A 72,089-nucleotide genomic window follows, 5' to 3' on the forward strand; every position below is an offset into this window, starting at 1 on the left:
ATTGTAGGTAGTTCTGTATTTGCTTTTCTTTGGCTCTTATGCTCTGTGTGTGCTTGTGTTGTGGCCAAGCAAAGCACTACACACATCCATATTTCAAAATAAGTGGGCAAAGCACTACACACATAAAATCTATTATTTAAATAATACTACACTATGTGGCAAAGCAAGCTGAATATGGGGCATCTTCAAGGTGTAGGCATGGGGGCTGCCTGTTGCTCAGATTTCATGCATCTCTGTACAACCAGAGAAAAGTTATAGCTCTTTGCTTTGAGAGTTTGTGTTGAAAAAAGCACAGTCATGAAACAACTCTGCCAGCCAGCCAGTGTTTTTTCCCCAGGCAATGTGTATTCCATTCAGCCAAAGAGAGCCTGGGGTCATTGCGAATAGGAAAGTAGTACTAGGGGAAAGGGGTTATTTTGCACTTCAAAGAAACCTACAGCAGAGATTAGGGATAGTGACCTCCTCCTAATCACCGCTTAAACACACAGCTTCTCCGATTATCCCTTCTGACCTTTGGTTTGAGTTTCTGAGAACAGCACATTTCACCTGCACCTAGCACAAAAACTACTGGGCCAAAGCTGTCTGAAATTTGGCAGGTGGAATCCCGTCCATGGGAACTGACAGGTCCCCAAATTTCATGTACTTCTGTGCAACCAGTGAAAAGTTATAGCTCTTTGCTTTGAGAGTTTTTGTTGAAAAAAATCAAATTTTATCCGTGCCTAGCACAAATACTACTGGGACAAACTGTCTGAAATGTGGCAGGTAGGACCACCTCCATGGGGGCAGGCAGGTCTCCAAATTTCACGTTACTGTGAAATTTCACGAAAACTGAAGTTATGTCCATTTCTGTTTTCCAATGCAAGTCAATGGGAAAACATCATATCAGAATGATTTGGATATCTGAATCTTGCTTTGGATCCGAATCCAAAGTGAAACGTATGTGGCTGAAATCAGTCCGAAGCAAAGTGGGGCTTCTTTGGAAGGTTCAGATCGGCATCAAAGCGAAGCAGGGGTCCATGCACATAAGTTATAGAAGAGCAAAGCTGTACATGCTAGCAAGAGACAGGAAGCAACACAAATACTTTAAGAGATACCTGTGGCATTCCTTGCCATCACACCCCTCTCCTCCAAAGCTGCAGTGCAATCAATGTTGCTCTTTAGGATGTTTCCAGACCAAGAGTTTTCCAAGTGTCAAGGGCCCTGATTCATATGGCAGACTGGGATATTGTGTGACCAGTGGGAGTGGCACAGTCCAAAAGGATGACTTTTGTAGAAAGGAGCCATTATACCTCTCCTCATTTGGGTTTAGTGTTACCACTATTTATCAACCATGGAAGAAGCTGCCTTCTGGATGCAGACTTAGAAAACTTGATAGTCGAATTACAGTGGACCTGGGATCTGCTAAGTGCATGCTTTGACAATTTGGAATCAGGAGCTCCCTCCCTCCTGTCCTGTGTGGTGTTGGCTAAAATAATGAAGAGACATTTGCAGGTACCACTGCATATTTTAATACAACTCTCAAGTCTGTGCGGTGAGGAAGGAATATCTTCTGTAAACTGGTAATGCTGAAGAGGGATTTTCTGGCTTCCCCATAGCATCCTGGTGCAAGTCAGAACCCAACAACATCTGGAGGTCCAGTGGCTCCCCACTCCAGATGTTCTGAGACTCCAACTCCCATCAGTCCCAGCCAGGATGGCCAGTGGTCATGGGTGATGGGATTAGTAGTCCAACAACATTCGGCGGGGGGATGCAGGTGCCCTGCTCCTGGGGTAGATATTTTGCGCATGTGAAACTAAAGGAATGTATGGAATAAAAGACTGGCAAGCAATAATTTACTTTCAAAACATTAGGGATGATCTGTTCCCTCCAGTGACTCAGTGCAGCTCAGTGAATGAAGGAGGGTGTAGTCACAGCAGTCTATAGAGTCCTTCCCCCTCTTCCCTGCCAGGCACGTTGCAAGATGCGCCAAGCGATTACGCTGATTACGTTGAATGTGAGACCTATTTGCACCTCACATAGAGACATTCCTGCTTCTCTTCAGCACCCTAGTGTACAGACCCCTAGCATTCAGACACACAAAGCCCAGGCCCTTGAGTGGGGCAGGCCTGCTGGATACTAGTATGTGAGATGCCCAAGGGCCTCATAGTCCAGTTAATTGCTAGGCAAGTTGCAATGCACTTGGCATAAAATTCACCTGGCTGAAAGCCCCCAGGAGAAAACATATGCATGGGGGAAGAAGGAAGTGGCTCCCCAAAGAGTCCTTTGGCTATGCCCTGCTCCACAGTGTTCATGTAAATCAGCCTTTCCCAACCTGATGCCTTCCAGATGTGCTGGACTGCAACTCCTATCATTCCCCATTGGTCTCAGTGGCTGAGAATCATGGGAATTGTACTCCAACAGATCTGTAGGGCACCAGGTTGGGGAAAGGCTGCCATACGTTTTACATTACATACAATCCAGGTTTGCCACAGAAAGAGTCATTTTGAGACCATTCTTACAAGTTAATTGTCAGATGTGTTTATCACATTTTCTAATGGTTACAGCAGGGCAGACATACTTTTAATATCCAAATGGTCAACAGTGGCCTTATTTATTTAAATCAATTAATTATTTTGGAAGGATACACAATATTTTAGGATAGAAACTTCAGAATTACAGTTAAACTAGAATTTGACTTCCTAAACATCACTTTCTGGCTGGTGAAAGAAAGGACTTACATATGACCTTTTTATAAACAACACCAACAACACACAACTAGTAGTGAACAGGCAGAAGTCTTTATTAGAATAGATTAAATCAACAAAGTAACTTGCAGCAGATTCGGTCATATTGTGATATTTTGATGCCTTTGGGGCATTTTTAAAATTGATTTTCTATAAACTTACAGCACTTCACAAAGGTTTGTTATATCATCCAACTTATTAACAAAACCAGAAATCCAAAACTGTATGGAATATTAGACAGGATTCATTTTCCATAACTTGTGTTTGTGTTTTCAGAATTTCCATAAAGGTTTTTATGTTTTTCTTACAAAGTGAGACTGAGACTAGTGGCAGAAGTTCTTTAATTCCCATTATGTCATGTAGCAAGGGGCTAGCACTATGAATCAAGCTTCCTCATCATATGGGAAACAGTGGTGTGTAATGCTACATAATTTCAGTTATCAGTGTTTCCAATTACACCAAATAAATTGGTGTAAATTGTTCACTCACAATTTACAGTACAGTTATTCTCATAGTGTGCTTTTGAAATTTGAACCTCTTCGGTTCATTTCCCAATAATATTATCTCCAAACATGTGCATAGCCTTAAGCTATTTCTGAACAGCATCTCCCCAATAAAGTGTCATAGCTGGATGGAAACACTGGTCTATAGCTGGTAGAGGCAGAATTTTAACTTGCCAACTATGTGTACATAGGTGTGTGTAAAAGAGTGGAAGAGAGAGATGAAGGAAAACCTTCTCTTTCTTCTGGGAGTCAGTGTCTATTAAAATGTAATAATCTAGGAAAGTGCTTTCTAAAACAGTTTCTTGATCCTTCTCATTCTTAACTAATGCAGAACTCCAGGTTTGTGGAAATAAGGAGAAAGCTCCACAGCCATGCAACCGGTCACTTGGATCGATGTGTAGGAGCTACCATCCTCCTAAGTGACTTGTTGGGTTGTGAAGAGGAAAAGAAAAAGAACATTGATATGTGATTTTCCCCACACATTTACCCATCCCTGCTTCTCCACCCACACTGCACACAGTCAGATCATCAGTGTGGTTAGCTAGAGTATTCAACCCAGTATCTTGGAGAATTTTAAAAAAGTAATAAACTAGCTGAAGGCCAGGTAGTGTTACCCAGGTGATTTTCTGCCACGTACCAGAATTAATTATGATGGTGTACTAGTTTCAAGGGACCACTATGTTCTGGTTATAATGAACATAAACAGTTTCATAGATTAAAAGTGAAATGGTTGAGTAGTTAGGACACTTGACTGCATCCTTGAGCACTGTGCATGTGACTCTCATACTGCATGACAATGGTAGATCATCCATTCATCTGTAAATGGATACCTAATCCACTTAACTGGAGCAACTCTTCTCAGGTTTTGTTGAGAGTCAGTGGCCCTAAATTTAAAAAAGAAAGAAAGAAACAGCTTGAGAATCTTGACATAAGACATCAACAAAGGTAGGTGGGAGAGGAACAAAGCCTTCTAATGTATTCTTCACACAAAGATCCTCGTTGCCCCATGCCCAGTGGCCAAAACCTTTCTGCAGCTCTGGATCACACTGTAGTTGTGGCAATGGAAATTCCACTGCTGTGGAATGAGAGTGGAAACAACTGATTACAAAAAGAGCTTCTGTCTCCAGGAGCAACCACCAGTGCTCTTAGGGAGTGGACACACAAAGAATCCTGAAGCCATGGCACTCCAGACCAGCAATGCAGCAGTAAGATTTGTGATCTTATTCATGAACAAATGTTATGGTTATTGCACCTGTGAATTATGACCACCACACCCTCACATGAATGAACACATACACACGCACACACACTTCTGGTACATGGGTATAATAGAAAGCCACTCAGGAAATGAGTTAAGCAAGGTGTTGTTCATACAATGATTTACTTCACACTATGGCTGTGATTTAATCAGGGCTGGACCAAGACTATTTGCTGTCTTAGGTGATGGACAAGACGGAGCCCCCTCCCCATAGAAGCTGACTGGATTGGCAGTTGAATTTTACTATCCTGTACCAAACCTGATGTAGCAGTCTAGTTTAGGGGGCTCAGGACAGGATGTGTGGTATACAGAGCTCTGTCCTCCAAGTGAGTGGAACAGGTGGGGAATTTAGGAGGAACAGCTGGGAGGGTGCCACCACCGCCCCCAGACTCTTCCACCTGAAGCTATTGCCTTGCTCTGCCTAATGGTAGGGCTGGCCCTGGATTTAATTAAGCTTAAACTGTGTTACTACAAACATGTTTTAAACCGTTTTATACAAACATGTTTTAAAATTAATTTAAGTGCAAAGCTAATATTATACATGAATGGAGAATATTCAGCAAAATGGCCTCCCCACTTTTGTCAGCTGTGGATAGGATGGAGAATTTGGGGCATAACTGTGGGTCCAATTTTAATATTTTCACCACCTTGAGGCACTTCCACCTTTAAGGGCAGCCTAGAAATATTAGATAGATGATAGATGGATGTATGGATGGATGGATGGATGGATGGATAGATAGATAGACAGACAGACAGACAGACAGACAGACAGACAGAATATTTGGTTAATATTCTTGAAGTAAGCAATAGGCGTGGGCCTGCTCATTCCAGTTCCCTTTTATATAGTTTCATTGAGTATTATCTGAGCCAAAAACAAATAGAAAATAATTTTCTTTTTTTCCCCCCTGTCCAAAGTGTTGAAAAATTCCACCTTGCCCAAGAGAATATTTGGCAAAGCGTACCCCCCTACACACACACACACACACACACACACTCATTTCACAACCCGCAAATAGGGATGGGAGATCCAGTCCAGGGGATCTGCCATTGGGAAATCCAGATTGCTTGGGGCCCCACTGATTTCTCTGGAGCCCTGATGCATCTGCAACTTTCAAAAAGATGTGATAGGCTAATGGCAGCTGCCATTAGCCTATCACAGGAAAATTACAGCCATAAATGGTGTATTTTGCCCCATTTGCGGCTGTAAAGCACTTACTTTTCATAAATTGCATGCATGCCCCAGGACTATAGATTCCCAGAGTCCATGTCAGGGAAGGGAGAACATGCACTTTTAGGAAAAACATATCAATGCAGAATATTGGAACTGTTGCTTCAATTCTACCTTAGGATTTGGATCATTTCCTGAGTATGGGAGTAAAGAAACCTGGACCTTCTCATAAATTCCATAGATTTTTTTAAATTTATGTTATGGCTGACATAATTCAGTGTTTCATGCACAGTGTAATCTTTAATAACATAAAAAATTAAAATGTACTAAAATATAAGACTTAGATGCTGGCTTAAAAGATGAATTATTTTGTTAGAAACTAGTTCCTTTATCCTTCAAACTCTAAGGGTGAGGCAATGAAGAAACAGTGCAAGCGTGGAAGTCAACAAAACAACATACTACATCATTTTCCAATAATCGTTAACAGCTCTACTACTATAATGATTCTATTCTGATGGCTCATCTTAGTTGATGATTTTTCACAATGTATTTCATGGCTTCCATCCCTACATGAGACTTTATTACTATCACATAGGAATAAAAAGCCATAAAACACTAGAGTGAATTTATCTTGATCAGATGCAATACTGATTTTCTTCACATGATTTCACAACCATTTCCAAACTAACTGAGAATTTCATGCTACATTACTCAACATTTTAAAACTACATTTCAGTGATTTAAAAAACACACCACAATGGTTACATCACAAATTAGCAGCAATTTAGGCTTCAGAGAGGTTGCTAGCTAAACAGATTGGGGGACAGTCACAACACACAGCCATTGAATTCACCGAATAGACAGGACACCACAGAAAATAGCACTGCAACAGACATCTTTGGACACATACAAAAGACAAGAGAACTATGAACATGGCCTTGGAAACTTAAGAATCCTTGAACCCATTCCCTCTGTAGCTTTCTGATATGGCCACTGCAAACATGGAATTTGCTTTGGGGGCTGAGGATCAGACAAGTTAGACAACAGCACTGTAGGCACACTAAAGTATCTGAGACTAACAGGGAGATGTGGAAAGTACAGTACAGTGCTGTGAAAGTCAAGGCCCATGAACATCCTATATAGCAAACCTTTCTCTAGGTCTTAATATATCCCAATCCATGATAATTCCACTATCTATCCTACAATCATATGTCTATTGAACAATGAAGAAATGATCTTGTACTGTTATTTTCAAAATCAAACCAGGACTCCATAGGTCCTGAAATAAATACAGTCATTCATAGAGTAGATGACTATTCTTCTTCTTCCTGCAAATTGGCCAAGTTGAAACACAAGTCTCTAGGGTAATTGAAAAGTCAATAAAATGACTTAAATTCAGAACCTTTTGGAAATAATTTCGCTTCCACATTTGTACATATACTAAAGAATATCCAAAGTGCCTCAAAAGGCTAAAATCAACACTTTAAATAATATAGCTAACGTTAACCTTAGCAAAAGAACCCTGGATGTGTTTGAATTAATTTTAATTTGCAATTAACAATTACCACTGTAAATCTACTCCATTTTATTTATCTGTTACTATTCTCTGCCTGCCTTGTCAAATCCTGTTTCTTGTCTAGCACAGTATGGTTAGCATAAGTGAGAGGAGGAAACCCAGAAATGAAATGAACTGCATAAATAAATTAAATTATCATGCATAAAACATGCAAATGATTTAAATACTGCATATGAAACTGTAGTTTATATTTATTAATCTCATTTTGTAATGTTGAAGGACAAATAGCCTGTAATTGGGTCCAGATTAATGCACTCCCAAACTTTCCAATATGCTTTTAGCTGAGTTTAAATAATATGCATAAAAATGTACACAGCTGTTTATCTTCCTTTTTTATTTTGTCAGGGGCACTGATGACAAGTACAAAACAAAACTGGGATCAAAATATTTGTCTAATCTCAAATTAATTGGTATACTACTAAACTCTACACTTTACATATAGAATAATATATATTCCATTCTCTGTCTTTAGTTAGGATATTTTAGTTGCAATCCTAAACACACTTAACCTGGGATCAAGCCCCATTGAATTCAATGCATGTCTACTTCTAAGTAGACATGCATACGTTGGTATTGTTTATCTGTTCTTGAAATGAATAACATGGGTTGTATCCAATTATGTCCTTCCGCCAGGAGAATGGACACTGCGGGTGGTTCGAATTACCCCTGTTCCTGCAGCCCCTTGCACACTTCCCAAATCTGCTCTGGAGGGTTAAGGGATCCACTGGATCAGATTTTAGGGGGCATGTAGGGGTTGCGGGGGGGAGAGGGGAAGGGGAACTCCCACTGTGTGAGCAGAAGTCTGCTTTCTACATATTGGATCTAGCCCCATGCAAATAATCTCAGGAGAAAGGGGATAATCATATACTGCCACGTGCATGTTTATATATGTATACAACACAGCAGCCTTACATAATCTCTTCCTTTCCCATAGCTGACTCAATCTAGCAAAGATGTTCCGCATGCTGAAACAGATGTGCTCACTTTATAATATATCAGGGGTGGGCAACTTGTGGCCCTCCAGATGATCTGGCCTACAGCTCCTATCAACCCTCACCATTAGTTATGCTGGCTAGGGCTGATGGGAGTGGTAGGCCAAAACATCTGGAGAGCCACAAATTGCCCACCCCTGCTCTATGTGCATGGCAGTGCCCAACTGGAAGTACATCTTCATCTGTACCACAATATTCATCTACAACCGGCTAAACTAACTGGATGTGTCATTTTATATGATAGTGATATGTATCTGCATTGGGCCCACTAGTTATTGTGAGACTACAGCTAGATCAGAGCCACTGTGTTTAAAAATAAAAAATCTTGTCTTCTTTTTAAAAAAAGTGTTGTGAAATTAATAGAAAATGAGCACAATCCAGTCCAAGCTAAATACTTCTAATCCCATGGATTTCAATAGGAGAGATTTAAGTGCATACTTAACTTTTCCATGGAAATTACCTGGACATGAAAGTGCTGAAAGTTTGGCCCAATTATGTCTGGTGTTCCTAATTCAGTTTTGGATTGCAGAGTGTGGTGGATTAGGCTGTGGCCTTGATTCTTTTGAAATAGTCACTGTGGAGGAGATTAATGCTATGTTGGCATGGTGATATCACATGGCTGAGATATGTGGGAAACCCAGAGTCATGAAAGTTGTTTTTATTTTGGCAAGACAGGAAGGAGGGGAGTAGACTTTTCCTATTGTGCTTTTGCTCTGCCAAACAAAATCCACATAATAAAATTGGCCCTTTGCCAGTTTAATCCTTTCATTCTTGGGGGCTTCTTGAGAAATACAGCCATGGGTTGAAAGTTTCCTTCAGTGCCTTTGCATTGCATGGCAGTCTTTATTTGTGGAAGAAGGAAATTGTTTGCCTCAGCTGCACCCCCTTGTTGGCTGAGAGCCTGAAATGAAAGGAGGAAGCAAAGAGCTGCAGGACATTCAGCAGGGAGGAAGCAGAGGCTCCCATTTTTATTTGCATTTTTAAGAGGAAGTCTGCATCTCTGACAAAAAGAAAAAAGAATAACACTGAAAATAGGCTTGAGTTAAGATTTCAGAAGACTTGTTTTGATTGTGTGTTTGTTTATATGGTAAAATAAAGCAAAAGGGGAACGACCCAATGAGAAATCCTCAACTTAATTCACACTGAAAACTAATTAAATTGTTTGAGCGGCCAAAGTGGTAATGCTTAATATACTGCCACATATGTCATTTGTGTTTCTTTAGCATACATGTATTGAAAATTAAAGTTTAATCACAGAACCCAAGTTAAATACACTCATATATTTAACTTGTCTGAGGAAGAATTGAAACCCCAATGTATCTTTAAACTCATCTTTGAAAAATGTGAGCTATAAACAATAAAAATTACCACAAAAAAGCAAGGACACATACAAAGACAGTTACACACATTCACATAGATGCTTTCAGACACACACATTTATTAAGTCTCCCACCCTGAGAGCCTTTTGAGGGCTATTTGTGCATATTTGCATATATTAAATTAGTTTCCATAAATAACAGCAATCAGGATGATATTTGGTCTGTCGACACAGACAAATTTTCTGACAGCCATTTAACCTGGAAATATGCTTGTGTTTAAGAATGCTTAAATTCATGGCTCCTAAAAGAGAAAACAATTGGATGGTTACAAAATCCTAAGTAAGAGCTAAGGATATTCACCTTGTGAAGCCATTTCTCAACTAGCCCCTTGGCACTTGGTGGAATTATTCACAGTAGGAAGGCTACTTTTTCATTTTCTGCTGACTCCATTTGAGTAATTTCTCTCTCATTATTAAAAGGGAACCTGGCAATTCCTTCAAAGCTTCCCTTTAGGTGTGGCTGGGCCCAGAGTGGACCTTTTGTCTCAGGGTTGTATTGCTGAAAGCTCATTGTCACACAGAAGGGGAAAAACCTGAAAGTGATAAAGTGAACTTTATAGATATCTATATAAACATATTTTAGACAAGTATATACAGCTGACAGAGGAAATGGTCTGTTTACCTTGGAAAGAATAGTCTTTTCTTCTCCAAGTCATCATTCAGACCTGAATGTCATGGAAAAGCGATTCTGCCTTCTTCAACTTATCCAGCATCTGGGACTGGGAGATAACCCTCATGGCATTGGCCTCCTTTACTAACTCCTTCATTATTAGCCTCCTGGTGAGTGAGATAGAATACAATGAATGTAATAACCATACTTCACACAACAGGCCCTCTCTCGCTTTTAAATTGAAAATCCCCTTATTACAAAACAAGGGGTGTTCTTTTTCTTCTACCTTTAAGTAGGACTGCCACATTCATTGGTTTTTACAAAAACGCAGCTGCTTTTTAAGCTACAGATAAATAGAATCTGCTAGGCAGTAATTCTCCTCAGCCTGAATGGAATTATTTTCTAAGAAGCTGGTGAGGATCTCTCTCCCTCTCCCCCCCCCTCTCTGTGTTTGTGTATGTGTGTGTGTGTGTGTATATGTGTATATATATTTATATATATTGCAATGAATATGAACTTGAGCACACTCCGGGAGAGAGCGCAGGACAGGAAGGCCTGGCGTGCTATGGTCCATGGGGTCACGAAGAGTCGGACACGACTGAACGACTGAACAACAACAACAACAATATATATATATATATATATATATATATATATGTGTGTGTGTGTGTGTGTATATATATATGCATACATTACACACACACACACACACACACTGAAATGAACAAGGAAAGTCCTTTTCTCTTCAGAATATGATTCTGCTCTTTTTTGTACTATTAATTTACAATGCTACATGGATGTCCTAGTGCTTCCCCCTCACACACACACACACAGTTCAATAAAACAAGAATTCTTTTTCATTCTAGAAAGACACATGACTGATTATGAAGACTGTGTGGACTAATCTTCAGAAATAACACCAGAGATGTACTTACAAATAAATATCCTGAACAAGTATATGTTCTGGTTAACATGAGTAGTTGTTTCTGACGTCATTGGCAACCTTTTCAACTTTCCCTCCTAAAATATTGCTCTACTGTTATCCTCTAGGCTGGAAAAAAAAATATTTTTCAAGGATCTATTCGGGATAATTGCCCCCCATTTATTTCTAAATCCATATAAATAAGAACAAGAGGGATACAACAAAAAAAGATTACAGTTCAGGTTATTGGACTTTTTCTGGTTATTATAAGAAATTTCTAATCTTTGGGGCTGAAGGAGTTAATGTATTAAATTGCGAAAGTAAACTATTAATTTCTTAAACTACTATGGATTTCAATCTAATTTTAACGCCTTGGTGAAAGGATGCTGTTTGTGTCATTACATAATTGTGTCATTGTGTAACTGTTCTGTCTTCACTGCATGGTTTTGTCAAGCATTTAATATGATTTTCAAACAAAGCCAACTTGCATTGTTTAGTCAAAAGACTGGTTCCATTAAACCTTTTCAAGACTGTGAAAATGTGTTCTTTCAACATCTGAATTAAGTAACTGACTGACTGAAATTAAAACAAACTCTAATTCATAGCCATCAAAAACAAGTAAGTCAGCTACTGTCTAAAACTAATCTGTTTTGAAAAGATCCAGTGTTTCCTAATAATGCAAAAAACAGACTGCAATCCCAAATTCTACTCACAAGTGGTTTTTGAATACTTCACTTCACTATGTAAATCCACATATGAAGAAAGTCATGGTTACAATGGCGGAATTAAACATTTTGTATACAATACTGACACTTTACCTAATGCAATATATTAGTTTCACTGGATCATATATTTACCATCACCACATGCTTTATATTATGAGACTGTTGAACCTGACCAGGTGTCAGAAACAACAGGAATGAATGAATGAATGAATGATCCTTTCTATAATTCCAAGTTCACTTTCAGCACCTTTGGTGGTGAAAAGCTGGAGGGAGAGTTTAAAGCATTCAGCAATTCTTACCTGAAACATTCATTATTTAAATGTAATCACAAATACAGAAAATGTGGGACAAAATATCGTATTATACCATTATTCTGGAGTATTGTTTGCAGCAGTATGAGCAAGCTATCTATTATGACTGGCCTGTGTCTGCATTTTCACATCCTTATGAGAAGATGTATAAATGCAGCTAATGGTGCTAACATTAGTTTGAGATCCTAAAGCGTGCTGCTCTATACGGGTGGCCAATAGTGGGGCTCTTTTGTGTCATATCGGAAAGCCAATTGCATGAAGCAGTGTCTAGGGAAGACTCACTTGTTTCACACAAAGAACAGTAGAAGATATATATCTAGCAGCCCAATCAAATACTTGACCCAGATGTAGTTGCTGGCTATCCTGGTCCAGGCTGTTGCAATGATGTCTGAGATGTTTTATGGGTGTTTTGAAAATCTAAGACCTTATTTACTGGTGCAGGAAGTTTGTAGCCAGCAGGGACCAATGTGGAGGTATCATAAATGCTGATGCTAGGCTGATTTCCCCAGTAGTCCTCATGGGAGAAGGTAGGCTCGGGAAAAGTGGTAGATTGCACATAGTGAAAACCTGTCCACGTGAGAAGGTGGGCATTGTTTTCCTGAACATATGAAGCTACCTTATTCTGAGTCAGACTATTGGTCCATCTGGCCCAGTATACTCCAACCAGCAAGAAACAACAAAGAATCTCATGGCACCTTAAAGTTTAACCAATTTATTATAAACTGATATGGAGGTGATGCAATGAGCATGACACACCACTCCAAAACAAAACAAACGACCAAAAATAGCACATCCAGTTTATAAATTCATAGATCTTAAAATATAGAGAGTAGGATCCAACGATGTCCTACTGCTGACAGCCAGGAATGGGCTCCCGGTATAATGATAGAACTACACTAAAGCCTTTGATTGTGTGGATCACAACAAACTCTGGCAAATTCTTAAAGAGATGGGAGTACCAGACCACCTTACCTGTCTCCTGAGAAACCTGTACGAGGGTCAAGAAGCAACAGTAAGAACCGGACATGGAACAACCGATTGGTTCAAAATTGGGAAAGGAGTACGACAAGGCTGTATATTGTCGCCCTGCTTATTTAATGTATATGCAGAGTACATCATGAGAAATGCCGGGTTGGATGAATCACAGGTCGGAAAGAATTAAGATTGCCGGGAGAATTATCAACAACCTCAGATTCGCAGACGATACCATCCTAATGGCAGAAAGTGAAGAGGATCTAAAGAGTCTCTTGTTGAGGGTAAAAGTGGAGAGTGCAAAAGCTGGTTTGAAACGCAACATTAAAAAAATGAAGATCATGGCATCTGGCCCCATCACTTCCTGGCATATAGAAGGGGAAGAAATGGAAGCAGTGACAGATTTTATTTTCTTGGGCTCCAAGATCTCTGCAGACAGTGACTGTAGCCATGAAATTAAAAGACGCTTGCTCCTTCAGAGGAAAGCTATGGCACACCTAGACAGCATAGTAAGAAGCAGACAAATCACCTTGCCAACAAAGGTTCGTATAATCAAAGCTATGGTTTTCCCAGTAGTAATGTATGGCTGTGAGAGCTGGACTATAAGGAAGGCTAAGCGCCGAAGAATTGATGCTTTCGAACTGTGGTGCTGGAGAAGACTCTTACGAATCCCCTGGACTGCAAGGAGGTCAATTCATTCAGTCCATCCTACAGGAAATCAACCCTGAGTGCTCATTGGAAGGACAGATACTGAAGCTGAAGCTCCAATATTTTGGCCACCTAATGCAAAGAGAAAACTCCCTGGAAAAGACCCTGATGCTGGGAAAGATTGAAGGCAAAAGGAGAAGGGGACGGCAGAGGATGAGATGGCTAGATAGCATCACCGATGCAATGAATATGAACTTGAGCACACTCCGGGACAGAGCGGAGGACAGGAAGGCCTGGCGTGCTATGGTCCATGGGGTCAAGAAGAGTCGGACATGACTGAACGACTGAACAACAACAAATAATGATAGAAGCTTCAAATTTGTTGGATTAAAATAAGCACACCAATGCAGCAATCCCAGCTCTTGACTTAAGGGAGGAGACTGCTTTAATAGTTTGTTTACTTGTTACATTTATCTCCTGCCTTTCCTCCAAGGAACCCAAGGTGGTGTACATGCTTCATCTCCTCTCCATTTTATCCTCATAACAACAAGGTAAGTCAGGCTGGGAGTCAGTAACTGGCCCCAAATCACTTAGTGAGCTTCATGGCCAAGTGGGGTCTTGAACCCAGGTCTCATCAGTCCCAGTCAAACACCCTAACTCAAGAGTGCAAAATCTCTTTCAGTCCAAGAGCCAAATTCTATTTTAGGGGAGCAATCAGGGGCTGCATTCCAGTGGTGGGCAGGCCCAAAGGCAAAAGCAGTGGGCCAGAATCCCCAAAATATCATCATATTTTATTCCCATTCAATCTGACAGAAGAGAAATTGCTTTCAAAAAGAAATTCAAAGGAGAAGAAATTTCGGAGAAATTCTCGTGGGCTGGGCTTGGGGTTCTTGTGCTTACCTTACTCAGGAGGTGGCTGAGGAGTGTGCATGAGTGTCCTGTCTGTCATTGTACAGTCATCTCTGTGGCTGCCTGTAGCCTCCTTGGCTTCCCGCACTTCATTTAATGCCATCATGAGGAAAACATCGTGAGGCAATTGCTCCCATGGGGCTTTTTCAGTTCAGAAAGTGCAGGTGGCCTGGGAGGCTGCAGAGCAATGGAAAGATGTATAATAGAGAGAAAAAACACAGCACTCTTGGCCACCTCACAGTGATTAGGTAAGCTCAAAAGAACCACCAACAGAAATCCAAAATTCTGCCTCAAAAAGTGGAAGCCTCATCACAGTTGATGCTGTTGCCACCTACATACAGAAGCAGTGCAATAAGCCAAAAACCCTTGGGGAAAAAAGAAAGCTACAACCCCTGCCAATTGTGAGCCCTATCTGTGAGAAACTGTTGGAGAATTTCTCCTCCCCTAGGAGAAATTCGATGAAATTCCCCCCCCCCTCCATTTCTCTGCCCACAAATAGGCTGGAGAATTTTGAGAGGACATCTGTGCACAGCTCTAATTTCAACCTCTTAGAATGTGGGGCGGGGGTTGGGAAATCACTGAATGCTTGGTGGTTAGGGAAAGGGGGCATGGCTTTTTGGGAACTCCCAGAGGGCCAGATGTGGCCCCCAGTCCTCATGTTCTGCATCTCTGCCCAAATCACTACACCACACTGTCTCTAATCATTGCACATGCAATACTTTCCATCCTTCTATATCACTTAGTTTTTTTGCTTAGGATGGCCTTTAATTTCTAGAATGAGAAGTGCCGGGGCTGAGCCCTGCCTTGAAGTCACACCATTTGACCTCTAAGCTCTTTCCTCTGATCTCAGATGGAGGGCTGCGGTTCTAAAAGATGAGCAAAAGGCACTCTGCACAGGCTCATTTAATTTCTCAATATTCTGCATAGTCTAGGGCCGAATGGGTCTTGACTGGTAATGGGTCCTAAGCTGAGCTGGGAATGAGGGGGGTGGGGGTGGGAAGAAGCACCTGCTTCTGCTGCTGGGTGTGATGCATAGTCCAGATAGGTGTACTGAATTTTACCATGAACAGTGCAGCAAAACGTGTTTATTACAACCTCAAAAGAAGAAAGACCAATTCAATTCTTCAGCAAAGGAAGGACAAAACACAGAAATCTGCGGTCATGGTTCACTAAGGAATATAATTGGACTCTTCATTTCCTCTGTACTAATGCTCATTTTCTTTAACAGGGTAACTCACTTTGGACAATAGAGAAATGATCATGAAGGAAGACAGCATGAGAAAACATGGTCCATTTACTTTTTGAGCACTATTATTTGATGCTATTCTTTCTGTTTTATGAGAAATCAGGCTCATTAGGAAAGACAGTAATTTTAGAAATGAGCTCATATTCAGCTGAAAGTCTTTAAGCTTGATCTCTAACAACTGTGCGTTTTGTGTGTTGCATTTTGTGTGTTTTGCTCTTCTGGCAGGGCCCCTGGTCTCTCGACAGAGCCAGTGTCACTCCATTGCTTAGGCTCGGACACCTCCACTCTCAGCACCTATGTGCTGGCAAGAGGATTAAGTAATAGCATGTTGATGGTCTAATTTTTAAAAAGGGCAAATGAGCGCTATCATGTACACTCTGTATATGCCTAACTGAACAGTGTTTTCAATACACATTTGTACAAAAGTTAATGAATTAAACCTCTGAAGACACCTTTAAAATTATAATAAACTGCATCATAATAAAGCAACAGCTTTGGTCTGGATCCGGTCTCATGCAACTGTTTATGTGCAAAAACTATGGTACGGAATGAGGATGCATATCCCCACCTGCATCAAAAGTTCCATTATAATGCAGATATAAACTTGTATCCTGGTGCAAAACTACAAGCCCATAGCTCAGTGGAAGAGCACATATTCTGCATGTAAACAGTCCTGGGGGGTCTCTACAAGCGACTTACTCCGAGCTGGCTGCATTAGGATGTCATTAGGAAACTCGAAGCCACTCTGGAGTTTCGTGATGAAAAAATGGTTCTTCTGAGACTACTTTCAGTCCAATTGTTTTCCTCAATTTGGCTTGTCTGCACTTCTGTTGTGGTGTGCACCACCCTCTGCATTTACTCCTGCATGATAGCCCTGCCCAGGGATGTGTCCTTCACCTCACTGATGCCAGTCAAGGGGTGTTTCCCCAACATTTTCCCCGCCTGTGATTCTCCAGTGTTTCTGCCATTTCAGGGCTGGCCGTCAGAGTTCTACACTACCTCATGGCATTTACTTCACCTTGCCTGCCAACAAACTCTGGTAGCTATCCCTGCAAAGTATACATGTGCTCTGGGCAGCCTCTAACTTCTTTTTAAAAATTAAAGTATTAAACCGAAATAGCACTTCTGTTGGCAGTACCTACACCTCCCCCCTATCTCGCTATGTCAGTATGTCACTAGGTCACTATCATGCATTTCTCCAGCAATACCTATATCCCCTATCTCACTACCTCACTATACCACTATTTAGGGGCATGGCTATTTCTGGACAAATGCATGATAGTGACCTAGTGACATTGAAAACCCCCTTGTGCGATTTTTTTTAACTTCTTCCTTTCTGGATGGGTGATCTCTTTCATGTTTCTATGCCTCTATCATGCATTTTCTCTATCACGCAAGTGCTCTATCGCTCTATCACGCAAGTGCTCCATTGAGCACTTGTATGATAGAGCAAATGCATGATAGAGGCATAGAAACATGAAAGAGATCACCCATCCAGAAAGGAAGGTTTAAAAAATCATGCCTACAAAGGGGTTTTTAATGACACTAGGTCACTATCGCGCATTAGCGCTATTGCATGATAGTGACAAAGTGAGATAGTGGTTTTAGAGGGGGAGAAATAAAAAACAATTGGCAGAATCGGGCATAGCTTGGGGAAGGGATCTCCTCAGAAGGAACTCCCATTGTGATCAATGAGGCTAAGCTTCCATCCATTGCTTTACGGGAGTATCAGGGGAAGGAAAAAGGAAAACCTGGATGTGGGGGAGGCTTTTTTATTGGTTGAACAGCCCCTGCCAGTCTGATGACGTTTACTCCAATCCCCCCACCCAGAAGTATGTTCTGTGAAGTGACTTATACTGGAGCAGTGCACTCGCTCGTGGAGCCCTGAATGGACCAAAGTGCACCAAAGCAGATTCCTTGAAAAAATCCTTGACCCTGCTCTCCAGGACCTGACCATGATTTACTAGATGTCACCCTGTTGTTCACTGGACATGACCCTATTTTACCAGACTTGATCTCTCTTTACCTGACACTGAACCATCTATGAGTGCATGTGCCTTAGGCTCTTTCCCCTGGATATCAAGCCAAGTCATGACATTAGGAAGGTCTGGTCTTGATGGCTATGGATTTATTTTGTCTTGCACTCGCTCTCAGCTTTTGCCTTGCCTTGCCTTGCCTATCCTGCCACAACCCAAACTCAACAGTATACAACCAGCCATTTTCTGCCAGGACTTGAATAGTCACAAAATCATAGTAATCACATTGTCACAAAGAATATCCTGTTCTGGTTGCTCTGTGCTCACATTGTTAACATTTTAATTGACTGAAAGATACAATAGGGGATCCTGGATATTTTCTGAACTAACATCATTACCATCACCCCAAGAACACAGGATATGTAGGCAACAACATATACAACCATAAAGCTAGGTTCTCAATGGCATAATCCATGGAAACATAGCTGTCAGTTCAACCTTTTGACCTGGAAGCTAACCCTACACTAAAAATATCACATGGCCCTGAATCCTGCCAAAGTTAAGCACTTCAAAGTCTGATTGAGCTCAGTCAGTGAAACTGCAATCAATGGGACTAAGGAATGTTTAGCTTGCTAGACTGGCCCCTTCTAACAGCTGAGGTGTCAGTCCACCACATATTTCTTGCTGTATTCATCACAATAGGATCTGCTGCATAGGTTTCCATGGATAATGCTACTGTAGACCTAGCTCTGGTGTTCTTGCCATCCACTGGTGGTTCTTGACAAGAAATCAAGCACAGCTGTAAATAATGCTGGTGAGACATGACCTACTGCCTCACAGTAATAGACCCACTTCCCAAACTTTTAGCAAAAGATTAGTAATGATATATATATTCCCAACTGTAGGTACATACATTCTTCTGTAACAAAAGTGAGTTTTCAGATGCTTGAACTTGTAATGAAGAATCTGGCACTCCTTTCATATGGGACCCAATTACTCTCTCTCTGTCTGTCTTTCTTTCAAGACATAAAGAGGGAATCCAAGTGTTCAGATTCAGAGGTTGCTGTGGGCAACAAATCATGGGTAACAACTGGACACAGCTGCACATCCCTGTTTGCCCCATAAGATGAATCTAACAAGTACAATAGGGTTTGAGTGAGTATTGAGATGGGACATATCCAATGTAGCATCAGCAGTGCATGTGGAAGGAAGGATGCTTACATGGATCTCTCATGTATAGTCCTCTCGTGCTGGGTTAAAATGCAGGAGTATTTACTAGCTAAAATATAAAGAGAGCTCCTTCTGCCTTTAGATCTGCCAGGAACATCTGTACTGCTATTTGGTAAATGTGCCCTAACTTTGGTTTTCATTTCTATTCCTTGAAGCTCAAAAAAGAATAGGCCAGAACAGCTGTCAGTCTGTGTGTCTCACTCGGATGATTCATTGCTGCACCTATCACATTTGAACTTCCACAATAATAACTAAAGGGAAATCAATTTAACATGAATAACTTGAAAACCCTTCTCTCCCACCCCCACCCGCACCACTTCTTAATATTCTGCAGAGTGCAAGGCATAGCTACATTTTAAAAGTTTTATAGAATTAAAGCAACTGAAGCATAAATCACACAGGATGGTGAAAACTGAGATGCGGGATGGAGATGAAATCTAAAAACTAATTAAATTCAACAAGCATTTCTCAAAAGGCAACATACCATCTTGGTTCCCATGCTAATAGCACATTTTTGGAGAAAGCAATAAATGGAAGGCCTTTCATGGCTGCAGTTTTCACAGTTTGATACTCCAGCAAAACCTGAGAGGGGAGGAAGGAAAAAAAGCCCACATGAAGATTAGATGCATGGATTACAGTATTGAAAGAATTCCAAGGGCAAGATAAAAAGAACAGATAAGTGAAGGCTTCTGATGAGCTGAATTTGTGGCCAACGAGCAAAAAGGATTGAACCTTATTACCTCTAGTCATTGAGAAATTCCCCAGACAGTTGGATGTAATTTGAAAAGGTCAGGGAAAAAATCCTTCACAGTATTATGGCTTCATGGTTTAAGGGTATATATGTTGTGAGGTGCCAGCTCTAATAATTTTTATTGACTTGCTATTGAGAGATAGTCAGACAGAGGAGAGGCATGGCAGATAGATGAGATGCCATATATCCTAACTCAAGTCCCCTAGAATCTTTGGCAAATTTTTATTCTGAATATTAAAAGCGGTCTAGCTTGTTTTATGATAGAACCAGATCACACAGAAATACAATTTACATGTCTCGTGTTTCCTTGGTATATACTGTGAGAATACCCAGGTTGAATGTATGGTCTTCAAGAACATATCCAAGTTAGAAAGTGTAATGATATTTATCTGGACCATTTATACAATTTATTGGGGGGAGGTTAATGGAAGTGGAAGTTCTTAAAATGATGAACTTTAATTAAGTGTACTTTTTGCTATCAATGTGGTCAGTTTTTAATACAATGTAAAAAATGTTTATAATTCTGGTTCAGCATATCCAAATGATCTATAATCAATACAATCAGTCTTCCTCCACCTCATACAAATTTAAATCAACTATGATTTAGAACACATAGGTTGTATTATCCACCTAAACCTTGATTAGATTAATTAAGATAAGATTTTATTTCACTAAGAAGTCATTTGTCTTGCAGTCATAAGACAAAATAAGTATTCACTGTTCAATTGCTCCAAGACATTTTTAATGGACTTTAAAGTATGGTCTTGAGACGTCATCTGTATTATGTTTATAGAACCTGCCTGAAAGCTCATGAAACTGTTTCCACTTGAATGAGGAAGAGATATCCACATCTTTTCATATTTTCTCCAACATCTTCAGAGCAACAGCAACAAGAATTGCAATGGAAGACATTGCACATCCTCATACCTACAGTACATTGCAGTTTTGGAAGGCAGAAAGGGTTAGTAGGGCACTGTCGTTAAAAGGACTCAAAAGGCTGTGAATCGTACCACTAATGGAAACTGATACTTTCAAATAAACTGGGCCAAAGCCCCTCCCGGCAAATTGTAATAATGGCCACTAATGCCTGAGGCCCACTTAATATTAGACAGGTAGATAAGATACCTGAAAGAGTGCCTACTCCCATAACTCACACGCCCGCACATTGCGATTGCCTGTGCTGGTGCCCTTGTCCACGTGCCTCCTCCTTCAGAGGTGAGGTTAACTAGGGGTAGGGCTTCTTGGCTTTGCTGTCCCAGTTATGGAATGCCATGCATTCTCCATGGAGACTTACCTGGCACCAACATTATTATCTTTTCAGCACCAGGTGAAAACTTTTTTATTCACCCAGGCATTTTAAATATGTGAACTGCTGCTTTATATCTGTGTTTATCTGCTGCTTTATATCTGCGTTTTTATGGTTGCAACCTAAGAAGCTGCCTTAAGCCAAGTTGAACCACTGGTCTACCTTGTTCAGTATAGCCTACACCAATGGCCAATGGCTCTCTGGGATTTTGGTCAAGATACTTTCTTTCCCATTGCTCTCATTGAGCCACAGCCTTGGTTTTATGGGGGCTATGGTTTTAACTGTTGTATTGTTGTCAAACTGTCCTGGAATTAAATTTTGATACAGAACAGTATATAAATATTTTAAATGAGTAAAAAAAAGAAAAGAACTTGCAGCCTGATCAAGCTTTCATAAGATCGGGCATAAGGCTCACATCACAGAGTGGAATGTCCTTCTGCACTGCTACGCTGTCACATCTGTCCCAGCCTTTCCACAGCACTGCTGCCATGCAGCAGAAAATACTCTAGAAGCCCAGAATCACAGCCCAGAAAGAAGTGTCATTTCTTGCCTCTTTATATGGGACTCTTGAGCTCTGGGAAATATTGGGCACTTTCAGAAGAGAGTAGGAGTTACCTAGGAGGTGTGCTAGAGCCAGCTGATTCTACACCACTCTCTAGGCACAGGAACTCAAACTGATTTTGCCCAAGAGGTCCATAGAATAAAATCTCCAGCTGGTATCTGTGAGAAATCACTAGCAATGTTTGTAGAGTAGCCACCTGTATATAGCCAGCCCATGTAGTCTGGACGTCTCTTAATTTAAATGCTCTCTTCCATTATAGTGCATGGTTTTCCCATGAGTCCAACATTGTTCAGTGATTATTTATATAATTAATGTACTGAAAATATTTCTGAATCACCACTCTACTTGATGAATGCTCAAGGCAATTTACAAGAAAATAACAAACACAATAAAACAGAACAATTTCAGACAAAACTAAAACAAACCTGAAAAAATACGTAACCGTAAAACAGGGGGACCTTCTAAAATCAAAGAGCAATCTGAATCAATAAATGCTTGGCAGGACAATATAGTTTCTTTTACCAGCCATCTAAAGGCTAATGATGAGGGAGCCAACCCAACCTCCTTGGGAAGGGAGTTTCAGTCTGTGAATGATGAAAAAAGGAATATTTTGTACTAAAGCTGGTCCAATGCAGTTGGCCCAGTTTGGGGACACTGGGAAAAAACAGCCCCTGAAGATTGTAATAATCTTCAAGGCTTTGAGGAATTCTGATAGTTTTGGGCAAAGGGACTGGCTTACTGCTACTGATGTGGCACTGGCATCTGAGGTTTTTTCTTCCCTTATTTAATCTTTTGGAATGCCTTTTAAATATGTCTGCATGCGTAGGCTTCCATTCTCCAGGTTTCAGCTCTCTCCTCAGAGTTAAATCTCTGTGAGAACGTTGAGAGAGCTTGGAAGATGAGAGATCCACTAGGAGATTAAGCATTCTATTAAACCTGGTTAAAGTGGGGTTGTTGTTAAAAAGAAAACTATTATGGTCTGTTTACTAATACAATTTATTATATAAACCCATTCAGGACAGGCTATTACAGAGTAACTGAACGCAACAGGCATGGAAGACTCTTCAGCAACATGTAGTAGTGGGGGAGGGGCAGGCATTTGCATTTTGTGTGACAACAGGAGTGAATTTCAGGCACGCAGAGTTCTGGGAAATGCTGGAGGATATGCTAGCTTTTCCTTTCCTTAGGGCTTATGTAAAATTTTCAGTACAGCCAAATTGACAATCTGCCTTTCCCTCATAGTTGGACTGTGAACATTCTGTTCTGGCTGCTACATTCCTTGAGCAGTTAAACTGTTCCATGAGTGACATCACAGGAGCTCAGCCAGTTGCTGCCAGCAGCTTTTCCAAAATTCCCGTAGGACCTTATAGTACAGATAGAGGTTTTGTTGAAATGTTTGAGGAAAGCAGTTATTTTTGAGCAAAGAATTTTGATGCACAGGGCTAGCTGTGTTAGCTGCTGGGATTTTATTTGGTTCTATTACTTATGTCTTGGGCTGTTAATAGCCTATAAATAGGATACTAAATAGCTGAAATATTCATTAAAATTATGACCAAACATAATTTGTGAAGAAGGGACTTGCAGTGACAAGCATTATATTACTAATAATATATCTAGGCTGAATTATCTCAGTAAATGCTTCTTAAAATATTCACAAAACTGCATAGAAGCATAGCTTTTGATTTGAATCCTTAAAAAAAACTAGCTACTTAAGGGTGCTCTGTTCACTCTAATATTTATGCATTAGCACAAACTTACTCACTTAAAAATGAGACATATTTGAAGACAGATAATAAAATTAGAATAGTGTTGTGAATCTATTATATATACCACTTTTGTTCTAGCGGACCTTCACATAACATTGATTTAGCTACAGACAATAATATCATGAGAATAAACATTCAAAAACTATGTTTGGGGACAATGCAATTAAATTTTGTATGTGATACAGCAGAATCTGATTAATAATTAATTTCATTTAAAAGAGAAAAGAAATGTAAATAATTCTTTGCCTTTCACCAGTTATAGTAGCTGTTTTACCATTTCATTTGAATGATCAGTGCTTGTATATCTATGCCAGAATATTAACCTCCGGTAAAACAATCATAATTTTTGAAAAGGGGGGAAGCTACTATTTTCTCCCATCAAATACTTTTCAAGAGTACTCTTCTCTGTCTTCAAGTTTCAACTGAATACAGCCAAAAGAGCAAATGCTGGAAGACTGAAGAATTTGTCATTATAAAAAGAATTTAAGCAATTTTATTAGCAAATATAAGTTGAAAAAAATGTCGGGGACTTTAGTAGTAAATAAATAATGAAACAAACAAAACTCAAAAGTAGAACTTTAGAGACATGGCTGGTAAAGCTACACAATCTACCCCACCTTGAATGTTTTATAGAAAGTCCATCAATCAAATGTCAATCAATAACAGACACAGACATTAACATTTTTAGAGGTCTGATATGAGTTTAGCCCTACCTGTGGCATTTCAACCCTTCCCCAACCTGGTGCCCTCCAAAAGTTTTGGACTACACTTCCCAGCATTTCAGACTATTGGCCCTGCTGGCTTTGGTTGGATGAAGTTGAAGTCCAAAACATCTGGAGGGCACCAGGTTGGGGACAGCTGGCCAATTCGAATGTATGTGCCACAAGCCAATATTTCATTCTGAAATTACAAAAAAAGTGCTTCCAAATTTCCCCAGTGCTCACACTGCTTTTGTGGGTGAATGCATGTTGAATCAGTGTTCTGGACACTCCACTTTGCCAGTCCCCATGATGATAACTGCTGGTCCAAATATGCTAGCAGTGTCCACAATCATCATACAAAAACAGTCACTAGATTCTGCCCCCCCCCCAATAATATGGACCTCTTTTGTGAGGAATTTCCTATTTAACTTTCAGAATCAGATTTGCAACAGCTATTATTGTTGAGGAATCCCAACATCTGGAAGTTTGGGGGTGGAGTAGCTGCAAACTGGATGGCTACTTACAAACTGGCCAACACAAATCCTACTTGTATATCTACATAGCATGAAACGATCACAGCAGGTAAGGAAATGAGATCTGTAGGTTAGATCTCTACACATTACAATATTTAACATTCTCTAAACTTCTAGAAATCTTTTGATTATTTTTTTTATTTGATAAAACAATATAAAAAATTATGTGTTTGTGAAACTGCCCAGACTACCATGCATGGACACAACCTTAGCATCCCAAGTTTTGGAGCCACTGTGCTGACATAACACCACATAGGATTGGGTGGCTGGTGAGCTAAGATGCACAGATATTTTGCTGTTTTCTCAAACAGTTTCTGAAAGAACTGACCTAACTGTGCTGAACTGAAAATAAGAAAGCACTCTGACATTATATGCAGATAATGAAATGCACCTTAAATAAGGCTATAGTATTATTGCCATCCAGCTTTTAAAAAAAAACCCAGCAGAAGATGCCAAGTCATGTCCAGGTGATAAGAATGACATTCTTATCATCCAGCCATCTGTCGGGGATGCTTTGACTTAGATTCCTGCATTGAGCAGGGGGTTGGATTTGATGGTCTTATAGGCCCCTTCCAACCCTACTATTCTATCATTCTATGATTCTATGACATGCTACTGAGTCCTGTCATTTATCCATATTCCTACACCTAACTGTGCAAACAACTTGACAAACAGATTGTCTGCACTGCTGCTCAGGTTCATTGGAAATGCACAGTGTAATATCAGATACACTTAGTTTACTGTGAACCATTAAAACTCCAATCCTACCACTTCCTTTTAGCCTTGAAAAGAGGATTAACAAGAGCTGTCAACAGGAAATCTAACATATGATTAAAGCAAATCAATATGGTTGACCAACTGACTGTCTGGTAGGGGTTTCTAGCATGCGGTGGGTTGATCATCTATATTACTGCATAAGTAGTGTATTGGGAAGGATCCAACAGCACTACTGATCTTGTCTAGCAGAAACCAATGGTCATACAATATCAGTGGCACTTACTAGGCAATGGGTTTCCCAGGAAACCCATCACACTTAGCAACACTATTGACATTATACAATCATTGGTTTCTGGTAGCACAACATCAGTAGTGCTGCGGTAGCACACCATTGGATTCTTCCCATGTTTTCCTCTGCCATGCATTCTTATGTGTGGTAAAGGTTGGGATGGGATCTTTACCAAGTGGTAAGGCTTCCCCACATTTCCTGCATGGTAAGTTGACCCACAATCCAAGCATCTTTGGAGACGAGACGAGAGTCAGTAGCCAGTCAAACATGTATCTATCTTTTGTTAAAATCGTAGCCCACCTTTCCAAATGGTGGTCAAGGTGGCTAACAGTAGTAAAAATACAAAGTACAAAACAACAATTAAAAGTACAAAACAACAATTAAAAGACAATATCATATTAAGCCAGAGCATTTAAGATTTAATATAAGAATTCCAAAGTCACAGGTACAAAATACAAGAAGTGGGGAAGGGGGCGATATTGGGGTTGTCATTTGCTAAACTTGATTGGGGTAAAACCAACTACTGTATTTAGTATTTACATTACTAATAGCAATGGTTTATTAATTTACTGGGATAAGCGGGGCATTTACAGTTGATATCAGCTACTAATCCCATGGCTTACACTACAGCACCCACCTCTTGTGTTACATATAAACTTCTATATATTTTGTTTTTGTAGGGCTTTAGTCAAAATTCATGTAAGAAAAAGCTTTGAACAAATGCCCTGAAGAATAACTAGTCTAAATACCTTTCAACATATATCAGCTTGAAACAATTCTGTGACCAAGGAAGCCTGGCAAACTAGGGCTCCCCCTGATGTGATAAATACCACCTTCTACAAATTCAGTTGAAAGACTCACTATATGAAACAAATCTAGCAAAATAACTTCCTGGTGACTTTACCATATCAAAAAACATAATTGGGGAACGAGTCTTGTGCCTTCAGAGGACAATTAGGAATTGTTGATATTTCTAGGACACCATGGGAATTTCTGGATCTCTGCACTGGACATTTGCTTCCGCACCTTGGATAGCTCCTTTAGAGTTCTGACCAGTTCTGACTGAAACCCAGAGCGGATCTATCACCCCACTGACATTGGAGCCACCAGCCTCCATTGGGCCTAGAACCGGCTTAAGGAATTGCTGTGCTAGAGTCACAAAAAGCTGAGGCTCAGAAGGCCAATATCCTTTACACATTGGGGAGTTTACACTCAATACTTTTTGGTTCATAGTCTTTCCTGAAATGCGCAGCATTTTGACTTTCTCTGCTGATATAACCAAAAGAAGATCCAATATCTAATCATCAGCTTTGGCTGCTGAGAGCTGCTTCCCTCTGTCTCTGCAGTTTCTTTATTAGTAATGCATTATTTAATACCTCTATTACAGGCGCACCAAGAGACTGTGAGTGGGCTCAGAGGAGCTGTTGTACTTTGTATTGTACAGACAGGCATCATTCTTGCCCTAAGGGCCTTATATACAACTGCAAGATCATTACTACTTGACCTTGATATTTTCAAGTTATCCCATTTATTTCCTCGCTTGATGGTGCTATTTTTTAGGCTGGATATTTTAGTTAAGACCAATATGTGGCACTTAGGCTGCAATCCTAAGCACACTTCCTAGGCAGTCCTATTGAACTCCATGGGATTTACTTTTGAGTAAACATTCTCAGGGTTGCAGTGTCATCCTCATTCTCCTAGTGCTCATGTGTATAAGGGTTTCTTATTGTTTTTGTTCCAAGAACCCATACCCATTTCACTTGCTTTAAGTACTATGCAAAAGGGCAAATCCTACATTCAAGAACTTGTTCTTTGAATAATGCCTGCTCTTGAGAAATAGGTTATAAGATCTTTTATAGCTGTACCAGTACTTCAGACTGCACAGGTAAGGGAATCACCAAATGGAATGCTCCCCTATACATTTTTAAAATCTGCCCTGCACATAGAAAACTATAAAGTGTTCTAGCTATTCTTCTCCCTTACATTCTACTTTTCTATGCCCAAGAAGTGCCCCTGCATGGAAGACTGTTCAAAAAAACAATCCCTCACTCACAGTCTAAAGTGGTACAGTCCATGAACACTTTCAACACATAATAAACCGTTTGTGTAGACTGGGTTTAGGCTTAAGCAAGGCAGACAAAGGGTGAGAAACAAACAAGAAATTGCAAAAAATGGCTTGTTCATTCAGCAAAGCATAATGGACTATTATTGGTTATGTCTTTACCCTGTCTTTCCTCCAAGGAACTCAGGTTAGTGTTCCTGGTTCTCCCCTGTTATCTTCACAATGACCCTGTGAGGTCAGTTAGGCTGAGGGACAGGTTTGTTGCTGAGCAAGGATTTGAGCCTCCTCATCAAAATCCAGTGTTCTGCCCCTGCAATATAGTATTTCATGGATATTATCATTTTACCATTCCAGAATAGATGGTGGGGAATCCAGCAGGGCCACTGTAGTGAGGGAGAGTGAGGCAATCTGATTTTAGAAGAAACTGTTAATTATTTAATTTCTTATTACTGTATTTTTATGACCAGGAAGAAATGCTGTTTTAAGTGCCAAAATAACTTGGCCTTGACTTATGTGTGTCTGTGCATAATTTTCTCTTCCACCCCAGGCAGCAAAATATCTTCGGACAGCCCTATCACCCCATAAAAAAATCCTGTAAATGGAAAGCTAGTTCATCAGTACAATGGCTATTTGTATATTTATTAAAATATGTATATACACATTTTCTGTCCCAACAAGGGGACCTCCTGAGCTGCTAACATCAAATTAATTAAAAATAATATAATGAAAACAAAGCACAATCCAATGACCTAAAAGCAGCACAACAAATAGTACTGTCAGGGAAAATGGGAGTCAACACAACATTCACGGCCCAGCTACAGCAATTAAAAAAATGTTTTGAAGAGGAATCAAAATTCCATCAATGAGGGGGGCGCAGCCAGGCTTCCCAGGACAGAGTGTTCCAAAGCCTGGGCACTACCATGGAAAAGGTCCTGTTTCCTGGATCCACCAATTGAGTCTCCCCTGGTGGTGAGATACAGAGTAGGGCCTCTGCTGAGGACCTGAGTAGATGGGCAGGATCATGGGGAGAGAAGCAGTCATTCACATACCCTAGCCACAAACGTTAGGGCCAAAGGGGTAATAACTAGCCATTTGAATTGGTTCAGAAACAAGTCAGAAGCCAGTGAAGATGGTACAACATTGGATTGTCAAAACAGCTCTGGTCAAAACTCTTATTGTCACACTTGTACCAGCTGAAGTTTCCAAACGCTTTTCAAAGACAGCCCTCATTGAATGCATTGCAATAATCTAATCACATGTGATAGGGGCATGTGTGAAAGTGGCCACATCTGCCTTTAAGAAAGGACACAGCTGGCTAGCAGTCAGCCACAGAAATCAGACAGCCAGGCATCCAGGAGCAAAGGTGGCTCCAGGAGCATCTCTAAGCTACAAGCCTGATCTTTCCAAACACATTCAACCAGGCTGAATGCCTAATCCTGGATCTGCTTTACTAACCAACAGCCTTGTCTGGATCAAGTTTCAGCTTGCTCATGTACATCCAATCCTCCTGAATGCAGGCACTGATGATAAGGAGATCTAGAGGTCATCAACATCTTAATGGCACCCAATGTCTTCTTCTTGGTCACTCTCTGGCCTACTGTTTTTAGTCTTTTTATATCTTATTACTGCTTGGATTATTTTACTATTTTAATTGCTCTAAACTGCCCAAGGAACTTTAGATGATGGGTGGTATGAGATCTTCTAAATACAATGATAAATAAGTAAGCCCCAAAGCCTGGATGACTTCTCCCAGTAGTTTCATATAGATACAGAATAATATGGAGGGAAAGAGCAAACTCCACAAGCCAACAACTACAATATTACATTGTTGATGCTGTTGGACAATGATGTAGTTACCTAATGATAGTCTAGATTTGTTGTCTGGATTATTTAGTGATTTGTGTTAATTCTGTTTTTATTTTGTTGAAATCTCCCATAGAAAAGCATATAAGGGCACAACCCTGTGCATCTTTAGACAGAAAAAAGTTGTACAACTCCCAGCATTCCCAGACAGCCAGTCTAAACATGCATAGGATTGCACCCTAAATGTAATAAACCACGGGTGCAATCCTCTGCTAGATAGTGTCTAGATGGCCATAGGATTCTTCATTTTCTGGGAACGGAGCTCAGAGCCAGTGCTCTGAGGTTGGTTCCCAGAAAACTGACTCCTCACCCCCTCCCCTGCCACCTCATAGGTGGCGCATTTTGTCCCCAGCTCCATGCTCATAAGAGCAGCACAGAGTGGGGGGAAGGGGGTATTCCTGGGGGCAGGGAAGGGACAGCAGAAGCACCATTATGATGCTTTCTATACACCATCAGGCGGGCCTCCCCCCAACCCCTGGCTCCAAGGTGCCCTAGGTAGACAGCCGAAATTGGCCATCAAGCCACAAATGCAGGGTGGCCGAAGCGTGGAGAAGAGGATCCCCTCCGCGCTCCACCTGCCCTGCACTGGATAGTCGGACACCTCCGAGTTCGGAGGTGGCTGATTATCCCCATAAGATTACACCCTAAGCTACATGACTGTGTCACATGGCAGGTATTTGTGGGGCTTCTCTTCAATGATGTGTTCATTCCTGGCAGGGAGTCCCAAGGCCATAGCAATCAGTGTTCATCGTTGCCTTAGGGCCATTCTAAATATAAGGATATTAATGTATTCAAACTCCCGTGATTCCTGTTAATTGTGATTGGTTTTCCTATGTAATGTTTGTGCTTAGTTGATTGAAAAAGTTGTAATATTTGTATATACTCATTAATTACATTGAAAACATATGATTAAAACTCAATAAAAATAATAAAAAAAGAAAAGAAGTAGCTCTCCCTCTCTTGTTCAGTATGCTGAAAGCATCTGGTTTTCTGCTCTCTTCAAATTCTAGATGTGTATTCTCAATTCTGAGGTTGAAACTACATGTTGCATTGAGAAATGTACTGTATGTCCTCAAACTCATATTTGCCAACAGAATGCAAACAGAGGGGCAGGAGGGATCTGTAGGGTCTCATTGGTGGAAGAGGAGAAGTGCTTAATCCACTGATCTATCCTCACTCTGGGGTACTATTGTGAGAAAATAAGAAGGTGGCTAGATGCAGCCACCCAGCACTATTTGGAGTGCTATCAGCACAGAAAGGTAGACAGCCCAACATCAGACATTTTGCTCAAGTTCCCCTCAAACCTGGAGGCCCTGCAAATGAAGACCATGTCTGGGCATGCCTGGAAAGCTAGGAAATGAATTCACAGTGAATGTGGATGGCACTTACCATGCCGTGCCAAACTAAGATCAGTAAGTGCTGCTATAACCAGAAGGCAGTGAATTCACCATCTCCCATTATTCTGACTTGTAGCCTTGTGCTAGTCCTGGATCCACTGCCCTACCCAGATCTTCATCCTATTGAAAGGTCTAGGGCTGCTTTTCACAGTCCCATGAACAACTTCCAGGTGACAGAGTCAAATAGTCAATGCCACGTGCTTCTGGCCATTGGAACTGCCTGAAGATCTGAGCACCGCAGCGTGTAGCGCAACTGAGTCTATTAGCTTCAAAGTACAAATTCATTCTAGTTTTGTTGTCATAGTATTATTCACCATGATTTTTTTTTAAGGGTTTCATATAAGACTTAGTATATCTGATTTCATCTTTCAACTGATACCTTGTTTCGGAGTTTCATCTTTCATTTAAATGGAATACTTTTTTCCATTGCAAGATTTAAAAAATTGTTTAACCTGCAACCCATTTCACTAGTTGCTTACTCAGTTTCAGTAAATTCACTGTTGTTTTTATTAAACTGGCAAGATACTTTTCAGAATATTGTCAGATACTTATTTTCAGTATCGTTCCAAGTAATAAGGAGAGCAAATTTGCAAACAGAAACTAATTGTTTCAATTTGGACGTAGTGATGTGGTATAGTATCAAGCATGCAGTGAGTTTCCTCTCTGTTTTTATGTGTGCGCACAAGCACACATGTACACGCACACACTAAAACAATGTTCGTGTTATCAATAAAGCACAGCATTCACATTCACACTAGAAGCAAGTCATGAGAAACCTGGCCGACATCCCATCTGCTCTCATGAATTAACTTTAGGAAATCATATGTAATATAGACATTTCTGTCTGCATATCATAAAGCCCTGACATATCCAGGCTTTTATTAAAAAGGCCTGGAGATGTGACTTGAATAACAATCTGTCTCAGCTAATTAGTATTTTCAGTTCAGCATATTCACTTTCAGACGTATTGCTGTTTGCACATGGTAATTTAGGTAAACAGATCCCATCCACAGCTGCATCAATTAACACTGCTAATCAAAACTGAATTCAGGTAATTAGGCACATTTATGCAAAAAGTGTGTAATTTGGGGGAAAAGCTAGATCCTGTAGTAATAGTTCAATAAGCAGGAGTCTCTTTTTTAAAACAAGATGAAGAAACAAGGGTAATTTAGTCAAAATGTACATGAATTGCAGACTCAGTGAAAAATATCTAAATTCCATCTCAGCAATTAACTGGCCTGTATTTTCAGAAACTATGAATTTTAATATAATTATCCTCTTCAATATTACTAGAGTTATAGGCTGATTCACACCAAAACAAAGCTTTTATTATTATCAAGAACATTCAAGGTTAATACATCTACAAATACATATCAACATGGACTTTGCTAGTACAATTCAGTCTGCCATTTTTCAAGAATATTATTTTATTTATTTATTTATTTATTTCTATACCACCCAATAACTGAAGCTCTCTATGTACTATGTACAGAACACCATTTAATAGGGCAATCCTATCATTAAAATCAGAGCACCCAAATTATCCACCACTCTGCCAGGGTCCTAACAGTGGGGTTCTGCTATGGATCAGATCTTGACCAGGGGTCAGGTTAGGTCAGGTTTCTCAGGAAGCAGGATGGAAAGAGTCTACCTCCTGGAGATCTACCTTCTGCCAGCCCAGTAATGGGGTCAATCCATGTAGGGAGCCACTTACATGTTATTACAACTGCCATGTAGAGCCTCCACCACGCAGAAGTAGCTTTGAGTGGCAACCATGCCAGCTACATTATGTGTGAAGTGAACTTGAGGGCAGGGGGAAATGGGCTTGAACACAGATGTGGTTTTCTACCCACAGAACTGCACTGTTGATCCATATAGCATCATAAAGTTAACAAAACAAATACAAAGGTAATGTATGGCTCATTATTCCAACAGCTAATCATAAATCTGTTGTCATTAAACTCTGATATCAATGTACCTCATCCCTTATTTACTTTATTTGCCTATACAAGGGCAACAGCACAATAACAATGATATTTTTTTTCTGTTAAACCATAGCTGCAATCGAGAGTGTCAATGTACATAGGTGCAACATCGGGCTTCAGTGATCACAGACAATACTGGGGCATAAGAAGGAAGAGCTGCAATGCAAGGGGGAAAACACACAAGGAAGCAGCTTGGCCAACGTGGAAGTGGAACACATGCTCTTCTCGGTCATGGCCAATGTAGTGAAAGTGGCAGACAGGTATTCCTCAGTTTCAATTTATCGTTCTTTTGGTTTGTGGAGGGAGCAATCCTATGGCTGCTAGACAGCGGCTAGATGGCCATAGGATATCTGGTTTTCAGGAACCAACCTCACAGCCCACTCTCTGAGGTTGGTTCCTGGAGAACCAACCTCCCCTCACTTCCACGCTACCTCGGAGGCAGCGTGGAACGGCCTCATGCTCCACGCTCACAAGAGGAGAGCGGAGCGGCCAAAATGGGGCTTTCCCAGAGGGCATTCCAGGGCAGGGAGGGCGGAAATGCCTGTAAGACACAATGTGCCATACAGCAGCCTCCTCTCCTGCTCTGCCATCCCGTGGCTAGACAGCTGCAATTGGCTCTCTAGCCGAAAATGAGGGCAGGAGGAGCGTGGAGGGAAAGATAGGAATGTACCTATCCCTGGCACATTCATTTTCCCATAATAAGCCAATATAAGCTAAAATTGATTTATCTCTAAAATAACATGTTATCCTTTCACAAGCCACAGCAAATCTTCATACACACACACACACACACACATACACACACACAACATACATGGGTTAAGCTTCTTTTTCATTTTCAGGAATCATCAATGTGAACCTAATTGAAACCAGTGAACAGCATACTTAATGGGATTTTATTCTTTAGGCACATTTATGGTTGTGTTTGTGCTCAAAGCTGTGTCACAGACCGTAGATTCTGGCCACTTGTCTGAATGAGCAGCTGCTATTCATATGCCAGAGAATCCCTTGGGATAGAGTTCAGCACCTTGGATAGATCCTTTAGAGTTCTGGCTGGTTCTGACTAAAACCCAGAATGGCTTCACAGCCCCACCACAATCAGAGCCACCAGCCGCCACTGGGGTGAAGTGACCTGCTTGCCTGGGTGGTGCCATGAGCAGGAAAGGAAGATGAAGGCAGAAATTGGTGTCTGAGCCACGCAGTAAGTCTTTAGTTGATTGGCTCTGGCAGGTAGGTGAGGGGAGCTATTTGGGGTCAGCTTCAGGCTGCAAAATGTTGTGGGCTGGCACTGCATGAGCACATATGAAGGGGCCTTACCTTTGGACAGAAGGCAATGAGGCAAAAGTCCCTATATAGACATGATTCTTTTTACCACTTTGAAATCACTTGTGCCTCTGATTAGCCTTCTAATGTCATTGTCATAATAACTAGTTAACCAAGCAAGCTATTTATATATGAACAGTTGTTGTTGCCCTCTATAATTTGTTTTGCCATGTAGACTGGGGAGCGATTCTAAAAATCATTTCATATCAAAGCATCATATGAAATGGTTAATAAACCTTTAGTTTAATTTACTACTAGATAAGATTTTCAGGAAATACAAGGTTCTAAAGAAATCAAATTAAAGTTTATTGTGTAAAACAGTCTTCTGACTGGAATGCTTAAATATTTTCAGCCATACTCAGGGTTGCTTCATATCTGAATGTTACTTTTATGAATAGAGAGAGAGAGAGAGAGAGAGAAGGAAGGAAGGAAGGAAGGAAGGAAGGAAGGAAGGAAGGAGGGAAGGAGGGAAGGAAGGAAGGAAGGAAGGAAGGAAGGAAGGAAGGAAGGAAGGAAGGAAACTCTGCATGATATCTGCATGTATACTGTCACATGTGACAAACATAAATATGAAAATATGCTGGGAAGTTGCCACCAGCTGGTCTTTTCCATGTGCACATTCATCACATGTGACAATGTACATGCAACAATCTCCTATGTAGAAAATTTGTTATCATTATACAGTAGAATTTTATATGCAACTGAAGTGGTAGTCTGTATAACCACTAAGGGCACAGGATCCTGGTCACCTTAGAACAGCCTTCTCCACTACCCCTAGCCAACAAGGCCAATGGTCAGGGATGGTGGGAGTTATAGTCCAAAACATCTGGAGGGCAACAGGTTGAGAAAGGCTACCGGGGTTTATAGTCAGAAATTATCTCCTAAATCTGAATGGGCACCATCTTTTTAGGTAGTTACTGACATTCCTGTAACCTTCAGCTGTAAAGCCTTGGGGGCTTATTTGGCCATCTGAGGTCCCCAGTAAGACCCTTGGACCCCTGGAGCCAAACAATTCAGTCATTCTTAGGACCAAGAAGACACAATGGCAAGCTGGCCTACAGGTAGATGAACTCTTGAAATAGCCTTAGCTTGCCCTTTAAATTAAATCAGTGTATGTTCCTGAGGCAGGCAGGCAGGAAACCAATATTCTTCACACTGCAGATATAAGAAAGCAGACATCAGGATGTGGACTTTGACAGCTGATGCTCTCTCAAACCTTGCTTTTCCCTATGCTTTCCCAGTATTTCTTTGCCTGGGATAGATTTCAGCCACCAACTTAGATGGCTTTAAAAGGGGATTAGACAAATTCATGGAGGAAGTCTACCAATGGCTATTAGTCATGATGGATACATGCTACCTCTAGGTTCAGAAGCATTATATATCTGAATACCAGTTGCTGGGGATCAAGAACAGGAGGGGTCTATTACTCTCATGTCCTGCTTGTGGGCTTCCCATAGGCAACTGGTTGGGAAACAGGATGCAGGACTAGCCAGAGGTGCCCAACCTTCTTGGGCTGCGGGGCACATTTGGAGTTTTGAGAGAATGTCATGAGCACAGTCGCAAAATGGCCACCATAGGAGTTTGCCAATTCATAAAATGACTGCCACAGTGGGCATGGCCACTTACAAAACACACATTTCCCAGGGGGCAATTGGTAAGGTGAAAGAAAAGTAATTGCTCAAGAACCTCAGTATAAGGCAGAGGTGTGGGCTGAGCTCCAAAACACCAAATCCTTCTTTTGAGCCCAATCAAGATGGGGCTGGAGAGCCAGCCAAACAGTTTTTGAAAAGTTTTTAATTTAAAAAATCCTTAAGAAACAAAATAAAAATCAGGCAGGCACCAAGAGAGATGTCCACAGCCACGACATTGGAGACCCAAAGAGATAGACCCTTGTTCTGATCTAGCAAGGCCCTTCTCATGTTCAGAACTATTAAAATAACCCCCATTTGCCTTTTAAAACACTGCATGGGCCTGAGGCAAGCAAGCCCACAGTAAGCCAATGATCCTCACACTGAAAGCAAGGTAGACATCAGGATGTGGACTTCAACAGTTGGTGGCATTTCAAAGCCTTTTGGTCCCCATTTCTTCCTTAATTTCCCTGTCTGGGACATACTTCCAGAACTGAAACACTTGCAGTGGCTTGTGACTATCAGGAAGGTGAGTTTGGAATGTTGATGATGTTCAGCAAACTGAAGTGGAATAATGGACCCTTTTTTGTGAAAAAGTATGAATGGGGCCCATAGGCACCTGTAGAGGCAGATTGTGGTCCTCTAATCCATTTGATTTTTACACTCCTGTTGTAAGCCATGAATATGCATATCCTTTTAATTAGCAATACACTGATAAACTGTTTAACAAATCCACATTGGGTTTTTTTAGAGAAGCACTACATTTGCAGTAGAGAATTTCCTAAACATGTAGAGGTACACACAGTATTTTCCATTCCATATTTTTCTTTAATTTAAAATGTGGAAGTAATGGCAGTGTTCAAGAGAAGTTACATCAACACTGACTGGATACATACACTCCATTAGCAAAGTCAAATGGCTCCTTCACGTTAAAATGAATTCTAGTTGAAACAGTTCTGAATGGAATTATATAGGTGGTTAAACCCAGTGGAAGTGTATGTGTTGCAGGCATAGTCAATATTTAAATGCGTGTTTATATGAACCAGTAATCTAGGTGAAATGTTCAAGACATTTCAAAGAAAAAGTGTACTATTTTTAGTTATACAAACATTTCAAAAGGCATTGTTTATATGGTAAAGTGAATGTTTGAATAAATGTGGAGCACAAGCTGACAGGTAGCAATTAGCAATCTATATAACAATCCAAAATGAGATAGAATGGTTATAAGTGTAGAATGGGATATAATTAAGAGACAATCAAGGATCCTCTAAGCAAGTGGCTTGCTTAGTTAAAACATGGTGCTAATCTAAGCCTCAAAATATATAGGTTCAATACCCTGAAGTATTGCTTCTTCTTTTTTCTTTTTTGAAAACCATCCAACTGAATCACTCCACAACAAGTTTAGTTTTCATCTTTTTTCACTTTTTGTTTTCATGAAGTCCCATAAAAAGATTTTTCTTTTCCTGGAGGGTGTTTTAAGTGTAAATGAAAGGACTAGGTAGAAGGAAGCGTTGGCCTCAGGCTGCTTAATTTCCCCACTACAATGCCTAGGATTTCTCTATCTTGACAGAGTTAGTGGGAACTCATCTTTGATGAAAGAGAGAAATAAATTGAATGGGACAGGAGATTGCATATTTATTATAATTTTAATAACATACATCAAAATGGAAAAAGATAGACATTCTAACTATGCAGTGAATGTAACACCAAGATTTAGCTTGGCTCACAAGCAGCAGTATGAAAAAGGAAGCAGGATCTTTTCTCTCATATATATGAAGAGCACAAGCTTCATTCCCTCAGCCATTCAACAAAGAACGAATTAGCTGTACAGCCATACTGGAGGATGTAGCCTAGCCCAGTGGTTCTCAAAAGCTCAACCTCTATTTTACAGGAGGTTGTATTCCACTCCAGTCTTCACTGCCTCCTTTCTGAACTATGTTGTAGGTACCAATCTGCCTCCTATCCCAAGGATCTATGAATGCCCTCTCAAAAAAGAAAAGAAAAAGCCACCACCTACACATGAAAAGCAAAGTCAGAGCCAGCCCTTAGACTCTTGAGGCAGTATGAATAAATGTATTCCCTTCTTATAAAAATAATCCCTACACATGGGATTGGATCCAAATTTAGGTGCATACAACTGGGATGGCTGAAAAGGATTTACTCCACAGACGTTGCCTTCCCCCTTTTGGGGGGGATCCTCCCATCAGCACAGCCCACCCCATTCTGCAGTGTTCCAACTCTCTGTGTAGGTGAGAGTTTTCAGGGGCTGGAGGAAGTGCTGTGGGGAAGATGGGGCAGGAAACTTCATCCAGCTCAGTTGCCTGAACCTAAATCTGGATTCAAGCCATAGAAAAATAGATTTCAGGTTGTAGGGTTCCTCCTTAGCCTTCTCTCCAGTTGCTTCCACACGACACTAGGGCTCTTTAGCACTGCTGAGGAATTGCTTTTCTGCAATCAGCTGGAAGCGGAACTACAGTGGTAGTTCCACAAAGCACTTAATTTAGCTCTACATTATCTGGAAATGCTCATTGCATGGCCAAGAACCTTCCATGATGTTTATTTAGAAGTAAGTCCCATTTAGCAAACATCCTCTGCAATGTTAATTAGAAGCTTCCTACTTGTGGCATGAATGATGAATTGCCTCTTAATTAATCAGTCAGATTTAATTAGTCAAGGGGCCTTTAGCTACAAGCTTCCTTTCATATTTTTCTTTTCTTTTTAAATAAAAGAGAAAAGGGATATTAAAGATATTAATTATCATTAATATTAGTATCACTATTAAGGGATTATGATTATTATTATTTCTTGTTGGTTAAACTTTTAATGTTTACTAATATGTGTCAATGGAATAATAATATATGGTTAATGGAAATGGATTGTTTGCTCCCGTTTATTTGCTATAAGACTGAGGTTATAACATTGAAAGACAAGGCTTACAGTTTATGGAGCAGCAGAGTGAAGATTTAATAATACCTGCAATGTTTGAAAGAGTGCTGTATAGGTATAATTTGCAGTTGGACTTATATTTGGATATTTGGTTTGCTTTCATTGAAGCTTAGATATAATCTTTTTTTCCCCCTTTCTTGCTTGCTTGCTTTTTTTCTCTCCTTCTTTTGCTTCCCTCCTTTTTTCTTTTTCTCCCCAGAATACTGTAATGTTGGAAACTGAAGATTTTTACTATGTTGTTGGTATTGTTTATTTCACTTATAAAAAATAAAATAAATATAGATTCAGGAAAAAAAGAAGAGAAAAAAAGAAAAGGGAAAGGAAAATAGAGGAAACTAGTAATTAAGAGACCACCTATCGTCAGGAACTAATAGGGGTAATGCTCCTTAAGGAAGCTTCAGTAAATAATGCTATGCCATACTGAACAGAACACAGTCGGACACTAACAAGGAAGCTTCTAGTTAAAGGCACAATAGCCCTTAAAAGCCTCAATAGCCCTTTGCCAGTCTACACTGGAGAGGCTGACACTACAACTGTGAGAGAGAGTGAACAAAAGTGAGAATGAGTGCTACAGTCTTTAGTTCTATAAAACTACACACTGTAAAACTACATTATCTGCTGTTTATGTAGGAAGAATTCTCTTGGAGGTCCCCAAAGAAGTGCTTCACCTTAACTTTTATACAACCCTGCCTGCAGTCTGCTTGTCAAGTGCAGGTTGGCAGGGTCACATGTCACATGACCCTAATAGGATGCTTGAGATGTCAATAAAGAGTATGGAAAGAGGAATATATATACAGAAGAAACCAATTTGAGAATCATTGGCTTAGCTCCATTAGTTTCTTCTATGTTATATCAGATGAGTTGACAAGAACAATAGCACATAAACACATCAAAATCTGCTTCAAATTCCCCCATATAATATTCAAAAGAACAAGCTCGATTGGGATTTCAGTGCTGAAATTCAAATGTGCTGCTGACACATTATTTTCCTCCTAGTCAGTGGGTAGTATCCAATCATGCCCAATGCTAGCAACTAATGTTGTTGCACTAGCATAAACCAATGCTTGCACAATGTAACTAGTGCTTGCTAGGGCAATGGAGAAAGGCTGTGATTTGCTGCCAAAGTTCAACAGAGGTGCCAAATTTCAGGGACAAATTACCATTTTTTCCCATTGCCCTAGCAAGCACTAGTTACATTGCACAAATGTTGGTTTACACTTGCACAATGTCATTTCGCTAGACAAAAGTAATTAGGCACAATTGGATACTACTCAATATGTACACTCTAAATCTGTATCTTAGTACTATACTCTAAAGCCACTGACATCTGTTTCCCGATGAGACTACGCTTCATTATGCATTTAGCTGAATTTTGTAAAAATTCTAATTTAACCATGAATAATGAAACTATGACATTTCATCAATTTTTGAACATTAGCTAAGGTGAGATTCACTATTTCCTTTCTGTGCCATTTCAGGAAATGTTCTTTATTCCATGAGAAATGTTAAATGAAAATGCCAAAATCACTCATGAAAGTTGATAAGTAACAAAACAAAAAAGACAATTCTGACTCGGATGTGATTAATAATCTGATGTCTGAAAATACAGTACACATACATAAGATTCTTACTCTAAACCAACAGATAAATACATTGAACACGGTGCCTGTTACATTGCGGACTGCTAAAGTGTCATCTTGTCAATGCTTCATATCCTCTAAATGTTATAACACTGAAAAAGGTAATGAGTATATATAACTATTATTGGGACCTATCCTGCAAGTCTGTTATAAACATAACAAAATCCTTTTTCTTAATCCAGTAAATTCTGAATTTTGGAATCTTTTCTTATGGACCAGTGTAGCTATCTTTGCTTTTTATGTGATTAACAGTGTAATCCTAAACATGTCTACTCAGAAGTAATCCCCACTGAGCTCAGTCATACTTACTCCCACGAAAGTGAGTATAGGATTGCAGCCTAAATTGGTGTCTCTAGTCCTCCTTAGATTATATTCTGTAATGGCTTGCCATCTTTTGAGGTAGACATTTAAGAGTTTATATAAGTCTTACAAGATTTCCTATGTTATGCATGAACAAATTAATCACTAGTGTTAATCACCTTGCAAAAATAAAGTGTAATTGAACTTTATATTAAAGATATTAAACAGATCATTTTCTATCCTACCTGTTTTATCATAGCTTCAATACATTCATTCATAGTTCTGAAATTCCTTTGCAAGACATCCTTCTCAGCTCTGGATTCCGGAAAGCCATTTTGCTACTTGAAAAATTTTGCTCAAGCTAAATCAGCTTTTTACTATCTTATATTCTCATCAACATGAAAAAGAAGAGAAAAAAAAGGTTTTTAAAAACCTGAACGATTTTTTCTGTGTTTGCATTTAAATTAGACTGCATACTTTAGCACTGCATTTTAATTTCTGAAGGGTTAATCACCCAAACAAAGGTCCATCAGGCTTTAATCTCCAATAAAAATTGCTGCAGCCTGAGTCACCTGGGAGACATTTATTATATTCTTCTTTCAGTGCAAAAGAATGCATTGCTAATCTTCTAACCCTTTACATTAACACATTCACTATTAACATATTTCTAAAAGTTATTAGTTCCTATGAAACTATTACAAGGAGTTCATTGCTACATATCCCAGGAAATAATCCTGTTAAAAAGCCAGACACATCTGCTTTTGACACTGCTTTAGCATTTCCTCCTGTAATCCATATAGACATTTGGTTCTCTAGCTGAGTTCTAACAATGCACTAAGTCTTAATTACATGAAATATTGTGGGAGTGCCGATTAAAACAATAATATACTCATTCTAGTAGCTTAATCTTCCATTCTGTTTGAAATTTGCATTACTAAATCTGTCCCCCTTCTCTATTTATATACCATTCTTTATTCCAGGCAAAACAGAGAATTGTTTTTTTAAAAAAAAACCGAATCATGAACAATAAAAATGCCAAGCAAGGTTAAAGTTATTATCTATCACTGGAAATAATGTTTCTGAGCAAGAAATGGTATTTCAATTCAGAGCAATATCCTGAGAAAAGGGAGATGGCCAGCCACCACTTTTAATTTTTTCCCCCTAAAAATTTGACTAGACAGTATAAAATATCAATGTAAAATACTTACTGAGTCATCCTTAAAAGTCCCTATGCATTAACATATTTCTAATGTACAATGAGATCAATAACCTTTTAATATTCATTAAAATCTGCAGGCGACATACTGCTAACAGAAAAGAATGTGTGAAATAGAATAATTTCCAGAGATATATTTGTGGTCAGAACATCACATTAGCTATTTTATATTCAGTTAAACAGAACACCTAAAAGATCATGCACCAGAAAATGGTTCTCCAAATGTGGTTAGAATGTGCAATTTCATTCACAGTTATCAACATGCCAAACAAATGCCTCTTTTCAAATAGTGGGGAAAGTGTGCAAGGTGTGCAAGGAAAACAAGTTTTCCTGTTACAATTTCTCATGTGCTGTTGCGCAAATCAGCTATTGTTTCCTTTGTCTTTATTTCCATGGTTTCCCATTCTTTATCTTGCTCTCTTTTTTATATCGCGCGTACACACACACACATCACTGTCAATATTCACAGTCATATGTTAGACTGGCAATAGCAACATGTACTCGGGGGACAACTATGTGAGCAAATAAAGCCCAGAAAGAGAGAGAGAGAGAGAGAGAGAGAGAACTGCAAAGAAGAAAGAGCTCAGCGGAGTAATTTTAAAGCCATAAAACAAGTAAATATTTCCAATCAATTACTGAAATGTTTGGCTATTTCCTAAATGTTCTGGGGTATTTGGAGTCAAAATTGCCAATCAGATGTTGTTACAGATTTCTATATCCATAAGAATATGCATAAATGTGTATATTTTTAGCAACATTCCTTAACATAATACCAATAGACTCTGACTATATTTCCATATTTATTTTACCTTTAAGACACAGGCAAACAAAAAGTGAAAACCTTAAAGAATCTGTTTGCAGTTGGAATGGAGAAGGGCAGGGAGGACACACTAACCATGGCAACAATTACCACATTCCCAGCTGTTTTAAATAATGTTTGGCAACATAATTAACAATGGCAGGGTATTTTAAATTGGTTGTGCAGCTAATAAATATCAAGTGGCATCAAATGATAATGTACCAAATGACACTCTGAAATAAAATATTAAAGTCGTCTTTGGTTTATAAATAAATAAATAAATAAATAAAGGAGAAGGGGGAAACATAATTGTGAATAGAAACATACCGTTAGGCATTCAGGTGCACTACTTCTTATTCTGCCCACATAGTTCTGCAGCTCCATTAGTCCAAAAGTCGACTTTGCCGTGCTTCTGATCCTTGTGGGCAACAACGGCACGTTACTGCTGGCAATTTTTTTCGATTAAACTTCTCAGACACGGTAGCAACTTTGTTAATTATGATATTAGGCAGCTGGCGGGCACGATCAATCATCCACTATAAGAAAGCCAGACAACGAGACATCTAATCATTGCAACCAGAGCAGATAAATTTTGTTCCTTTCTTATACGTGTCAGAGATTCTATCCCTCCTGACCCCTCTACACTGCCATCGACTGTCAAATTTAGATTCAGCAAGCTCCCGGCTTTTCTTTATCCCTGCCTTAGATCTGAAAGTCCTGGTTATCAGGAAGACAAGCGTCACCAGCTGTCTCAGAGCAGGAAGGCAATCAGGTGAATGGTACTTATTATCTTTCATTGCTTTCTGAGGAATGACAAGATTGATTTGGGACCAAGAGCATATCCATATCTCAAGAACAGTTACCAGGGCTTCAAGTTCAGACTGTGGTGCATATGTAAACCTGCACTGAGGGACTCCAATGCTAACCTTATTAATAACACATACTCAAAATTTAGGGAATTAGGCAGAGCCTTTAAACATTTAGACAATCCACTTTTAACCATGATACTAGGGATTCCCTTTGCCTTTGCCCTTCCCCTAATCCCAAAATGGGCAATCCAACTTCTACCCAGGGGACAGCATTTCACAGCCAGATGGTCTTAATTGGGCCCACAGAAGCCATTGGCTTCTGTTAAAGACTTCTCTGTAGGCACCTTCCTTCTTAACTAGTCTGACAGTCTACAAACTCCTACAAGTTGAACAGGCACCTGAATTCTAATCGTGTTATAGAAAGCCCCCTCCTAAATAAATGTGATATGATAGTTAACATTTCACGGTTGCTCTTGAAACTACAAAATATGCCTCCTCTTTTAAAACAGTAAAAAAAATGAACAGATACTGGGGATGCTGAAATCTATGTCTCATAAAATCCTTACAGCAAGATGTCTCATAAAAATTAAATCCCCATGCAGTAGACCAGGGATCACTTAAATTCAAAAATAAACAAATAAAGATGTACAACATAAAGAACTTTTTGTTATTACCCAGTGTCACAGTTTTATAGAAAATAACACGCTGAGAGTTATATTTCAAAAATTAAATGTAAGTTCTTTCCATGACTAGGATGGTTTCACAGTGCAATGCAAAATTTATCTCACTTTCTCAAGTACTATTAGCACTTGTAAAGGAGTTACAGTAAACACACACTTTGACTAGTCATTGCTTGCAACAATATTTCATATCTTAAATTCAAGATATTCTTTCCATAAGGATTTCAAGGCCTGATACAGTGCTGGCTATGTTGACGTACTTTAAGGATTGTGAGGTAGGCAATTTTCTTGGTTCTTTTTAAAGCTGTCATCAAAAGTTTGAAATCCATCTTTGTTCTTGAGGTTCACAGTGCCATCCTAAATGTGACTACTCAGAAGTGTGCCCCATTGAATTCAATGGGACTTATTATCCAGTAAGTGTGTATAGGATTGCAGCCTAAGTAGAAAAGTCAAAATACTTTTGGATATTAGTTGTGACTTGCATTCTGTCTTGAATATAAAATGCCAATAGAAAACCAGCACAATCCATGCAAGACCAAAATTCTACTCTGTGGCTATTCTGAGAACATCCTATTTGTTTATTTAAATAATTTTAAGACCAATTTCTCTAAAAATCTAAGGAAACTAACATATGAAGCCATTTAGATATACAAATGCACACAAATAAAATCCCAAGTAGACCCTAAGAATCAGATTCTATCCTACTCCCTTCATTGTCCAGACTAGGGATGTATGAAAATCACTTACCTTTCGCGGATTATGCTGATGGTGGGGGGGAGGCACGCCGTCACTCCCCCCGGAATCCTGGATGGGGGAGAGGCGCTCTGTTCCTCCCCCCCCCCGGAATCCTGGCCGGCCGGCTGTGCTCTGCAGGGATTCTGCGGAGCTGCCGGCCGGCTCCGCCAGCAGCCGGACATCCAGCCACTGGCTAGCAAGGACGCAAATGGTGGCGGCCATAGCCGCTGCCATTTGCGTCCCTGCAGTCAGCCGTGATAGGCTACATAAATGTTTACGTAGCCTATCACGGCTGACTTTAAAAAAAAAAATGCGCGTACGTAGACGAAGACATTTGCGTTCCTTATTTTAGCACGTCTTAGTCTACGTCAAGATTTACGTAGACTAAAACAGCGAAAATAAGGGGAATGTAAATAGCGTAGCGGACGCTACACTATTTGCGTTCCCCTTATTTTCGCCGTCTTAGTCTACATAAATCTTGACGTAGACTAAGACGTGCCAAAATAAGGAACGCAAATGGCGGCGGCCGTGGCCGCCGCCATTTGCATACGCGCGCTTTTTGTTTTTTTAAAAAAGTCAGCCGTGATAGGCTACGTAAACATTTACGTAGCCTATCATGGTTTTTTTTTAAACCTAGCCATGATAGGCTACGTAAATGTTTACGTAGCCTATCACAATTTAGAAAAAAAACAAAACTGGAAATTGCAGTGGTGGCAGCTGGTCGGAAGACCGGCCGCTGCAGCCACCGCCGCCAAACCGCCGCCGCAGCTGCCACCGGAGCTGCCGCCGCCAGGAAGATCTGCCCAAGGTAAGTCTTGTCCCGGGGGGGACAGGGGGGCAGGAGGCCATTCCGCCACCGATTTCGGGGGGCTGAATGTGCTGGCATTCGGCCTCCCTGAGATCTGTGGCAGAATTTTTGTACATCCCTAGTCCAGACTGGGAGTAGAAAATGATAATAGCACAAGCTGCAAAAGTTTTGAAACAGTCATTGTGTAACATTGTCTCCTTATGACTTATAATTTGCAATACAAAACTTTATTGTAGAATACAGTGTGAACCTACAGTATTGCTTACTGTTTGGTTATTGTATGTTATTTTATTTTTTTCTCTCATGGATCTTATGGGAAGACACCTCGAACTTTTATAAGGAAAGGGAGTATTTTTTAAAAAAAAAACACCATAGAAAGCCATGGAGATCTAACCCAATGAAATGTATAGGTTTGTTTAAGACCTGGTACGATAAATATTTGCGCTTGCTGCAGAACCACAGAAATTAATTAGAATAGACTCCACTGGCCATCTTTAGAAATGTTAACAGAAGTATTCATTTGTACGATGATGCTAGTTTTCCATTTTCAGCTTGGAATTTTTCCAGTGGCTTCAGAATGAGAATGGTTAAGAGGCTGAGATGACCAAGGGACCCCCACCACCCACCAGATTAATGGATCTCTAGGTCAAGGCTTCTACACCTTCCACTTAAGGAGTTGAAATCTGAAACCAGTAAAATGAGACACAGACAAAAGAAGGAAGAGAGAGAGAGAGAGAGAAACCATTAGAGGGAGGGAGGGAAGAAGTCTTTAAAGAGGAAATATTTCTAATATTTAACAAGAAAACACTCATGATACTGTGGAACCATGCAAATAGTTTGATGGGAACAAAAGTTTCACCCAAGAGATTGGATTCACGCGCACCCACGCACACACCATTTGCCAACCAAAGAAATGTAATGATGACGAATGGAACAAGAAGGAATCTAAACAATACAGAAACAAAATGCCTGTTTATTTCATTAATCATTGCATTGCACATGGTGTATTTTTCCTTGGCTCATTGTGAACTTATAGGATAGAGAAAGAGTTATATTTATAAACAGGAGTAGTACTCACAAAAGATTACAGTGATATCATATTGAGTGCAACCCCCTGCATGTCTACTCGATAGTTAGTCCCATTAAGCTCAAGGGGGAGGTGGGTGTCCATTGGTCATCTCAGCCTCTTAACCATTCCCATTCTGAAACCACTGGAAAAATTCTGAGCTGCAAATGGAATATTAGCATCATCGTGCAAATGAATACTTCTGTTAACATTTCTAGAGATGTCCAGTGAAGACTATTCTAATTAATTTCTGCAGTTCTGCAGCAAGTGCAAATATTCATTGTACCAGGTCTTAAACAAACCTATACAATCCCCTGCATGTCTACTCAAAGGTGATTCCCATTAAGTTCAATGGGCACTCCAAAATATGTGCATATAGGTGGGGACCTATTAACATCCAGGGTATAGATTGACTCCCCTGGACCCCCACCTCTGGGCCAGATAATGTCGGGGGGGGGCAGTCACCACATGTCATCAGGTCCACAGGCAAAGCACAGGCTTTGCTCTACCCAAGCTTTCCCCAGCTAGGGAAAATCTGGGCAGAGCAAAGCCCAAGAACTACTCCTCCATCATTTTCCCCATGCAAGAAGGTGATGGAGGAGCAAAATGGACTGAAAGAGTGGGGCTGAAACCCTATGGGCCAGAGGTTCCCCATCCTTGGCCTGTAGGATTGCAGACTAATAATGTAATCTAAGCACACCTACCCAGGTGTAAATTCCATTGAGCTTATACCCTAGTAGGGGTAGAGGCGAAGTTCGTTTGGTTCAGATTTCAATATTAACCAGCCTAATTCACACTTCCCAAAGTAATACACAAACAGGAACACAATTATCCTTCATTTGTCACATTTGTCTGAATTTTACCATTCAGTTTTCTCACCAAAAAATGTGTATGGTAGGAGAAATTGCATACAAAAATGCATACATTGGGGAACATTGTTTACAAAAAGGCATATGTTGGGTTAAACTGCCCACAAAAACAGCATATATTAGGGGACATTGCATACAGAAATGCAAACAAATTTTGGTGACGACTTTAAAACAAATTCATAAACTGATGCGGAAATAGAACAGAATGAACTGAACTTACACTTGAAAAAAATTGATTGTTATAAGAAAGCAAAACAGCCAGATTCTTCCATGCCTACTCCTTTGTAAAGGTGCTAAGGACTACAGTAGTTCCATACCACGTCTTTGGAAAAAAGATCCTAAATGTTTGCGTTATATAAGTGTTGTTCTTGTTTGTTTTTAATTTACTCACACATGGCTATGCATCAATTTATTCCCAAAATTTAGTGCTAACATCTATTTATTAAACCACTCTGGCTCACATAGGTCAAAATAGAATATTAAGGACATAAGAAATCAATGCTGCATGCAAACTGTACAGGATTAAGAAGAAGAACCCACTGAGAATCATCATTGTTGAAATGGGGTGATCCTTTCCAAAACAATGGAAAGTCCTATTGATTGCCACTTGCCGCAATAAAACATCTTGTGGAAAGAAATTATGTGCTTGTGACAGGGAAAGACCTTCAATAACATAACTCTTGAGTAACAAATCATGCATATGATTGTATGTATGGCACTATCTCTCCACCACTATGTACCTATGCCTGTGACATAGCTGGAAAAGTAGCACCTCGGTCTTAGTATTGCAGTCAAGTAAGTATATGTTGTGAATGTTCTGATTTATTATGTAAAATGGCAAGGAACTACAATAATCTGCTATACATTACATCTACGTATTTCACATACTCTTAAGTTTTTTATTTTGTCCAAAATCAAATGCATATTCATTTCAATAGTAACTAAACTAGCTAGAAGATTATATCTCTAAGTAAGTCTCTAAAGGAAACAGATAGAAACTAAAGATTTCAAACAGTGCTACACTACAGAGTATTAAAATAATGCAATTGCAATTTGTATGTGCATTGCATGTTTTCAGAAGGTAATGAGCAACAGGTGCCCTTTACCCAAGAGACGGGAGAATTTTGTGCCGTTAGATTCTTTTTACAAGAAAAAGGACAGAAAGAACTTGAAATTTTTAAAAATGGATATGGGAAAAAGTGAAACTTACAGATTTGTCCTCCAGGCCAATGAGTGCTTAGCTCTTAAAGCTCTGGGTTTATATCCCTGTGTATTTCTACCATGTTTGTAGTGCTAAATTAGGGTTGCCACTGTTTTTTTCTGACAGGATTCTCATCTTTAACAACTACATGGCAGGCAGGTGTAACATAGTCCTCTCCAAACCAGGAATAACTGTACCTACTGAATTTGGTCAGTGCAGAAGGATGAGAATTTTGTTTGGAACTAACCAACAGAACTTAATAAAAACTGACATTTCTTCAAAAACAAGACAGAAAGAACTTGAGATTTACAAATTTTGACTGTGGGAGAAAGCAAACGGATTGGTCCATTCCTACTTTACACTGTAGTGTCCCAGTACTGAAACCATCACAGTCACATATGTTCAGTGATTAGCCTTGAGTATTTTAGATCTATCTAAATCTATCACCCAATTTGTCATCCTAATCTATCACCCAATTATTTATTTTTGTTAAAATAACACAGCACACCCAAACTCTAAAGGAGACATACACAGCACATCAGACTTTCCTAGGAGCCCATTTATTTATTTCCTAGGAATTCTTTCTAAGGCACACATGGTATCATATGCCTACTTGGGGTGTGAGAACCTGTACTTGGGAGAATGAGACTAATGCCTTCCCCTTGGCTGACCTTTTCTTGTTCTCCTCTTATTTCATTCTTTGTGCAGAGAATTCTGTCTCAGGTGCTTAAAATTGCATGGGGAGGGGGCTGGACTAAAGAACATATGCTGATGCAATTCTTGCACTGGTTGCCCAGTCCATATGCAGCACTAGCTGCATCAGGAAACACCAGCCACAGCTGGCATGGACATAAGACTCCTGGCACTACTCTGGGTTGTGCTGAGCAACTTCTTTAGGGATGTACCTGGCAGATACACTCAGATGGCTGTCAAAAGGGGTTAGGGTGAGATGGAGAGATGAAACGTGTTGGAGCTGCGATAGTGAGGAGCCATTCTGGAGGAGCCAGTTACACCCATAGCAGGTAGCTTTAGACCCCTAAAGTGGGGCATTCCACTGGTTCCGTAGCTCCTCTGTTCTCACATGGGGCCTCAGGTTTGGGGCCCTTGCTTACACTAGCCGCAAGTTGGCAGAGGCATCTCCCCTTCTGTTGAAGGTAGGAGGGAGATTTAAGAAATAAATAAACCACGGGGGCAGAATGTAGAAAAACAAAAACAAATCACCAATGATGGGTGAAAAATCTGAGTTTGTCTCCCCCTGCTCCATCCTGGCCAGCACAAATCTGCAAGACTTTGGAAGTGGCAGAGGACCTGCTACTTCACGCCCCGCCCCTGCCCACACCACTTAGGACTGCTCTGCAAGTTATTTTTCTTGACAGGATTAGCAAGTTTCTGTTAAGCAGGACCGAGCAAGAGCAGGTCACGTAACTGAAGAACCTAGATGGAAAACATATTTAATAAAAATGGCTGATTTCTGAGCATATTGTGGCTTTTTTCTTTTCTTCAGAAAACACCAGATATTGTGATAAGCCTTTTAAACAAAAACAAAAACCATGACACCACTAGTCACAACAGCAAGTCCAGACACAGAGTTAACTGTTTGTAAAAGCCCCCGACCCCACCCCACACAAAATGCATTCAGTATTGGATATCTGCTCTTCCAAATTCTTAAAAATGGATTGTATTAAAGTACTTTGAGAACCATTCTAATCCCCATCATCTTTGGAGCAGATTACAACTGCAGAGTATAATTCTCAAAGGAGAACCCTGTTGGCTGCACAGAAGCTTCCCTCCCAGGCAGTGTGTATAGGATTGCAGCACCAGTTAACATAGCACTCTGCCAGAAAAAAGCACACACAATTATAGTACGTCCCAATTACATGAACGAAAAAAAAAACAGAACGAAGGTGATAGTGGCCCTTTAGATAAAACACTTCATTGAATCAGTTGTACGACTAGTGTTGGACAGCAAGATTTCAACTTGAACAACACACTTCTTCAAGCCCCCAAACCCAATAAAAAATCTGAATCACTTGGGACAGGAACATAGGAAGCTGCCTTATATTGAGTCAGTTCACTGGTCCATCTGGCCTACTGTTGTCAACACTAACTGGCTAGAGCTCTCCGGGATTTCAGGCAGGACTTTACAGCCCTACCTGGAGATTCCAGGAATTGAACCTGTGATCTTCTGCATGCAAAGCAGGTGCTCTGCCACTGAGCTGTGGCCCCACTCCCCGGGGACCCTCCCTATCATATCTCCCAAGCTGTGCCTTTTGAGGGTATAGGGGAACACTCGGAGGAAGATGAGGATCAGACTGCTTTTCCAGGGGAAGTAAAGTCAGTCCTGTATTAAGGGCTCCCTTGGCCAGCCTGGCCATCATCCTCTGAGCCAGAGGAAGAACTTCCAGCAGAGTCTCCTTCTGCAGCCCTGCAAAAGTCTGAGACTTCAGAATCAGGCAAGGGCCCTTTAATAGTCCTGCCAGCTCCTCCAGAAGGGGTGGAGCTAACCACACTACAGCTCCCTACAGCTCCAGTAGCTGCTTCAGCTGGCTCTAACCTGCTGATGCAACAGCATCCTCCTATGCTTCTAGTAGGAGAAAGCTCCAGGCAACCAATTTCACTCTGAGCTGTGGCCCTATTTCAGCTGCCTCTTACACAAGAGGGCTTCTGGTGTTACCTAGCTTGCTGTTCCTGATGCATTTACCTTGACCAGACTCTACCTACCTGACACATCCTCATCTGCCTTGACCTGACTGTTCTACACAGACCGGATCTCCCTGCTCAGAGCTGACCCTGTCAGGTGACATTAACGTCTTCTGTGAGCCACAGAACAGGACACTCTCTAACTCTATTGCAGCCTTCTCCATCCCAGTGCCCTCCAGATGTGTTGGACTACAATTCCAACCACCCCCAGCCACTATGGCCAATGCACATGCTGTCTGGGGGATGATGGGACTTGTAAATGAATACATATGGAGGGTACCAGGTTGGGGAAGACCCTCCTATTGGACCACAATTCTGAATAAACTGAAGAGCCCTCATACAGTATATACAAGGCTAATGTTTTTGGATACTTTAATGGATATCACAACAATGCACTCAGGCAAATGAGTAAAGTTAAGTGGCTTTTTTCACTCTGTGGTCTTTTTTCCCCTAGGCAAATGAAATCACATTTTCCAATTCTTTAGTCTATCACTTGATAATGACGGTATGAAATGTGTGTAATAGTAAAATATTTTTTATTGATGGTTCCCGTGTCTCTTTTAAAGATTTGGCTCACCTTAAATGTTCCTCCTAAATAAACATAAATTTCTTGGTCATCTTGTGTATTTTTAAATTACACGCATACCAAACGGTTATTATTATATTCAAATTATGCCATCAAGTCCAACGCATGCAAAAGGGGAATGCCAAGAAAAAGCAGAACAAAGTAAAATTGATGAATTCATGTGGAAAAATAAAGCTGGCATTGGGAAGAGCATTAAGATGAAAGATGAAACAGATGCAATACACAGCAAAGATCAAAGAGTTCCATCAGTTCATTCTGAGAGTCAAAATCCAGCTGAGCGTTGGAGCCCTGTGCACATAATAAGGAAGGTTGACTAAAACATAAGGATTAAACAGATGAGCTGTCTCCTGTGGATGTATGGCAGAGAGACCCTGCTGAGCCACTTGTAAAGACACTTTGGAATGGTACACCTGCTATTCTGCAGTGAAACCCACAGGAAGTCAGTCTGGAAGGAAAAATAGCCACTTATGTACTAAAGAGCTATTTTCATGGAACATGGAAGTGTCCTGAATGCATACATTTCTTTTTCTTTGAAATGAAATGGCAAATTTCTGAAAAAAATTGTTTAATACTGTCATATTCTCCTTCTTAGATCTGGTTTAACAAACTGTTCAGTAAAGAAAGGAAAGAGCCAAAATATTATCATTGTCACATGCACTTGGAATTCACCACACGTATTAAAATTCACCATCATAATATAGCCTACCAAGATATCAGTAATAATATTTTCTGGGTAACTCTGAGGATCTGATTCCTCTCAGCTATGCAGCGGTGCAGCGGCAATGTTATTGTTTTATTTCAGATCTATCTATCTACCTATCACCTAATTCTAGTCCACATGATCATAATATGAAGTCTTTAAAAACTATGGCTAAATCCAACGTTATGCAAGAGGACTTTACCTCCTCCCCCCCTGCAGTTAGCCACATGCCCCCCAAATATGCTCCAGGAGGGCTCCCAAACCTCCAGAGCAGATCTGGGGTATGTGGGGTGGCTGAATTTCCTCTGTAACAGGTATTCATTTTGTTGGCAGAAGGACACCATTGGATACAATCTTATGCACTGACAGCAACTAGTTTTAGGAGAAGGCCACTTTGAGGAGGGGATGGAACTGGTTACGGACGGGCCAGCCTCAACACACACACACACAAACACACTCAACCATGCAGACCTCCAACATGCTAACAACTTCAACCTCCACTTTCTCCCTACAGCACTCTTGCCTCTGGGCTGACAATTGTGGGACTAGTTTGAACTCCTCAAAGGACTGGATTTGGTCCAGGTCTCTGGTTACCAATCTCTATGTTAACAGTTCAGACAAGATGGAAAGACTAGGGATGTCAGAGAATTCCACCACGGATCTCAGTGAAGCCGAATGCCAGTGCATTCGGCCCCCCAAAATCCGTCGCGGAACGAAGCCCCACCACCACCACCCCGCGAAAGGTGCATGAAACGGAGCACTTACCTGGTGCCGTTCACGCTGCTTTGTGAATGGCGGCCGCATCTGTGGCCGCCATTCACTTCCCCATTTAGGCCATGATAGGCTACGTAAATACTTACATAGCCTATCACGGCCTAAATGGGGAAGCGAATGGCGGCCGCAGATGCAGCCACCATTCACAAAGCAGCGTGAACGGCACCAGGTAAGTGCTACCTAAATACTTACGTAGCCTATCACGGCTAATGCAGGGATGCCATTTGCGTCCCTGCAGAGGCCATGATAGCCTACGTAAGTAAAAAATATTTACGTAGCCCATCACGGCGAAAGACAGGGGTGCAAATGGCAGCCGCTACACCATTTGCACCCCTGGTTTTTTTTGCAATGATAGGCTACGTAAATATTTACGTAGCCTATCACGGCCAAAAATATGAACACAAATGGCGGCCGCTGTAGCTGCCACCATTTGCATCCGCAGGCTCCAGATGCCTGCGAATGCACCCAGCCAGAAGCTCCACAGAGTTGCCACGGAGCAAAGCCGGCTGGATTAGGATTTCGGGGGGAGGTGCGGAGCGCCTCCCCCCCACCATGAATCATCCCTGCAAAAAGGTAAGTGACTTTCGTACATCCCTAGGAAAGACACATTTATAAATTTAGCTATTACATGTATCACATTTATATCTCGTCTTTCTCCCACCATGGACATAAAAAGAAAGATGGGAAGGCATCAATTGCAGGAAAGGGGGAAAGAAGCCTCCTGATACACAGAAGTATGCTTAATGAGTCTGCCATGTTTCACAGAGATCTTGCTTCAGGGGCCTTTAAGCACAACCAACTTGAATCTTTGGCCTCCAGCTCTGTTCTAAAAGAATTGGGGTCAATAAATACACACCTGTGTATCTGGATACTTCCTCTCCCATTCAGAGATACAATCATCCCAAATCAAGTTGTTGTTGTTTTGCTAGTGCATTCTACCTTTAAAGTCTTTGATGTTTTTCTCTTAAGTCTGAATTGGCAGTATATATGCTTTGCTCCATAGCTGTGATGAACAGGTTAAAATTTGTGCAGCAAAATCCATAAAAGACTGGCGCATGGATCTCCTTCTAGACTGTGTCCTGTCACTGTGTATCCTGTATAAGGTAAAAGCCCAGGGCTCCATTCATAGTCCCTACCCCTATTCAATCGTGGTTGAGTGTGCAGTGTCAAACAGACATCTCAGACTGCATCCAAACTAGGGATGGGGGAGAAATTTGTTCAGTTCTCATTTTGATGTGTATTTACCTGATTTCACAGTTTCAAAGCAAGATGCAAACTGAAACTCAGTTATCCTTTGAAATTTGCAAAATTGTGTACAAATATGCATGTACAGGAGACATGAAAACAAAAATGCATATGAATTTTCATGCAAACTCTGCAAGAAAACTTTTTTTAAAAATTCTCAAAGTTTGGGATGAACCAAATGTAAGACTGGAAAAATAAGAAAGTAAGAGACACTGAAACTGAAAGATTTGTCCATCCCTAACCCTAATCCAGGCCCTGCTTCACCCCTGCATCCCAATTCCCAAATAGCTAACTTGTGTTAATGCTGGGAAAACTCACCACATTTGTTCAGTGGTTGAGCACGAGCATCTAAGTAGCGCAGGCTGGTGGCTTCAATGTCAATGGGGTGAGGAAATCTGCTTCGGGTTTCAGTCAGAACCAGACAGAACTCTAAACGAGCTATCCAAGGTGCAAACCTTGGATACGTCTTTTAGGGCGCAATCCTATGCAGGTTTAGACAGAGAAAAGGCCTACAATTCCCAGCATGCCCCAGCCAACAATGCTAGCTGGGGCATGCTGGGAGTTGTAGGCCTTTTCTCTGTCTAAACATGCATAACATTGTGCCATTAGAGTTCTAACTGGTTCTGACTGAAACCGGGAGCGGATTTAATGCCCCATTGACACTGGAGCCATCAACCTCCACTGGATCTAAAATATGGGCCACCATATTTAACAACACTCCTATACATGTTCATTGAAAAGTTCAGTACGTCTCACACTCCTAGGCAAGTGGGTATAGGATTGCAGCCTAAGCTACTTAAAATCCTAAATTAATTAAAAACTGTGGATGCTTTGTTTGACTGGGTTGGACTTAGTCAGAGTAGGCCTATTGAAATCAATGAGACTGAAATTATAAGTAACTTAAGTCCCATTGATTTCAATAGGTCTACTCTGACTAAGTCTGGATCCAACCCTACCTTTTTGGTATCAGCAATAAGGCATTCAATTAACATAATTATACATACGCATCAGACTAGCAGAAGTACAAGACCATCAAAAACATTCTTTTGCAGTGATACTAGGAGGTAAATAAGATTACATTTATTGTTCTATTGCCTGTGCTCATTTGCAGTTACCTCCTATGGCATCCACTCAAACATAATCCTTGCAAATAAATAATTCAGCAGAAACTATAATTTCAATAGTTGTAACAGAGGCAAAATTATTCCAGCTGGTAGCATCATCAAAACACTGTTCCAGATTTCCTGAGGAGGATACCAAAATATGACAGATTTTTAGCATGCAATTTTAAAATGTGTATTGTGTCAAGAAGGAAAAAGTAAACACATTTCCCTTCCACATGTCATTCATTTTCCAATTATATTACCATTAAATACTATTAAGAGATGCAAAAAAATGTAAAGAGAATAGATTTTATTGGATCAATGTCTGATGCAATGACAGAACGTTTTGTTACTATTATTATTTCTTATCTTCATATAGCATTTTATTGCACAATGATTCCTCCCATTTTCCAGAAAGGGATATAAAGCCAACAGAAAATGATTTATCCAAACAATAGGAGGTCTATGGGACCTCAGATGTGCCCAGTACTATGCAGATTACAATTTGGGAGCTGAGCAATTGGCTTGCAATTATTTGTTTAGTTCACCCAATATTACTGATGCTTCACCTCTCCAAAGGGGTGGAAAGGTAATGTATATGTGGTGAGTTGCGCATACGCATGATTTCTCTGCTCATACATGTTGCTGGGTGTACACATTCTCAAAACTACACAAGAATGCCACCATTACCATGGGGCCAAATGTCTGAGCTTGGCTTGCCTGCTAGGGATTCATCCACTTGACCACACTTCAGATTACAAAGATGGTTCACTAGATATGTAAACTGAGGCTGGACTTAACTCCGTAGCCACAATGTTTAGGTCACTAAGGCTGCAGTACCCGGGAGTAATTCATTGTGACTTACATCTGAATAGACATCTATAGGATTACAGTGTCAAGAGTTCTGTGTAACCCAAAACTTGCATTTTCTTGCATTTCTTGCATTTTATCTTGCATTTATTCCGACACCAAGATGGCAACAACTGCTCATGTTAGCCTGCTAGAGAGAGGGGGTGTTATGTGCAATCACATCTTTTATTCTTGTTCAGCTGACAGGCCAATCTCTTTATGGATCTGTATACAGCTGATATATTTGATTTCCAGGTTATCTATTGCCTGCAGATACAAGCACTTTGATTGTTTACCATGAGGGAGTAATTGGTACCAAATAACTCCAACGAGACTGATTTGAGAGCCCTCCACCTATTACAGGAGTCAGGTGCTTGATCACTCAGTCACTACGCAGCCAAAATCCCAATGCATCATACAAAGCATAAATGAAGGAAGTAGGGAAGGAATACAACAATATTTTAACATGCAATCACAAACGTTAATTAGCCATAATTATATTCATAGAAACTTGATTTATATTTACAAAACAGAAATGGAAGTAAATAGTTGGTAATTTGCAGGATGATGAAGCTATCTCAAATGTTGTTGCAGAAAACTTGTGCCAAACCTATCAGGCAGATTCATATGGAAAATAGTTTCAGTACACAGCCCTTTCAAGATCCCTCATTTAACATAAAATGCAAGAAAACCAGTTTTCATGCAATGGGGGGGGGGTGATTTGAAAATTTGCCAATATGCTCAGTGAGGGCTGGTGGCTCTGATGTCAACAGGGCAGTGAATTTGCTCCAGGTTTCAGTCAGAACCAGTCAGAACTCTAAAACAGCAGAACTCCTTGAGAGTTCTGACTGGTTTTGACTGAAACCCAGACCAGATTCATTGCCCCACTGACACTGGAACCACCAGCTTCCACTAAGCATGTTTCATGTTACTGTTTTCATAGTTTAAAAAAGGGGGGATCAATTTCAAATTTCATGTTATTATGGAAGTCCCATTGAACTGGATGGGATCTACTGCTAAGGCTGAAACTATTAGACATGACGCAGCACAGCCTAACCTGAGTCATGTAGTTCCCTGCAAGAGAGAGCGGTGGTGGTGGAGGAAGAGGAGGAGGAGGAGATTTAAATAACAACATGGGTGGGCAAGGGGGACCTTGAATCTTTTCCCTGCCCATTGTCCCCCTACACATGTGCGCTCTCTCTCCCCCCCCCCAGTCCTTTTCTCCTGTCAAGGACCTTCAAATGTGGTTTAGGAAGGGGGAGCTTTCTCTTTAAAGCTCCCCTGAGACCCCCACTTTGTAGAGTCTACAAAGTGTATTGCCAGGGCCAGATAAGTCCCTGGCTTTGCACATGCCTGGTGTCCCCGCATGAAGTGACTTGGCCAACTGCATCCCCTCTGTTATCTCCAGTCTCATATCAGAGATAATAACAGGGATTTCCCTGCATGCCGCTCCCCCTCTCAATGAGAGCGAGAGCAGCACACAGGGGAATCCGTGCTGTTACCTCAGAGGAAATCATGGTTCCATGAGTTGGACGGGGGAGCCTGGTGAGCTGGATTAGGCCCACAGGCTAGGGAGGGCTCTGCAGCCCTGTTGTATGCATTACAATACCAACCCAGTCCTGTCACATGAGTTGGCTGCCATCATAAATATGCACCAGGTAGGGCTGCACAACTTATATGTGAAGCTGATCGGACGTTCTGCTGTGTAATGGCAGCAGAACCCAAGATTAATTTCAGGGGTTCTAGCATCACTGAAACGGGACACCTCATCCGCTTACTCTGGCACTTGGGAGTAGACCCCCACTTTTTTTTTTATTAGGATAGGGGCCATCTTGTTACAGCTTTTGCAACATCAGAAAAAGCAGCTATGCCGTGTAGGAGCATTGATGCAAAGGCTTTGGGGAAGGCAGGGCCATGCACCAAACTGTAGTAAGTAGGTTTACACCCAGCCAACTATTTGCATGCAAGCAAGGCAGCTATGCAGCTCACCTTACACAGGTTGCCATATGGTAGCTCTTGTCTGTGACATGACACCTATTGGGCAAAGATTATGTAGCTAGTACAAGAGAAATTATTCCTTTCATCTTGAATATTATCCTTCCAATCTGTATATGTAAACAGTCAAGATTTCCACTCTGAAAATGAAAAATTAATGATTCTAGATATAACGCTAATATAACATATCTGATATTGTTTGTGTGTGTGTGTGTGTGTTTTACTTTCTAAAGCAAATGTTGCTATTTCAACAAACTGTGCAAAGCATAGAAAGACTAGGCTATACAGTATTATACATATATATATATATATATATATATATAATTAGATTATCAATAACATTTACTTTATTGTTACATAAATCATTAATGTGATTTATTTAATTGAATGCTTAAAAAAGGATGTTGTATGAAATACGTAGGAAAACTACAACGGACCTAAGAACAAGATTAAGTAACTATAAATATGTGATACTTACAAAAAAAAACTAGAGCAGCCTGTTGCAAGACATTTTAACTCGCCTGCACACAGCCTCTCAGATTTACAGTTGCTTCCAATTGAACAAACAAAGGACACTGACATACTTGAAAGTATGATACATACTAGAAAGGAAAACTTCTGGATCTACATTATACCACTCATGTTTTGTTTTTGTTTTCTCTGTAGGAATTTTCATTTCCCAGAATTCCAAACTGCCACTCCTGGTATCCATCCATCCATCCATTTATTTATTTATTTATTTAATCCCACCATTTATATCCTGCCTTTTTTCCTCTTGCAAGGAACCCAACATCACTGCTACCGATGGGGGCAAAAGCCAAAACTTTTAGCTCTAAATATATATTGAAATTCCTCTGTTGTTAGTCTATCTATCTTTCACACAACCACAAACACACGTGCATGCACACACACACACACATACATATGTGTGTGTATGTATGTATGTATATATAATCTCCTTCCAAATATAGCACATTTTGTTTTCCTGTATTGAACACAATTTTTAGCTTACTTTGAATTGAGCTACCAAAGAGCAAACTTGATTTTAAGCTACGATATACCTAAAGACTGCTAATTACATTTTGCCTCCATTGAGGGAGACATGAGTTTTGTTTCTATGAAAGTGCTTAATGATCACCCTCACATTAAAATAATCATAATTTATCCCTATATCCTAAAATGCAGAAATGAAATTGTAGGCTATATCCAAAACTTCAGTGGTGCCATATAGCCACAGTATGTACACTATTAGCATGCTTCCTCTACTTGTAAATCACAGTAAAAGGATACTTTTTCCATTGTTCTTTTATCATGTATTTAGATTCAGCTATACACCCCTGGAATGTTGCAGTACTTTCTTATCCTCACCAGTGTTGTCAAGTTCTTTTAAATTTATTTCTGTCTTGCTGTATTCTGTACCTCATGGTGTGTATAGCTAAGCACAAATCTGTGAATAGGAGTGTGAATTTCATTTGACATTTTGAGTGAAACTGTGGAAAAAACAAGAGTGGCGGCAGTTGAGGCAGAGTCAACGGATACCTAAGGGGTGCAGAAGGGCACAGCTGATGAAAGCTGCTCACATGGCTTGCACAAATCACGGGGCTGAGTCCAGTCTCCACATTGGCTCACTCTAGGCCAGTTGGGATCTTACCCAAAAACATGTGCATAACCTGGCACATCCATTTTCTTATTTGTAACCCATTTCTCTTACAACAACCATTGATCATTGATATAGGTCAATTTCCCTCTAGTTTTCAACTGCACGATGGATTAAACCAGTGAAGGCCGGTGACTCTGATTTTGGTGCAGCTGTAAATCCATTCTGGGTTTCACAGAACCAACCAGAACTCTAAAGGAGCTACCTAAGGTGCCAAACCCATTTTGAGGATAGGGTTCAGCACTTTGGATAGGTCTTTAAGTGTTGTGTCTGGTCCTGACTGAAACCCAGAATTGGATTCACAGCCCCACCGATATCGGAGCAAACAGCCCCCACTGGATTAAACAGGGTTCCAGTTAATCAGTATATCATTCACTGTGCACATACAACACACTACAACCAGCTCTTAATCTAAGCTTAAGTAAAGTTTAAGACAAAGTGTGATTTCCAAAGGCGAGCCAGCCACCACCATTCATTTACAGAAGCATGCAAAAAAATTTCTAAAGAGAGACTACTGTTACCATTACATACTGCAGGCTACTACAGGGTAAAATGAGAATTAACAATAATAAAGCATACAATCACTTTCTTTTAGAATGGAAAATATCTTCTTCATTTTTACTATGCTAGCCAGACAGTTGTCAGATTAACGAAAACACCATTATTGATAAAAGGGTTGTTCTGTCCACAGCACACAAAATATTTCAGTTGCTTTTAACAAGAAATTGTGATCCAAGTTGCTTTTAACATTACTGTCTTATAAATTCAAACATTTACTTTATTCTCAGATGTACTAGGGGTGCTTCCAGATCGACAGCTCCTAGCACTACCAATCAAAAGGCATTGTGCAGCTATTCCATCTTTCCCTCCTCAATGGGTTTTTTTCTGGTAAGAAATAAGATGGAAGAATCAGTGTGCAAACATGGGAAGGTTACAAATGGAAGATGATGGCCTCTAGACCCCCTGTAAAACTCTATGAATGAGGCGGGGTGATTGCACAATAAAAGCCTCATCCGGAAGCACCCTGTAATGCCAAATTACCTGAGAGAGGTAAGAAAAAATGTTCTTGGGTCTACTTTTATTTATTTTTATTTATTTAATTTCTATACCACCCAACAGCCAAAGCTCTCTGGGCTGTTCACAAAAATTAAAACCACAAAGCACAGCATAAAACAATATAAAATATGAAAGCTTGTCATTGATAAATAGACTTGCACACTAGCTGCGTAAGGAGAGTTTGCTGTGTTGACGAAACACCACAATAAAACTTTTCATTTCATTTTATCCCCATTGTATTTTTAATGGTACCTTTGAAAAGCATGATACTAAACTGCCCAGTGCAATCCAGAGAGGATTTGGCACACCTAAGTCCAGGGCTTAAAAAATTAAACTGAAAGAGTTTCTGCGCACATTACATGGTAGCAACCATATGTTTCAACGACATATATGCATGGCAGGGAAACTTGGCTATGGCCAATCCTGGTGTGGGCACCTGTAAAATATCTGCATTTGTTCTTAGTTGTACCTGTACAATATTGTATAGAAAATCCTTTAACATGTAATGTGTGAAGCAGCCCACAGGCCAGCCTAGCTTTGGGTGAGACTCAGAATGTCTAGACAATGGGTTGAATCCGGACTTGCACTCAGTGGACTTCCGCTGGTGCTGGGAGTAGAGGGTGGAGCAGCAATTTTCTCTGATTCCCCCTTCCCCCTGCAGCCCCCAGCACCACTTCCCATGCCATTCTGAAGGGCTGGGGAACCCTCTGGAACAGTGTCTGAGGTGGTGCTGGATCCTCGTTCCCTCCAAGAACAGAAGGAGCCCTTTTGTTTCCAGAAGCTCAAGTCTGGATCCAACCCATTATACGTGCAGTTATGATTGCCTGACTGTTGAAGCAGGACCTGTTTTCAATTGGTCTGAACAAGCAGCAGCATTTATTGTACGAAATAGAAGAAAGGAGTTAGAAATCGTGCCCTCACACCATCCCCAGACCTGTGCTGTCAAATACAAGCACTTTACTCTTTAAAGGCAGCAGGAGCCTTCAGACCTGATTGAGAAGAGGGGAGCAGAAAAGCAAGCGGACGTTATGTGGAGATGAGCATAAAATGTCATATAAGCAGCTCTGGCTTGCAACCAATGCTGACTGTAAGGCAGGCTTGGGAGTCTAGAAAAGTACCACTTGGTGTATGCTATTAAGCGGCCAAAATGAATTCTTAATGGCAGCAACCAGCAGTATGGCTCTGCAGAGTTTGCCTACTGAATTAATACTGCCAGTGCTGGAGCTTCTGGATTTGCTACTCAGTGCACTGTTTGAATGTAATGCCAAGCATCCCTCCTCCTCTGGTGTGGCCATGAGGAGAAGTCATAGAATCATAGAACAGTAGGGTTGGAAGGGACTTACAAGGCCATCGAGTCCAGCCCCCTGCTCAATGCAGGAATCCAAGTCAGAGCATCCCTGACAGATGGCTGTCCAGCCTCGTCTTGAATGCCTCCAATGTGGGAGAGCCCACTACCTCCCTAGGTAATTGGTTCCATTGTCGTATTGCTCTACGTTCAGAAGCTTTGGCTTCCATTTTAGATTAACTGCAGTTTGCCATGTCAAATTTGCAGACAATCTGTGATTAATCTGAACTAGGGTTCGTAGGAACAAGCTAATTCCAACCTTGCTTGTTTTCACTAACCGTAGTCAAGATCAACCACATGTTAGGGTTTGAGTGACCCTCTAAACTGCTGTTAGTTTAAAATGGAAGTGGACACTTCCAATCTGTTCCTCATGGCCATGCCAGAGGAGGAGAGGGGAGCACAGGACTCCAGGGGGAGGCTAGGCTTGTCCTTGTTGCTGCGAAGTAGTATAAGGAATTCTGGGGAATAGATAACCAAAGTATTACAGTCTAAGGAAACTGTAGCTGCAGTTCATATGCCTATTGTGTTATTTATCCTCCACTGTACCTCAGCCCATGGTGTATGTGTGTGTCACACACACACACACACACACACACCTAGGAAAGTTCATGGCACATTAAAACAACTATGCTCTAAGGCATGGGTCCCCCACCTTTTTGGACCTGTGGGCACATTTGGGAATTTGAGAAACTGCTGTGGCCCCCACGACAAAATGGATCCGGCAGTTGGATGTGGCTAGTCACATAATGGCTGTAATGGGGGCCTGGCTAGTCAAAAGTGAGGTAAAGAGGCTGGGAGGGAGGGGAAACAGCAAGGCTAGAGTCTAGAAGAGAGAGCAATGGTGAGTTAAATGGTGGGAGAAGAAATAGTGAGGCTAGATCCTTGAGAGGGAGAGGAAATTAGCAAGGCAAAGGGGTAGATGGGATATAAAGAGCAAGGTTATAGGCTAGAAAGGGAGAAAAAGAAAGGCTAGGGATGGGGAAGGGAGAGAAATAGCAAAGCTAGGGGCTGGGAGTGGGGGGAGACAGAGCAAAAGGGAAAGGTCTGTGTGGGCGGAAGATTGAACGGGGCCAGAAAAGAACTCTTTTCTTCTCTGCCTGTCCACCAACAGCTGATCTGCCACAGTAGCAGGAACAGGAACAAGGACCTGGTGGCCTAATGTTTTCAAAGTTTTTCTTTAAAACTATTTATTAAAGGGGGCAGGGAGTGGAGAGCTTCATGGATGCCAGTGGAGGTCCTGGCCAGCGGGCACCATAGTGCCCATGGGCATCACGTTGGGAACCTCCTGCTCTAAGGATACATAGCATTTTTAAAATCAACATTTAAAAAACACAAGATTAAGCCATATGACATATCAGTTTTAATGAAAAACACTTGGCTATTTTTCACAACTTTTTAGTCACTTAAATTTAGTTCACCATTCAGTAATGACCATGCATCTACTGTAATTTTCATTATCTCTACAATGCTTCAGCTTTATCATCAGCCCATGAATTCATTAATTTCTTTATTAATCCAAATGATTTTCTTCAATTTTTATAAGCCCTGAGGCTGTCTCACCAAGATCAACTCCTCTGCATTCCATAAAATTGTAATCAATCTCTATTATAGTCATGAAAATGGTATTTGTCACTTCACTGAGAAAAAAAACAATCAATATGTCTTCTAGGGCAGAACAGGCATTTAATACGTCGAATTGATGCCTGTTAGAGAAATTTAGCTTGCCAGCAGCTTGAGACAAGCTAATAGAAATCCAGAAAATTCGTTGATGGTTGGCAGATGAATATACAGGCATGCTTGAAAAATTAATATTGGGGCATTGAGAATGGACTGTCATTTCATATGCTGAAGAGAAAATGGATTTAGACCAGCAAATCCCAATGGAAATCCTTCCCTTTATAAAAGATAACCCCCAAAAAAACCAAGCACAAAAGGAGTGTGTGCTCATATTATCTGTTTGGGCTGACCTATGTTTTAGAAACTGAAAGATTTTTCTCTATATCTAATCTAATTCGTTGTCCTGTATCTCCAGTATTGTTCAAGTGAAGAGTGTTGAAAGACCACAAAGAAAAGTCTAGGAAAAAGAAAAAAAGAAAAATTCTAGGTTGTAAAAGTTAAGATGCCAATATGATAGCAACATGTGACATATTACTTCATTTTCCAAAGATTGAATGCTGTATCAGATATCATGGGGTATATTATTCATTATGATCAGGAGGATGCTGTGGAGGTAGTATACCTTTATTTCAGTAAGGCTTTTGACAAAGTGTCCCTCAATATGCTTGTTGGCAAGTCGGGCTGCAGGGTTCTGTCCTGGTCCCACTGCTGTTCAGCATTTTTCTAAATGGTTTGGAGGAGTAGAGGAGATGCTCATCAGATTTGCTGATGGCACTAAACCAGAAGGGATAGCAAATACCCTTAGAAGGCCAAAACAGGATCCAAAATTATTTGGACAGGGTGAAGAACTGGACCAAAACTAACCAAATGAATTTCAACAGAGATAAATGTAAAGGTCTGCACTGAGGTAGGCAAAATCAGATGCAGAAATACAGGATGGGTGACACCTGTTTTGACAGCAGGAAAAGGTCTAGGGAGGGCCACCCCAGTCATTAGGCAGAGTGATGCAGCTGCTTCAGGCAGCAATAATATGTTGCAGGGCAGGGAGTGGCAGTACTGTGTTGGAGGACCGGGCTGTGTGTGCCATGTGGCCTCATTGCTGCCCTCAGGTGCAGTACAAGATGCTGTCCTATTGCCAGTGTTGAAGTAAGATTTAGCTGCCAGTCAGCTTTTGTATGTGGAAATGGGAGGGGATGCCATCTTTTTGTTTGCCTCAGGCAGCAAAATATCTTGTGCCCTTTGGAGGAGAGTGCAAGTTAAACATGAGTCAGCAGTGCGATGTGGTGGCTAAAAAGGAGAATACAATTCTAGGCTGCACCATCATCCAGATCACAAGAAGTAATGGCACCACTCTATTCTGCTTTAGTTTGGCTTCGCCTGGAATACTGTGCCCAGTAATGGGTACCACAGTTTAAGAAGGATATCTGCAAACTGGAACATGTCCAGAGCAGGGCAATAAAGAATCTGGCGACCAAATCTTATGAGAAAAGATTGAACAAGTTGAATATGTTTTGCCTGAAGAAGAGATGATTAAGAGGAAATATGAGAACCACTTTCAAATATTTGAAGGATTGTCACAAAGATGATGGAGAGTTACAGAGGGTAGGACTTGAAGCAACTGGTTCAAATTACAAGAAAGGAGATTTGATTAAACATTAGAAGAACCGCCTGAAAGTACAAGCTGTTTGACAGTAGAAGAGATTGCTTCAGAAAGTGGTGGATTTCCCTTCATTAGAGGTTTATAAGCAGAGGCTGTATATGCACGTAAGAAGAGCCATGCTGGATCAGACCAGGGGTCCATCTAGCCCAGCATTCTGTTCACACAGGCTGCCCAAGGGAAACCCACAAGCAGGACATGAATGCAACAGCACCCTCCTGCCCACGTTCCCCAGCCACTGGTGTACATAGGCATCCTGCCCCTGGAAGTAGGATATCGCCAACTTATCCTTGTCCAATCTCCCTGTAAAGCCATACAAATTGGTGGCCATCGCTACATCTTGTGGAAGTGACTTCCGTAGTTTAACTGTGTGCTGTGTGAAGAAGTACTTCCTTTTATCTGTCCTGAATCTCCCACTAATCAGCTTCGTGGGATGAACCTGGGTTCTAGTATTATGAGAGAGGGATAAAAATGTCTCCCTATCCACGTTCTCCACACCATGCATAATTTTATACACCTCTATCATATTTCCCCTCACCCTCCTTTTTTCCAAGCTAAACAATCCCAGCTGTTGTAACCTTCTCTCATAGGGGAGATGCTCCAGCCCCTTGATCATTTTGTTGCCCTTTTCTGCACTTTTTCCAGCTCTACAACATCTTTTTTTAGGTGTGGATGGTCACCTTTCACAGATGCTGTAGTGATTGATGTATTTCCTGCAGCAGCAGGGGGTTAGAGGTCTCTTCCAACTCTGTGATGCTATGTGAATTAATGTTTTGTTCTGGTTGAATATTAATCTGGCACATTTCTTCTTCTCACTGTCAGATAGTGGCTATTATTTCAATTGTGCTTTATGCTGTAAGTCATCCATCATTCTGTAATCAACTTTGAGGGATTTTATGTACATGCACCAAGTTTCCATTTTTAGAGCACATACAGGCAGGAAATACCTTGGGAGAATGTGGATAGCAGATGCACTCCAGAAACCTACTGCTAAAGACCAGCTGGTCTGCATATCAGGGAGTACTATGTGGTGGGCTGATGAATGGATAGTCCCATCTTCAGTAGGGAGCCTGAGCTAGAGGGCCTTACAGTACTGTGATGGAAATAGCTGAGTACAACCTCATTGTGACAGCTTCGCTATCTTTTCTGGAAGCTGGGACAAAGCAGCATAAGATGAATTCCTGCAAATTTTGCCTAGGGTTTGGTGGTACTTCTTTTCACACTTCTAGTAGTGCTCATTTTTGGAGCCTCAGGTAGTTCTTGCATGATTTCAGGATGGCAATAGCCTCTTCCTCCCTTTTGTTTACATAATTTCACTAGACATTGTTCTTTTAGTTCTTTTAATTCACCCCAAAGGCTGTAAACCTATACAGCCCCACCCAGCCCAAGTCTCCAGATACACTTCTAACTATTTAAAAATACATGTAAACAGGATGATTAAGGACACAATCCTATCTGATCCGCCCCATGTACTCGTAAGTCTCCAAACTCGGTGGCATACACAGACCAGGAGGTGTATGTTCGCTTTTCTAGCGGAGGCTTTTGGGAGAGGGAGGGAAGGAGGACATAGGATCATTCTCTTAGACACTCAAAGGAAGGTATTTAGAACATAGCTAATGAACAAATAAAACTGCCACAAGGCTGGTGGAAGTTTCTGGAACAAAAAAATGATGGAAATGTATAGGAGATGTGGAAGAACGTGGCACCATTTGGGACCCTGTATTTCTAAAAAAAAGATTAAATTAAAAAGTGAAACTAGACAGATACCTTGCAACAAGTACATATTCCACTCCCTCCTAAACGTAAAATGTATAGTTCTAGTGTACAAATGAGTGTTTCATATGTTATTGTACCTAGCGCAAGGCTGCATGTAAGAATTACAGAAGTTAGCGTTGCATTACGTTGTCAACATTCATAGCTATTCTCTGCATGAGAGGAAACATTTGTAATTCAAAGAAGAACAGCCAGTGTATTACCACAGATAAGTCTTCCTGCAGGTAGCTGGAAATATCAGCTCTTTTAATCAATGTTGCCAGGTCTTACGTGCATGTATATGGTTAAGAAAAGGGCACATCTGTGATATATTTCATGAGATTCACAGTTGTGTTTGCTTATCTCTTTTCCTCCAGTTTTTTTTGGTCCCAAGCAGAAATCCTGCCAACAAAATGGACATGTGGAAGACTTGCACATATCACGGCTTGTCTGCTTCTTTTTAAAAACATAAGCCACACTCCCCCCCTCTCCTCAGCCGTCCCATTCAGTTGTGTAGATAAGAAACGTAATAGAGGCATTAAGTATTAATATTTCTACAATCAGTGTGCTAAACCATAAGGGAAATATTCCCATTGATTTTCTTTTAGCTTTCATGAAATAATTTGAAAACTCCCCTTAAGCGCATTTCACCTGTTTGAAAGCACAAATTCCATAGAGGGAAAGGGAAAAGGAAAGTATTCTTTCAACTGTACTACCATTCAAGACTTTACTGACATAAATTTGAAATAAATATGAGCATTTGATGACGATTACAATAAGATATGGATAGCTGGCTCTATTATGTTTTCAAAGGTATTGTCATACACACATACTCACACACACACAACTTTCTTAACCATTTAATGCATTTAAGTTAACTCCTCTACCATTACTTATTGCCAGGGTGTTGCTGTAGAAATACTGCAGAAATTACTGTTTATGTTTCAAGACTTGTTGTAGAATGTGAACGTAAACTCTATCATTTTATTCTAATGTTTTCTGGCACTCAAATGAGATCCAGGTAGCTAGGTCTGGAAGCCACCACAATTTTACTTTTCCACAAAGCTATGCCTATGATGTAGTGTTGCTCCATGGCATTGCAGGAAATTTAAATGGTGCCCCCTGGTGGTGTCAGTGGCATGGGGGGCTAATTTAAATGGCAGTGGCTCTCAGAACGAGTTACCCAGTGCTCACTGGAGCACAGCTACTGCTGCAGTCAATCATTGCCCTCAGGAAAGCTCACCAGGAGGGACCAACAGATGCAGGAGGGGGCTAACTAGAGGATGCTTTGGCAAAAGTCCTTTCAAATATGGGCCTGGCCTGTGCACACTAAATATGCTATATACACAGTCAATTCATAGAGAGCCACTTTGTTTTCTAATCTATGGGACCATTGATACAGGTATGGTCTGTAAATATTGACTAGACAGGATATAGGAGTTTGGTTTGGTATCTTGATTATCCAGTTTCTCTCCCCCATTCTACCATCACTGTAATTGGCAGGGACGGCTAACTGGCAGCTAGTGGGGCTGACTGCAGCTCTAAAGCAATGTTCTGGCCCCATAGTTTAATCATAGTCTGGTTAAATTTTCATCCATAGTTTCACAAATAAAGAAGACAAAATGAGTTGTAAGAAACAGAGATGTGCCACACTTTAATGTTACATCTTTGTTTCATTTTGTATGTCTGTAGAGCGCTGGTAAGAAACAGTGATTCCATAAAAAACAATAATCATGAAATGGACACAGTAATTCATGGAGCAATGGCTCCCCCCCCCCGCAACTTTCCATGATTCATCTCACTGATCCTCCATGTGTTTACTTGGAAGTAAGTCCCATTGAACTCATTGGGGCTTCCTTCTGATTAACCATGCATAGGATTGCACTGTTATTCCTCTCCCCCTACCAAAATAAATGTGGCATAGGACGCCTTTTGAACCTTTATGAATGCTTTCGAATAAAGTATCTTTGAGTTTTTGTGAGACACTCTTATTTATTTCACCATTGTACGGAAAAATCAATGAATGATATCAACCCATTTCAATGTGAGTAAAACAGCTTTGCAATATTCATTGCCATTATGAGCCAGCAACGATGGCTCATAATGCTATACCTGAACCCATGTGCTATGTAACTTGCAGCCTTTACTGCTATATGGTAGTAGTTTTTTACCATTCATGAAGGGCTCAGTTTGTGAGGTACAGTACACATCCAGCCCCCAATCCTTGTCTACCAAAGACAGTAGACCCCCATAATGCAGATGTTGTCCAACCCCAGTATAAAGAACCAGACTGATTAATTTAATCAGAAGAAGAATGCTCCTCTTTGATTTTTAATAATATTTTAAAATAAGCTCAGCACCAAGGGTAGTTTCCAACTTTGTCCTAATGCTAGCGCTAATGATACTGTGCTAGCACAAACCAACATTTGCACAACTAGTGCGATGGGGAAAAGCAGTGATTTGCCACTGAAATTGAGTGGCAAAACACAACTTTTCCCCATTGCATTGGTTTATACTAGCACAACATCATTAATGCTAGTGCCAGGACAATATTGGTTACTACCCTAACAAACACTATATATATTACAGCTGATCAAATAGATCAGCTCTGCCTCATTATTTTCTGGGAACACAAGGAGGATCTTGATTTAATCCCGGATGTATTATTGACCAGGTACAGCCTGGCCATTGGTGATAACAAGTTTTGATCGCCAGCAAAGGGCTTGGATTTAAACTTCTCATATAAATTAATGAAAATGCCAAACCAGATAACATTCCTTGGGTCATGCATTTCCTGCTTTTTTATACATTACTTGCAAAATTATCTGCTGCCCATACAGAGACAAATCTTTTAAAAAAAGAAATAAGAAGTGGCCAAGTGAGATAGCATCTTATTTTCACTTAAAGCATCAAACACTGAAATCAAACATTTCTTCAGAGGTACCCCGGTATTTATAGAGCATATCATAGAACACATCTTGTAATAAGATGTGAACTGCTGATGGTGGCCCAATTTGGAATGGACCTAATTTAAATTAATTTATTAATCTGGGCCTGCTTGTGTGAGTCATTTACATTTGGGCTCAGGCCAAATTGGGCTAGTCACCTCCCTGATCCTATGCCCACCCCCTGCTGCATCCTCCTGGGCCCGTTTTGAACAAGGCCCAAACTTTGGCACAGCCGAGACCTAATTTTAAAGGAGCTGGCTGGAATGGTGGGAGTTACGTCCATCACATCAGAAGGGCACCAGTGTCGGACCAGCTGTTCTAGAGTGTATACCAAACGGTCCATATTCATGTCTCCATGGAGCATTTGACCTTTTTTGTATATAAAATACAGCTTTCCCCTCTTATACCATCTGTCCATCCTTCCATGTTCTAGATACACTCCAACCAACAGTAAGCAATTTGAAATAATAGATTTTAATGGGAGAGAGCGAAACATGCATGCTCAAATCTGATTGAAATGAATGGGGCCTGAAAGTGTTTAGCTTCGGCTGGATAGTTCCCCCTGTTTCTGCTGCTGCTTGCAAATCTCACACAATCTTTCTGCTTGTAATATGCTCAGAAATTCTAGTCTATACTCCATCTCTTTTCCAGTAATAGAAATAGGAGGCTAATTTTGGTACCAGTAATTAAGGGGGCATGCTAGTAACTGAAGACTGGTTATCCTGACATGAATCTCACCAAAAATAACAGAAATGCCAATATTGTTCTAAATGAAAGTAGATATGAATGTTAGGATATTCTATCAAAATCAGAATGATTTTGTTGGGGTGTACTCTTCTCATATAAATCTAGTAACTCACACACACATACACCACCTGTCAAGATGACAAAGGCAATCTTATTGATTTAATATAAATAATTGTATGACACGTTATGTCTTGATTAAATCTCAACACAGTGCAATGGGGGGGGGGAAGCTTAAATACTTTTAAGGGACTGAAATGGT

The 72,089-nt window shown here is 40.6% G+C and overlaps 1 long non-coding RNA gene across 1 annotated transcript; it reads right to left on the reverse strand.

The window, feature by feature from the left end:
• Positions 1 to 2,561: 2,561 nt before the first annotated feature.
• On the reverse strand, positions 2,562 to 42,599 carry LOC146339779 (uncharacterized). Its single transcript, XR_014784567.1, has 6 exons — positions 41,162 to 42,599; positions 19,632 to 19,729; positions 11,144 to 11,259; positions 10,221 to 10,375; positions 9,900 to 10,131; positions 2,562 to 4,110 (listed from the first exon to the last, which is right to left on the reverse strand). It is a non-coding gene; the product is annotated as an uncharacterized LOC146339779 (long non-coding RNA).
• Positions 42,600 to 72,089: the final 29,490 nt, after the last annotated feature.

The sequence above is a fragment of the Heloderma suspectum genome, chromosome 7 (assembly GCF_057233095.1).
Source record: "Heloderma suspectum isolate Gila_16-S chromosome 7, 16-S_ref, whole genome shotgun sequence".
NCBI classification, from domain to species: domain Eukaryota; kingdom Metazoa; phylum Chordata; class Lepidosauria; order Squamata; family Helodermatidae; genus Heloderma; species Heloderma suspectum.